Below are 72,089 nucleotides of genomic sequence, written 5' to 3'. Positions count from 1 at the left end.
GGACTTCAAAACCATCCATAGTCTCTGACTTGTAGGTTCCCCTTCCTTGAACTCTTTTAACCTTATAGGGCCCTTCCCAGTTTGGGGAAAGCTTTCCTTTTTGCCCTACTCCAGAGGCTTCCACTTTCCTAAGGACTAAATCTCCTTGCTTTAAGAACCTTTCCTTAACCCTTAGGTTGTAATAGAACGAAGCTTTCTTCTGATAGTTCACTATCTTCGCATGTGCTTCATCCCGTACCTCATCGATTAAGTCCAAGGCTAATCTTTGCCCCTCCTCATTTTCCTCAACATTAAAAGCCTGGATTCGGGGAGATGAGTGCGATATTTCTACAGGGAAAACTGCTTCTGCCCTATACGCCAACATGAAGGGAGTGGCTCCGGTAGTGACTCTACAAGTAGTTCTATAAGCCCAAAGTATTGGGAGTATTTCATCTACCCAATTATTCCTGGATTTCTCAATCCTCTTCTTTAGTCCATCCAGGATTATTCGATTTGCCACTTCCGCTTGCCCATTAGCTTGTGGATGAGCCACAGAGGTAAATCGTAACTCAATCTCATTCTCTCCACAATACCTCTTGAATTCTTCATTATTGAACTGTGTTCCATTATCGGTAACAGGATATGGGGAATTCCATACCGGCACATGATGTTTTCCCACAGGAATTGTGCAACCTGCTTAGTTATGATTTTGGCCAATGGCTTGGCTCCAATCCATTTAGTAAAATAATCAATGGCTACAATCAGGAACTTTCTTTGTGTCGTGGCCATGGGTAAAGGTCCAAGTATATCTATTCCCCATATAACAAAGGGGATAGGTGAGTTGATGGAGGTCAACATCTCGGGGGGTTGTCTAACGACAGGCGCATGCTTCTGAAAAGGGTCACACTTCTTCACATACTCTTTGGCATCAACCATCATTTCTGGCCAATAGAAGCCTAAACGGGTTATCTTATGAGCTAGCGCTTTGCCCCCCAAGTGTTGCCCACAGATACCTTCATGTACCTCTTCCAGAGCCAAGCGTGCCTCATCGGGCCTGAGACATCTTAAGTTGGGAACCACATAAGATTTTTTATATAAAATCACATCTATCAAGGAGTATCTTAGTGCTCGAACAGCCAACTTCCATGCTTCATTAGCATCATTTGGCAACCAACCGATTTGAATATGGGTCTTAATGGGATCTATCCATGACGTCCCCAGACCAATAGGAGCTACAAGTTTAGCATTAATGCTCCGTGTCTTCAAAATGTGGAAGTATACACTTCCTGAACTTTTCTCTATCTCAGATGAAGCAAACTTTGATAAGGCATCTGCCTTAGCAATTTCCTCCCTTGGAATGTGCTCAACATGGCATTCATCGAATTGGGTCATCACAGCCCTTACTAGGCGGACATACTTAGCCATCGTATCATCCCTTGCCTTAAACTCTCCCTTTACCTGGGATACAACCAACTTCGAGTCTCCACAGACCTTCAAGTTCTTGACTCTCAGTATCCCTGCTAGGTCGAGGCCAGCTATCAGAGCTTCATATTTTTCCTCATTGTTTGTGGTCGGGAAGTCTAACTTCATAGCATATTCAATCAAGAACCCATCAGGGCTTTGTAAAACTAGACCTGCTCCATTTGAATTTGTTTTTTATGCTCCATCAAAATAGAGAACCCGGTATTCTTTCTCCTTATCATCCTTATCTTTGTCCGTCTTGAGGTATAGTATCTTCCTACCCCCCGACTTCTTGGTTAGGTATGGTACATTTCACCACGAAGTCAGCCAATGCCTGGGCTTTTATTGTTGTTCGTGGCTTATACTTAATGTCAAATTATCCCAACTTTATTGCCCACTTGATCAGCCTCCCACTAGCCTTGGGACTATGAATAATATTTCACAAGGGCTGATTTGTTAGTACTTCAATCCTATGAGCCTGAAAGTAGGGACGCAACTTTCTTGAAGCCATTACCAAGGCTAGTTCAAATTTCTCAATAGATGAATAATTCAACTCAACACCATGCAAAATTTTGCTGACATAGTATACGGGTTTCTGGATTTTCAGTTCCTCCTTAACTAACACAGCGCTCAAGGCACTTTCTGAAACGACCAAGTACAAGTATAAGACTTCATTCAAAGCTGGCTTGGCCAACAATGGGGCCTGAGCCATATATTTCTTTAATTCCTCGAATGCCTTCTGGCTTTCCGCACTCCATACAAAATCTTTAACCTTTTTTAAGGACTTGAAGAACGGCAAGCACTTGTCCCCAGACTTGGAGATGAATCATCCCAAGGCAGCAACCCTTCATGTGAGCTTTTGAACATCTTTGATAGTTTTTGGTGGTTCCATGTCCAGGATTGCCTTTAATTTATCGGGATTGGCCTCGATTCCTCTCTTGGAGACCATCAATCCCAAAAACTTTCTAGACCCTACTCCAAAAGCACACTTCATAGGATTTAACATCATCTTATGGTATCTCAGGACCTCAAAAGCTTCCCTCAAATGGGTTATATGGTCAGTCTTTACTAGACTCTTGACTAACATGTCATCAACATAAACTTCCATGCTCTTGCAAATAAGATCCTTAAAAATTTTATTTACCAACCTTAGATAGGTGGCTCCTGCATTCTTGAGACCAAATGCCATAACAAGATAACAATAAACACCAAAGTCAGTAATGAATGATACCTTTGGGATGTCGTCCTTGTACATCTTGATCTGATTGTATCCACTAAATCCATCCATGAAACTCAGCATCTCATGTCCAAGTGTTGCATCTACCAAAGTGTCTATCCTTGGCAATGGGAAACAGTCCTTAGGGCATGCTTCATTCAAATCAGTAAAGTCCACACACATCCTCCATTTTCCATTGGCCTTCTTTACCATTACAGGGTTTGCTAACCATTCCGGAAATTGAATCACTTCAATGAAACCAGCCTCTAAGAGCTTCTCTACTTCTTGTTTAATAGCTCTTGCCTCTCCGGAGCAAAGCTTCTTTTATTTTGCTTCACTGTTTTCCGACTTGGATCCACATTCAGCTTGTGAGTGATTAGTTCCGGGTCTATTCCTGGCATATCAGCTGCAGACCATGCGAACACATCACTATTTTCTTGCAAAAATTTCACCAACTTCCCTCTAAGGGGCTCTTCTAGTGTTGCTCCAATGCAAGTCACTTTCTCAGGATCCTCTGGAGCCAAAGGAATCGTAACCAAGTCTTCTACTGGCTTCCCTCATTTCTCATCATTCTCTCGGATATCCAGATCTTCAATAGGCAGAACTTGCCCCCCAACTCCATCTGCCCTTAAAGAGGCTACGTAACAACTCCTTGCCATTTTTTGATCTCCTCTTTCTTCTCCAATCCCATTCCGGGTGGGAAACTTCATGACTGAATGGTAGGAAGAAGGGACGGTCTTGAAGACATGTATCCCTGTTTTTCCCATGATAGCGTTATAAGTTGAACTAGCCTTCACCACCACGAAGTCCAAAATCTGTGTTGCTTGCCTTGGTTCCTGACCTATTGTTGTTGGCAACTTGATTATTCCTTCCATGAGGCACTCTACTCCCGCAAATCTATATATCGGCATATCGGTTGGGGTCAATTGGGAATCATTGTAACCCATCCTTAAAAAGGTATCATGGAGTAAGATGTCGACTGAGGCACCGTTATCTACGAGGACCCTCTTCACCGGGCTGTTCCCTATTATTGGGGTTATGACCAACGTGTCGTCATGGGGAAATTTCACACCCTCCAGATCAGAATCATCGAAAGCCATTGTTATTCCTGTCCTGGCCCTATTCGGGGCTTCTCCAACAATATGCATAACTTCTCGGGTATACGCTTTCCTGGAGTTCTTGGATAATCCCGCGATGGTTGGTCCTCCAAAAATTGTGTTTATCACAGGCACTCGGGGTCGCGGTCCTCCGAAGATTGTATTTGTCACCGGTCCCATAGGTTGGGAATTTCACCCTTGATCATCTTGATCTCTTCTTCGATCATCAAAGTTCTTTCTCACATTATTGCTCCTATCTCCTCCATCTCCAGTGTACTTGTTCAATCTTCCTTTTCTGATGAGGAATTTAATTTCATCTTTCAGTTGTCTACACTCATCGGTGTCATGACCAACATCCTTGTGAAATCTACAATACTTGCTCTTATCTAGCTTGGTAGGATCAGCCTTCAAGGGCTTAGGCCAACGAATATCTCGATCTTTCTCGATTTCCATCAAAATCTAGCTTCGTGGAGCATTCAGCTTAGCATACTCAATAAACTTTTGTCCAGGTCCTCCCTTCTTCAGGGTTGAGTCATTGTTTTACTCAGTTCTAGGATATTTGTCCTTTGCAATATATTCCAGATCGGTTTTCCGCTTCTTGCCTCCAGCGGGCTCGTTACTTACTACGGTCTTCCTCATGCTCTCTTCCACCTTGATGTACTTCCCGGCTCTATCTTGGAGCTGTAACATGCTTTCAGGGGGCGCTTGGCCAAGGACATCTTGATGAACTCATCCCTAGTTCCATGTTGCAGTGCTATCATGTCTACCTTGTCATCAAGGTCCGGGACTTTTAAAGCTTCCTTTGTAAAACGACTCAGGTAGTCTCTCAAGGAATTCTTCGCTCCCTGCACAATGCTCATGAGGGATGCTGAACTTTTCTCATGCACTCTCCCGCTGATGAACTGCTTAATAAAAGCCTGACTTAATTCTCTGAAGGACCTAATAGAGTTTGGGGGCAAACGACTATACCATCTTTGAGCCATACCCGACAGGGTTTGAGGAAAGGCCCGACACTTAATACCGTCATTCACGAGCTGCAACAACAGTGTATTGGAGAAGGTTCCGACGTGATTAGCGGGATCTCCCGCTCCATCATAAGCTTTGATAGTGGGCATCTTGAACTTCCTTGATATGTGGGAATTCATTATTTCTTCAGTAAATGGTGGAGTGGGATCATCAGGATCTCCAAGGGGAAGAAGATTGCTCGGATCGGCTTTTGGGACTACAGCCCTTCTTTGTGACGGACCATCCAGGTCTATGATTGGAGGAGGATTTCTACCCTAGGTGGTAATGGGAGTATGGGAGCCTGGTGCGCCTCCAAGTCGTGCTTCAGCCTTTGAATCTCTGTCTTGTGCACCTTACTTCTCTCCTACACCTCTTGGGGATTCACCCCTCAGGTACTCCTACGACGTTGGTTGCCATCAGCCATTGGTTCTTTGCCAGCACGTCTCCTTCTTGGGGCCACTTCATCGTCCGAAGATTAGGAATCTCTCTCAGTATAAGGACCATAAAATTCATGATCCTCCGGGATAGGAGTCAAAACTTAAATGTAAGGGGGTGTTTGCCTCCGTGCTTCACTTCGTCCAACATGCCCACTTCCTCCAACCTCGAGGTAAAGGGGCATCCCATAAGGGGGGTTAATAGTCACAATAGTTGAATACTCATGCCTGATGGGTCGGGAATTTACAGGTGCGTGTAACTGCTGAAGTTGGGAATTCGTCCCTTGAGTAGCCGAGGGAATCGTCCCTTATGGCTGAGGTTCAGTTGCCCCTACCTGGGCTCCTCCTTGGGTAGCGGCATAGGTTGAATGCGGAGGTGCCTCCACGGTTGACGAAATCGTTTGGGTTGTCCCCGCGGGTGTTCCTCCTTCAAGGGCGCTGCTTGTTCTCCGTGTTCTCGCCATGGTTGTTGTTGCGCGTTTCCCACAGACGGCTCCAAATATTATGGATAAAAAACTAGAGTATACTAATTGTTGTGTTTATTGCTAAGGTTCGGGAGCTCAAGGCCTTTAATGGCTGCTATCGTGTTTCGTAACTTAACTCTGCCTTTACGTGATACCGACATATCTCTGTGAATTAGAGAATCAAGCCAAAAAATGTAGTTCTGATTGGTGGAGGTGAGACCCTTTATATAGATGTTGCGAGTCCTTGAATTGGACTTGGGTTAGGAGACTTGGTGGGCAAGTCTCTGAATTAGAATGGACTTTGGAGTCCTAGGAAGTAGGAAACTGTTTCCTTATCTCATGAGGTTCCTTGGAGGCCAATCTACAAGGATTTATGTCCCCACTAGGACTCATCTTAATAGATGTTTTTCTCCCTTATTAATTAATTACGAATTTAATTAATATTCAGGATTTTGGGCCTTCTTTGTTCCATCAGGCCTGATCTGGTCCATCAGGCTTGATCAATGTATTAACCTTTTTTGTCTGAATGTCATACATCTTCTTATTGGGCCTTGTAGCCCAAATTATGTGTAATTAATATAATATTAATTACGTAATTAGGATTTATTTATTCCCTATCAGATATTTTACAAATACTTTCAAAGAATTGGAATAATTATAATTTTTCTTTAAAAAAATCTCACTTTTTTATGCACACAAATAGTGTGTAAAGTCATTAATATATTACTAACCTTACGACCCGTACGATGCACGGGTCTTCATTAATATTTTTATATTATTTAAAATTATAATATTCGGGTCTTCATTAATATTTTTATATTATTTAAAATTATAATATATTTTTGGATAATTATCTTATTAGTATATGTATAAATAATATATAAATATTTGTTGTTGGCGGGATTCGAACCTAATATTGGTTAGTATATATGTAATAATATAGATATTTGCTGTTGGTGGAGTTCCAACCTGAAAGTTTTAGTAGTGTATAAATAATAATATAAATATTTGTTGTTAGAGGGGTTCGAATCTGAAGATTGAGTAGTCTACATTCTTTTGGTATTTGAATCTGACGAACCTGATCACTTGATTAAAAAATATATGACGGTCATAAATGGGGATAACCAAACCAACTAAAAAAAGGAATACCAAATTATACCTCATTCCAATTATTATAGTATAATATAGATAAGATATATATATATATAGAAAATTTAGTGAATGCTTTTAGATTTATGTTAAAATTTTAATTAAACTGTAAAATATTTTTAAAAAATTAGAAAATTTTCAAAAAGAAAAAAATGAAAAAACTTTAATATTTATAATAAAGGAATTATAAATAGAGAACCATAGGGAAACGGGATGGAGAGGGAACCAGGAGGGAGGGGATAGAGGGGGGAGGAAATGGGAGGGGGAGAGAGAGAGAGAGGAGGTTCCTTGATATGTTAAGGTCAGAGAGAGAGTGACGCCGAGCAGTGGGAGTAATTAGAAGAGCGATGAATTTAAAAAAGTAAGCTGCAAACACCAACACCCCAGTCTGGGGTGTTGGAAAAGTTTAGTTTTTGTATTTCATATAAAAAACATATTACTAGTCACTAAAGGTAACTCCCCCGGCTTACATACTGTTACGCCCAGATCTTCTTCAGAAACGAATGAACAGGCTTCGGCCACTTTGGAACTGTCTTCGGTTGTGACCTGAAATGGAATAGAATGCGAGTGATTGTCCCCCCGATTCACCTCCGGCGTGGGAATGAGAATCTGGATGTAAAGTGGGTTTAATGAATATAAGAAAGTAGAGAGTAGTGTTTAAGAGAATGAGTATGTGATTATCTATTTTTTACTTTTTAAGGGTTTTATACCCGATATTTCCATTAATGCCTCGTCCATTACACCTTCATCATCAAGAAGAGCGAAAAAGGGGGCGTTTTTATTGAGTGATCCCAACGGTTGAAACAGAAGTGGGCCTCAGTCTGCTGGGCTAACTGGGCCTTCGATTCATGGGCATGTTGGACCTTCGGCCCAACAATATAGTTTCTAAATGGGCCTTCGCTCGGTGGGTCGTGTTGGGCCCATAGCCAACATGTCCCTGTTCTTCGGGCGGGCCGATGGACATCAGTCTAGGCCCATATTGGGGTGAAGAAACCCTAAGACGACTACTTCGATCTTACCTCGATTTTCATTTATACATGTGGCAATGTCGTGGGTGCATTAATGTGACACCTGTTTGTCACATCGTTTCATTGTTTAATCTCAGCCGTTGAATCTCAACCGTTTCAATCTGGGATGTCCATTTCAAAAGTGCCCCAAACGCCGCCCTTTTTGGCACCTAAACCATTTTAGGGCGCCTATATAAAGAGTCACAGTGTACTCTTATTTTCTTTTTATCATTTCACAGCAACCAAATACAGATATCAACAACATTTTTCTGAGCTCTTCCAATCACGAGCAGCAACAACTCCACCTTCCCCAATCACCCCATCTCAGTCAAACAACATCTACAAATCAGTAAGTTCCCATTTTCCTTTTTACACATTTTATGTTTTTATGCAAGTGATTAGTTTTCGTTGTTTGCATGTGGGTCCAGAGGTTATTTTCTAGGCTCTATTTTGTGTTTTCGTGTTGTTTTTTGGTGTGGGACATCTTTTATTGGTAGTTTGTAGGATTTTTCTGGGTTTTTTGCCTTTTTTAGGAGCACCCACCGGGTTTAAAGAGGGCAAGCGAGTTGTTCATGGTCAAGAACTCACTTCGGGGGGTTTTGATTGTAAAACAACCTTCGGCAGCCGACCAAGGGTGTAGTCTTTTCTTGTTTGGAGTTTAAAGATGGTAGACGAAGGGTTTCTAGGGCAAGAACTTTATTCGGGAAAACTTGTCTGTTAGAAGACCCTTCGGGAGTCGACTCTGGGCTTTTCTTTATTCGCTCGGTTCTAGGACATGTACTCGGTCCCCTGTCCTTTTATTTTCCTTTTTTTGTTTAATCTAAGTACATGGACTAATTCGCCTCTCTATTTCTTCTGGTTGTATGCTGCCAAGGAGGATGAGCGAATCTGTGACACCCCTGGCGTGCTGAAGGGGTATGGAGATTGCACGGTCGGGATTTCTGACGCGACATTCAAGTGCGGCTTTCGAGTGCCGCTGCTGAAGATTCTGAGGAACCTCTTCAATCAGATAGGAATCGCGTTGGGGCAGATGGATCCGAATGGATCGATCCATATCAACTGCTTCCACAACATGTGTCTCTAAGCTGGGATTCGCCCATGTACTCGGCTATTCTGGTATCACTATGATTTCTGGAAGAACCCGAAGAGCCCGGGCTTCTAAAACATCGCCCATCGGGCGGGCCGAGCGGACTGAATGACCACCAACTCTAGTAATAAGACTACCCACACTCACTGGAGCTTTGTCAGTGGGCCTAAGCTGGCCGAGATGTCGGTGTGGCATGATGTGAATGTTTCGGCGCTTATAATGCCGAACTTGACAGAGGAGGAGTAGGACAACTACGCGGCCCTGGTGGACGTGAAGGTGACCAAGCTCGGTCCTGAGGAGTTTCGAGACAAGGACCGGATTTCGAGCTTGTAGGGTGGGGGTAACAAACTCTTCCTTCGTCTATTTATTTTTATACTTGTAGCTTTATTATAGCTTTATTATTATATAACTATTTTCCCTTTTGTTCGTTCATCCTTTTATCCCTTCTGTCTTTATGCATTATTTACTTGGTATTTTGTAGTATTTGCTTAGACTGACCTTTCTTTTGTCTTTTTTATTTTTCAGTGTCTTCCAGGGTAGCTCTTATAGAGAGGAAGAAGGCCAAGGCGGCTGAGAAGAGGGCTGCAGAGGAGGAAGCTAAGGTCAAGGCACTCGGGAAGAAGGTCGTCCCTGATCCTTCCGAGGAGGCGGAGGAGAGGGCTGAAGCTGAGAGAGCGGTCCCGCTTCATCAAGTCCCTCTAGCTTCGGAAGATGGTGAGGGGATGAGTCAGAGTTTATGGGAGAGGGGGCTCCATCCAAGTGGACCCGAAGCCGAGACGGGGTCATTCAGATGTACCTCCCTAGGTAGGGTGTTCTGACGTCGGATCATATTTTCTACACGACTAGGCAGTTGACGAAGGATTTGGCCTCTGACCTATACCACGGTCTTTAGCTCCCCGCCGATCTTTCCTTATTCATGGCAGCTTCTCCGACAGAAGCTTGTACTGAGCTGATGTACTTCCTGTCCCTAGTAAGTAGTTAATTTTATTTTAATTTTAAGCCCCTTTCCGTATTTTCTTCTTCGTTCGTTTGATATATTTTTGCCTTGTGTATTTTTGCAGGTGGCTCCTTGGGCTGCTGCCATGAAGGACAAGGTCCAAGACATGGAGGCCAGGATGGCCGAGGTCAAGGAGCTGGAGAGGAGGGTCACGACGGCCGAGGAAGAGCTGGAGAGGGTGCATAATCAGAATAGTATGATGGTAGGCCATGCCACCGTATTGCAGAATGACAGACAACGGATGGAGAGAGACCTAGACAAGGCGAATAGGAGGATCAACCACCGGAATGTTCAGCTAAAGAAGTCCCGAAAGGAGTTTCGGAAGACAAAGAAGCAGCTGGACAGGACAGAGGAGCGTTGTTTTCAGTTCGGTGTTGATTATTTCCTGGAGAAGGCTCATGGCCTTGGCTGGGATTATAAGCAGCTGCTGGACGACAGTCTGGAAGATCCTATTGATCGACCAACAGTTGAAGCCCCTCCCGTCTCTTCTGGAGAAGACGAAGAGCTCTCGGATGAGGACCTTCAGTCTTAAATTTCTTGACTTGTAAATTTTTGAATTTTTAAGTTGTAATTGATACTTCTGCCTTCGGCCTTTGTAACTTTAACTTGCCTTCGAGCCAAATTTCCTTTTAAGTTTTAATGCATCATTCTTTCATTTTATTGCATCTTTGACCTTTTATTTTGTCTTAGCAATTTTAGCAATTTTTTGTGTTTGTACAGTATCCCTGCATCTCTGGCTCAATTTTTGCCTCAACAGTTTTTGTTTCTCATGTCCTTCTTCGACCCCAAGTGTTATAGGGACAAGGTTTAAATCTGAAGAGAACATCGGGACGTTAACACTAAGGTTAAATCCTTTTGGGTGAAGAAACAAGGGGATGGCCTTCTTCGGGTTGCTCCTAGGCCAGTGCGCCTTCGTTCCATCAGTCAAAAGTCGTACTTGTAAAAATAAACTGTAATATTTGCAGTAATGTTAAACGCAGAAGGGGGATGACTCGTTTTCTTCGGGATCGCCCCTAGATGAGACCTCCTTCGTTCTTCAAGTTTGACTTGGAAATTGTTTTATGCATAATTGGATGGCGAAGGGCGTGTTTTCTTCGGGATTGCCCCTAGACGAAGCCCTCTTCGCCATTCGACAATATCCCTTTTCTTTCAATAAGTTAGAATTATAAGGGAAGGACGATGGGGAAAGTCTTTTTTTCTAGGATCACCCCTAGAAATTCCTCATTTATCGTTGCCGCTTGTATTCATTTTTTTAAATTTAATAACAGTAATAGGACAAAGGATGTTAAGCTATGTGGGATTGCCCCTAAAACATATCCATCTGCCCTTTATCTAAAGCAAAGCAAACATGAAGACCGAAGGGTTTATTTTCTTCGGGGTTTGCCCCTAGATAATACTTATTCGGCCGCTTAGTTTGTAATAAGAAATTTTTTCTTTTTAATTAATAAATTGGCGAGAGAGAAGTGCATTTTGATTAATCATCAAATCATTACATTTTTCGCAAGGAACTCAAAATGAAGTACAAGTGAGAAATAAAAAAAAAATCTTACTGATAAAATTTTCGGAGTCGACTGGCATGCCAAGTGTTTTTGATTGTTTCGCCAACCAGTGTTTCTAGCTTGTAAGTTCCCGGGTGAACGACCTCAATTACTTTATAAGGCCCTTCCCAGTTCGGCTGAAGTTTTCCTTGTCTCGTCGGCATGAATGCAACTAATTCTCTTATGACCAGATCTCCAATGCCGAATGACTTCTTTTAAATTCAAGAATCATAGTGTTGGGCTGCCCGCAGTAAGTATTTCATGTTCCTTCGGTGGGCAGTCTCTCTTTCCTCTTCTTACAGGTCCACATTCGCCCTTAATCCAAAGTTATTGGTTTCCATATTGTAGACCTCAGTTCTATAAGACTCTAGACCCACTTCGACCGGAACCGAGGCTTCTGTTCCATAGGCTAACCTGAAAGGAGTTTCCCCAGTGAAAGACATAAGCGTCGTTCGGTAAGCCCATAAGACCCAAGGTAGTTCTTCGACCCATCTTCCATTAGCTTTACCCATCCTCTTCGTTATTCTTTGAATGATTATTTTGTTCGCTGCTTCGATTGCCCCGTTCTCTTGCGGATTAGCGACTGAGCTGAACTTCTGTTGAACCCCAAAGTGATGCAGAAACCTTCGTAACTTATTTCCAATAAATTGGGTTTCATTGTCATAAACGTAAATTTTTGGAATTCCAAATCTGAGAATGATCTGCTCCAGAAAGAACTTCTTAGCTGCTTCCTCATTTATGGCGGATAACGGTCAGGCTTCGACCCACTTGGTCATGTACTCGATGGCAGTTATGCAGTATATTGTCTGTTTGATGCTGGTAGGGAGAATTACAACTATGTCCACGGCCCACATGGCGAATGGAATGGGGCTAAGGATATAAGTTATTTCTTCGGGAGGTTACTTCATAACTGTGGCGAACAGCTGACATTGTTCGCATTTCTTTGCATACTCACTTGCATCGGCTCGCAAAGTCGGCCAAAAGAATCCTTGACGAAGGATTTTAAAGGTGAGAGACCAACCGGCTAGATATTCTCCGCAAATTCCTTCGTGCACCGCTTCGAGAGCTTGATGTTGCTCTTCGGTATTCAAACACCTTAAGAGGGGTTGGCTGACAGATCGGCGGTACATCCTTCCATTGACAATTGTGTAGCTTGATGCCCTGTACTTTATTTTTAGGGCTTCTCTTTAGTCTAAAGACAGGATTCCATTTTCCAGAAAATTTTGAATTGGAGTCATCCAATCAGTGCCTTAGTGAATATTCAAACATTTTTTTTTCTCGATCGAAGGCATCTTGGCTTCGGTGAGGTAATTAGAACCGGTTAGGCTCTGTGTTTCAGCCGAAGCTAGACTGGAGAGGGCATCCACACGACTATTATTTTCCCTGCCTATTTGACTTAGTTCAAAAGTTTCAAATTATAAAGAAGCATTTTTTACCTTAGCAGCATAATCCTTTGTCCGAAGGTCCCTTCGTTCATACTCTTCTGAGAAGTGCTTGACTACCAACATAGAATCATTGAACGCCCTTAAGTGTTTCGCCTCGAGACTTCAGGCCAACTCCATTCTTGCTAGGACCACTTTGTACTTTGCTTCGTTATTGGTGAGGGGAAAATCAAAACGTATAGCTTAACATATCTCGAACCCTTCGGGGTTAGAAAGTATTAAACCAGCCCCATACTTCTTCCCGGCGACCGAACCATCCCTAAAAAGCTTCCATTTTCCCGGGGTTCGAACGAGCTTTTCTTCCAGCGTAAGATCCCGCGGCCCGGAAAAAGTGCACTCGATCATGAAATCATCCGAGGTTGGGCTTTAATTTCCGTTTGGGGGATATATTTGAGGTCGAATTCCCCTAATTCGATGGACCAAGCCACGACCCTTCCCGAAGCTTCGGGCCTTGTCAAAATTTTCTTTAGAGGATGGTCAGTGACAACTTGAACCGTTCGGCTCTGGAAGTAATGTCGCAATTTTTGGGAAGCTATAACCAGCCCATATGCGAATTTTTCGGCGTTGGGGTATTTTGTTTCTGCATTCTTAAGAACATGAGATACGAAGAAAACAAGATACTGGTTAACTTCATGATTTTTCACCAGTATCGCCCCTAGTGTTATGTTAGACACATCTAGGTAGAGCTCAAGTGTTTCATTTGGATCAGGCCTCATTAAGAGTGGTGCCTTGGTGATATATTTCTTCGAATGTCTTTTAACACTGGGGGCCCCACTCAAAATCCTTTGACCCTATAAGCATGGCGAAGAAAGGAGGCACCTTCTCGGATGATCTGAAAATGAATCACCGAAGGGCAGCCAGTCGACCAATCAGTTTTCGGATATCTCCGATGCATTTAGGGCCTTCCATATTGATGACTGTTTCAATTTTCTCCGGGTTCGCCTCAATCCCACGGGCACTGACCATGTAGCCCAGAAACTTCCCAGTGGACACCCCGAAGGTGCACTTGTTCAGATTTGACCTCACATTATTTCTTCAGAGAGTTTCGAAGCATTTTTTCAAGTCTTCAGCATGATCTTGGAACAAGGGCTTTATAATCATGTCGTACACATAAGCCTCCATATTCCGACCGATCTATTCCTTAAACACCTTGTTCACCATTCGCTGGAATATGACTCCAGCGTTCTTAAGTCCGAAGGGCATTTTAATATAAGCATAAGTTCCCTTCCGAGTTATGAACGCTATTTTAGGCACATCTTTGTCGTTCATGACAATTTGATGATAACCAGAAAAAGCATCAAGAAACTAAGTACCTGGTATCCAGCCGTGATATCTATCAGTTGGTCAATGTTAGACAGTGGGTAATGATCCTTCGGACAAGCCTTATTGAGATCCGTGTAGTCCATGCACATCCTTCACTTTCCGTTGGAGTTTTTAACGACCACCACGTTAGCCAACCAGACAGGCTATTCAATCTCCTCTATAAACTTAGCTTCCAACAGCTTTTCCACCTCGGCCTCAATTACCTTCTGTCGTTTGGCTGCAAAAGTCCTCTTTTTCTACTTTACCGGTTTGGCCTCGGGCTGTACATTCAAATAATGTTTAGCCTTCTTGGGATCCAAACCAGGCATTTCTTCCGCCCCACAGGCGAATACATCATGGTACTGTTGAATCACCGCAATAACTTTTTCCTTCAGATCTTTCTCCATATTTCTCCCGATCTGAACCATTTTTCCCGAATGGACAGCTTATAGATCAACTTCTTCGGTCTCGGCAGTTGGTTCGGCGATCGGACTCGATAGATCTGCTCTGAACTTCTCCAACTCAATGTTCAGAGTCTCTCTGTTCCCACTGGGCTCTGCTTCAGCTCTTTTTCTTTTTCCAGTTTCATCTGGCTTCTCCATAGGCCTGATCTTTCTCCAAGTCTTCCAACATTATAATTCTGGCGGCTCTTTGATCGCCCCTCATCTCTCCTACCCCATTTTTAGTTGGAAATTTAAGCTTGAGATTGGGTATGGACTCTACTGCTTCGAAGATTGACATGAACGGTCTTCCCAGAATAACATGTGACAATTTCACTAGTTTTTCAACAGTATATGACAATTTACGCAAAAGAACGGGAATTGTTATCGTACCTTCAAACTATATCAGGTATCCCCCAAAGGCATAAAGAGGTGCTTCGTTGCAAGGCTCCAACAGTTCTCCCGCCAGATTCATCTTGCAGTAAGTCTTGTGGAATAGTATGTTGGCCGAACTGCCAGTGTCCACAAGCATCTTCCAAATCTTGTTCTTCCCAATGAGAGGGTTGATAATAAAGGGGTCTTTATGTGGGCGAATGACGTCCCATAATCTTCTGTACTGAAAGTCATAGGCATGTGGGGCTTCGCCTGGCCAAACTGATAGAGGCCGTACACTTGTCGTGCATATTTTTTCTTCGTTGTCTTACTGTCTCTGTCTGGCACACTGCCCCCAGATATTGTCTTCACCTTGCCCCTTATCCTGTCTCTTCGTTCAGGCTCTTTAGCTTCTGGTACTTCATGGTTATCCTTCGTCCCCAGTATGTCTCTTAGATCTTGGACGAACTGATTAAGTTCGCCTTCTTTGATCATTCGCTGGATTAGTTTTTTGAGATGGTAGCATTTGTCAATATTATGCCCCTTGTATTTTTGATAATCGCAGTATTTGTCGAGGTTCTTCTTATGGTTTGGGACTTTCATTTTAGCTGGCCAAACGAACCTAGTCTTACCCTTGATCTCATGGTAAATCTTGGAGATTGGTGCATTCATGGGGGTGAATATAGCCGAATCTCTATCTCGGCGTCGCTCGACCCCACGGTCAGTTTCCTTCCTTTCTTCGGTCAATCCCGGATCTTGAGCTTTCATATCTATCTGCTCGCTTCGATCGATCATCCCTTCGGGAGTCCTTGTATCCCCCAATACTTTCCATCTTCCGGCGAATGTTCTTGCCCCTCACATATATATCATTCAGGGATTCGGGGAGAAAATCGTAAAGGGAGGAACGAAGTTTTTTACCTTTTTAGGGGTCTAGCCCCGCCATGAGGAAGCCCATAGCCTTGACTTTATCCAGATTTGTGACCATTCCGGCTTCTTCCTTGAAGCGGGCTAAAAAATCCCCTAGTTTTTCTTTTGCCCTCTATCTACAGTGGACCAGGGCTTTGGTGTCCTTCGCCTTTCGACATAAATGAGAGTAGTACTTTAAGAACTTTTTCTTTGCTTGTTCATACGACCCGATGGACCTGGGATTGAGTGATTTGTACCACATCGAGGCCGATCCCTTTAAATAGGTCTTGAACATTTTGCAGAGTGTGATGTCATTATGCCTCATTCCAATCATCAGTAACTCGTATTTGTCACAATGGTCCTCTGGATCATTGTGGCGCCCCAAAATTCGGGGTTAGGGATCTCGGAGGCCACGCCATCTCAATCACTATAAACCACATATCTCGCATCACAAAATATAAATACTCACACTTTAAGACCCCACACTTATCACACACACACACACACTTACAGGTTATTGTCTTGGAAACGAACCATTCATTACTAGAGTAGATCAACCATAAAGTGATAATTATTACAACCCAAAAGTAATTAAGTCTTACCGGGAAATAACCTTTAAGTAAGTCGAGTCCGTCGGCCAAATATACGTTTCTTATTTATTACCTTACATAAGTCATACTTATAAATAAGCTGAACTAAAAACAACTGAAAACCAATCCAGCTTATTCGGACTACTTGTGGTACAACACCAAACAACCTACGGAACAGTTGGCCATTTCCTACACGTTTCCTGGCTGTGGTTCTCATGATAGGCATCTTGATTCACTGTTGTGTTGTGTAAATTTAAGAAAACAAGTGTGAGCTATAATGCTCAACATAAAAATGTACAGTATGAAAATGATTGTATGATAACTCACGTAAAACATCATATATGATAATTATGTTTTATTCGAAAATAGTTTTCCTTGGTGATACACACCTTCTTATGAAAACAATTCTTTAGTGGATTTTATTATCCTGCGAATACCTTAATAGTAAACCCAGCACCTAGGCTTGAGTTACGGTATTGCATCACAATTCCAATTGGAAGAATAGGACATTCACCGGAGCCACCGTATACGATGATCAGTCGTACTACGGAAATAGTAACCTTTTCTACATATAGATAGACGATTCCCTTTTATTATTGGTTATCACCCTGGACGCATTTGGGCCTTTTCTGTGTTCGTCCCTCTCAGGTACACACTTCGTGTCTATGCCTCTCAAGATACGGTTTTGCGTCCATCCCTCTCAGATACGCATGCTCCACATGTTCATCAATATATAAGATACCTTCTTATGTGGTAGTAAATTGATAGTCTCCCCAATCCACGAAGTACTGCAGTCTACCCCTCCTTGTCCTTGTAAGAATCTCATCATCAATCTGGAACTTATATTGTTCCCCAAACACATTGTTTGTTGATAGGTACACTTTGATTTGTACGTATATATATGTACTTTCGAGAATTTTCGGAGGAAGTACTAGGGATGTGAGTTGACCTTTGTCAACATATTTGCTATATAAGGGGGAGTTTCCTTTGAAACTTTAATCTAAATATTTAAAATAAGTCGAGATAATATTTTCCGACGATATGAAATTATTCGAATGATTTTTCGAAAATCAGAAAGTATTTTGAAGCAGGTTCTATGATTTTTAAATCATAATTAAACCATTAAATAACTAATGCTTAATAATCAAATATTAATCGTTGAATAATTAAACCTCAAATAATTATACTTTTAAAACAATATTTGAAATAATATTCCTCAACTAATTTATGTTTAAGTAATTTAATAATCTTTAATATTTAATCGAGTCTGAAATAAATATTCACTGGAGAATACTTCTCCCATAATAAATGAATAGTAAATAGATATTTATTATTCGAATGATAAAGTATAGTTGAGGGAATATGATCTTTAGAAATCGTTTTAATAAAAGTTCGAGGTGTTTAGTATTTTGTAAGTGGACGTTGAGTCCTTTTAAACCGTACTACTATGGACTTTTAATCGTCCTATAATATCACCGGAATGATCACCGAGTTTTTATCTTAAAATCCCGACCGACTCACGGCCTTATAATTATACGTCATGCTTAAAGCGTAATTAAACATTCTACGATACTTACTTATCGTACAACATCGTTATATTATGCGAAAAGTTCAATTACTACGTATCATGGCAAATATGGTATTTATGTAATGATAATAAAATAATAATTTTACAACACAACAGTAAATGGAGTTGGGTTCGTAAACTTGCCTGGGTATCTCGAGGTGGAGGATGCTCTAGGTTCCGCTCGGAAATTTATAATCATAAACACAATTCGTTTCGTTAGGTCCCGTTTTAATTTACGGCTACCCGCACTCATGCACTAATTATTATGCATCCTCTCAACTTATATTACCCTTATTATTCCAGTAAGTCCTTATTCACAGCATGGTCGCTTCCTTTTTCAAAGTAACTTAAGTTCATTTTCATTTTCGTCGTCGGCTCCGCTTATGGATTCCACGGTTTCTAATCGCGCGGTCTCGTCTCCGATATTTTTTTAAAATTGAAAAATCATTAATTTCACTTGAAATTTTTATGGAAGTTAGGAAACTCAATATACTACTCTCTGTAAAAATTTCATGATTTATGAACATTCTTAAGTCGATCCTTTATATTTTCGAAGTTCATAATTCGTAGCAGTTTTTGTCGCGTAAATCACTTTTAGTAAAACGGCCATAACTTTTGATCCGTAAATCGGAATCAAGCGATTCAAGCGCCTAAACGATTCTTATAAAATTTTCTATAATAATTAAGGGTTATTTTTCAAGAAAATACAGTTTACATCTTCGGGACTTTCTGCAGAAACTTAAAGTTATGTTTTGTTTGTTTTAACGAGATTACGGTTACGATCGGATTTTCGTTTATGCCTTAAATCTTTATACTACCACCAATAATAAATATATCATCATCACCACACTAACTCCTCTCAAGAACATATTGTTCTTGAGGCAACAACAATCAACCTTAAATCTACTTAGCTAAACATCAAGATTACAACAATACTCCCACCAAAACTAGGTTTACAACTATATACTAAAAGGATCTTGAACTTAAATCTTAAATAAGGTAGGGTCAAAGATTTATACCTTTATTGAGAGCTTGAGATGTATTCTTGATGATGGTGAAGTCTTGGGAGTGCTTAGTATAGTTTTTGGAACCTAAAACAACCATTAAAATCAAGAAATCAAAGAAGAGTTACTATTCACACTATTCATTATCAACTTTTTTGATTTTATTTCACCCATCAAACCTTGATAAAAAGAGCTCAAAAATTTATCTTACCTTAGTTTGGTTGGTAGGAAGCTTGAGAATTAATGGGAGGATTTATCCATGGCTAGATCTTGAAGTTTTGATTTTGATTTCTTTGTTTTAAGGTGAAGGGCCGAATGGAGAAGGTTGGGAGAGAAAGAGAGAGTTTTTGGTGATGCTTCCTTGGTTGCTTCTTGTAAATGAGGCTTGTGATATCTTTTTATTTGATTGTTATTCCTTAGTATCTATCCTAAGATTTGATCTTTGTTGCCAATCTTGGCGACAAATCTAGCTAGTATTGGTAGATTACAAGCTAAGCCACTTGTTTAGCTCTTTAGCTTACTATTTGATAACCTTGGTTGATCATCCTACACGTTAGCTCACTATTTGATAAAGTAACCATGATTAATTTTCTACCATGGTTAGTTAGTGCGTTACGTTTATTTAATCGTTTACGCGTTTGCTCGGTCGCTTAAACATTTTCGTAATACTTCCTCGTAAATGGTTCGCGACGTAATTCCTCTCGTATTTATTCCTTATGTTTTGAATTATGATACTTGGATATAAATCCGTAGGGTTTTAAATTCGTAATTATATTGTGATTCCCTTAATCCTCGATGATTCGTAAATATGGTCGTTTTTCAAAGTTCGTTTTCTTCGAAAACTAATAGCGTTTACATACACTCATTTGGTACGTATAATCAGAATATCAACTCCGAAACTCATTTTCTCATGCACTACATAGTGTGGGCTAAAAAGTTTTCCCCGTTCGTCAGGGTTACTATTCATTAAACGTTTTACAAGTTCTTAAAAATTCGAGTTATTACAATCGCCCTTCCCATTAAACTTACTCATATTTGGAAACTGTCATTCCTCGCCTGTGGAGGGGGTCGATACTGCTCAATCTCTTCTGTCACAATCGGCTCCCAATCGACCCGTCTGTCGCCGAACATAGCCTTTTCCAGATGAGTGAGTCTGATCGGGACCCGTCAAGCTCTTCGTCTGAATTGGATGAAAAGTGCTGCTTCGTTCGCTTCCTTCTAGGGTGCGAATCAGAGTCAGACTCATCTTCTTCGTCATGCCCCCTACGGTCCTTCCTATGTTTTACGGTTCTCTCTCGTTCATCAGCCTGCAGTGCTTCGCGCAGTGCTTTCTCTTGTAGCTCAATTTCTTCCCTCTGAAGTTGCAGGCCTTTCAGTCGTAGCGCATCGGCCTCTCTTCGCTTCGCTCGGGCCGCTGCTTCTTTCTCTGCTTGATCATCTTTTGCCTTGCCCTTCTCTGCAGTTAACGTTTCTGCACGGATCTTGAGGAGTAAGGCTTCTACTCCGGGAGTCAACTTGATGACTCCATCGACATCCATCAAGGTGGACGTCTGTCCTCCGTTTGCACGGATCTTTAGGAGTAAGGCTTCTACTTCGGGAGTCAACTTCGGGAGTCAACTTGATGACGCTGATATGTGTAGGTGTATGTTTATATTTATATATATATATTATCATTTTAAAGTTTGACTATTAATGAGTGTTATATACGAAAATAAATCAGATAGAAGTTTCATAAATAGGATAAGAGTTAAGTGTAATTATAATGCTTGAAGAATATAATTGTCATTTTATCATGATTAAATTGTCTCACTCAACCCCCACTTATTCAATTATATATATAATAGATTTTATACCACTTAATATGACTGTTTCGTAATATTCTTAAATTAGTAGCTTAATATCATTTACATGTCTACGTCGTAGGATTAGATTTGTACTTTTATTTATTTTTAATTTTATTTTAATATATTTAATTTATTTGACATTTATCTTCCTCGTCATTTTAATTTCGTAAATATTATTTTATATTTCTCATAATCGATATATTATAAATATTTTTTGATTTTTTAGCAAGTAGCTTGGAGTAGATTTTTCTTTACATACATTAAAATTTTATTGTCTAAATTTCCGAGGATATCTTTATATGTCCTTATGTTAGACAATAAACTTTCCTGAACGGAAGAAATCCTATTTATATGTGCCGCGTGAAAAACCAAAATACCCACTATTTGGGGAAATTTGCCCAAAATGCTAATTGACGGGGTGTTCCGCCCTAAATACCTACAGAATACACATTCCTCACATGCGGATTTCTTTTTTTCAAAATTTGTAAAGGACGCGCATCTAAACATGCGTATAGGTTTTTTAACTTTTAGTGAATACGCATCATGAAGATGCGTATTCTTTGTATTTTCAAAACAAAACACGCATTCTTAACATGCGTGTTATTTACAGGTTTTAAAAAATCTGAATACGCATGTTAAGAATGCTTAATCCGTGGGTATTTAGGGCGGAACTCGCGCACTCAGGCATTTTGGACATCAGAAGCTAAAAAGTGGTGTATTTTGGGCATTATTTCCAATTAATACTATTTTATAACCCGTGCTATGCACGGTTGTTTTTATCATATATATTGTAAATTCTAATTTTGATTATACCTCTCAAAAAAAACTATTTTTTTATAATTTTAATATGTTGCCGGCATGATTCGAACCTTATACCTCTTAAATAATACTAATTTTTAAGAATAAATCTAACGGTTAACAACGATTGACAACCAAATTTTCAATATTTCGTCTTTAATATAATGGTATAGATAAAAATATAATATAAGTGTCCAATTTTAAATATAATAGAATTGATAGACGATTAATTTTAAGTGTTCTGTTTTAAATATAATATGAAGTGTCATAATATAAGTATCCTATTTTAAATATAATAGAATTGATAGACGGGTAATTTTAGGTGTCTTGTTTTAAATATAATATTTTAAATATAATAGAACGACTAACAACCACCAACCAAATTTTTAATGTTTCATCTATTATAGTATAGATAGATACGAGTACATAGATCATGACAAAAAAATACTACAAAAATATTACTTAATTATTTAAATTATCAATAAAAAATATATTTACATCATAAAAACACGAATCATTTATTTTTAAATTATATATAAACTATATAAAAAAAGGCAAGAAAACCCTAGAAGCTGCTAGGCCTAGGCATAAAATTTCAGATTAATCTCTTCTGCAATCAATATACATACATATTACATATCACACACCCAGATAGATAGATACATTCAAAAACACGCAGGGGCAGTAATGGCGGCACAAACAAAAGAAGAAGTAATAGGCTCAATAGTAGAAGCAATTGCAACGGATTCAATTGGTGATGCTCCTCTTTATCAAGTTGAGAGCCTTTGTATGCGTTGCCAAAATAATGTATGTCTTGTTTCTTTTTCAATTATTTGTTTCACGATAGTAATTGCCTTTATGTGATTATAAGTTTATAAGTCTTAGGAAAGGTGTAACAGATTATACCAAACTAATTTTTTATTATCGAATTGTTGTTTTAAAGCTAGCTGTGCTTATTTATAACCGACTTTGATAGTTTGTTAGGTGTTTATTGTATTCTTGTTACTAATACGGTTTGTGTCGTTTTATAGTTAGTTAATTGCATTCATTGTTATCATTGGAATTGATTCAGCATGTTTTGCTGCCTGATTGATTTTTACAGGGGATGACAAGGTTTTTGTTGACTTCTATTCCAAATTTCCGAAAGGTAGTTTCTATTTGCATTTTTTGTCGTTAATGGTATAATTCAATTCCGTATATCTGGTTGCTTAATATTAGTTTGGTTCTAATTTCATGGCAAGGTTAAAATTTTAATCTTTCGAATGTTTACCTCTTTTTCTCTGCGTTCTACTCCTACTTATAATTTTGTCTGCAAAAAGATTGGATTTTGTTTTCTTGTTAACATAATATTTTGAAATTTTCTTGGATCGCAGATCTTGTTGTCAGCTTTCGAGTGCACACATTGTGGTGAGAGGTAATTCGAGTCCACCCTTAATGATATGAACAGTAAAGTCATGTTGAATTTGCCATTTTATCCGTATCTTATCGATGCTGATTTTTTAAAAATTCGTCAGGAACAATGAAGTACAATTTGCCGGTGAGATACAATCGCGAGGTTGTAACTATAGCCTGAAAATACAACCAGGTGACCGAAAGGTTGTAGGAGTGATTTTTTTTTTTAATTTTTAACATAAATGTAGACCATGCTTATAGTATATATAGATCTCTTCTGTTTCGATATGTAAATGAACATTGTCATCTGTATCTCAAGAGTAGTGAAAGGCTAATATGATTTTCTTTTCAGGTGCTCAATCGACAAGTGGTGAAGTCTGAAAGTGCCACAATAAAGGTAATGATCACTGTTCTATTGTGAAGATATACCTGTATGAAGTAACCAGGTTTCATTCCAGGATATTCACAAATTCTTGTATCTATCAGTTAAGCTAGATTGGTGATATTTGTCCTGTGAATATGTTGTGTATTTGGAAGTTCAAAAGAATGATAATTAAATAAAACTAAATCTACTCTCAACATCAGTCAACTGGAAATTGTGTTATAGAAGAAAACATTTTTAGTATATAACAAATTAATGATCCGTTTCTGCCAGGAATCCTAAGGTTCCTGAGTTGATTCCATCACTGTTTTTGGTGTTTTATTTAGTTTGAAGTAAGATAACAGGTAGATATAGCAGAGAAAAATAGCAGAATAGAGATAGAATCAGAGATATAGAAGGCAGAAATATAAAGTTTAGACAGAGAACAGAGAGAAACTTGTAGAAGAAGAATATAGTGAGCAAACCCTAGAGATAGAGATAATCAGTTATAGAGAGTTGTGGAAACTATTCCTTTTTTTTAAAATTTAACATAAACTGAAATGTAGGGTTAGAAGTTGTATTTATACTACAGCATTAGTAACTAACTCACAGAAAGTACCATATTACCCTTAAATCTACTATTAATTCTTCAACTCATACAAACACAAATTTACTATGTGCAGATTCCTGAACTAGAATTTGAGATTCCACCGGAGGCTCAGCGAGGATCTTTGTCCACGGTAATAACTTTACATCTCACTTATTTTGTGATGATTCTACATTACATATTTACATTTAATCAACAAATTAATATTCTATGTTTTGTGATAATCTATGTACTGCATTATATGACCTAAGGCCGTGAGTTTAGGGAAATCACTGAACATTATAACTTATAAATCATTATAATACTAATATCAAAGGACTCGGAGAATGTTTACCGTATACAAGGTGAATCATCATGACCGCTATTGATGCCGGAATCACTAAAGATAGTAAGTGGTCACTCAGATTCATACCAGTCAGTTATCATATAATATATGAGAGTTTTTTTATATTAAAAGATGAATCATCATGTGCAAATGTTATCACATTTTCTATTGCTTGTATGCTGTAACGACTACTTTAAGTTATAGAACAGACCCCTTTTCACACAGACAGAACAGCTTATGGACCATTGCAGAATCAGTATGGGCCATTGATATCTGTATCCTTTTATTAGCGGCTGACATTTTTTTCTGGTTTAGGTGGAAGGGATATTAGTACGCGCTGCGGATGAATTGCAGGCCCTTCAGGAAGAGCGAAAGGTGCTGGTTGTCTTTTTTTAAAATTATGTCTTTTGCATGATAGCTATATTTCCCACGTGTTATAACAATTTTTTAATATTCCAGAAAGTTGACCCACACACTGCCGAAGCAATAGATAGTTTCTTGTCGAAGTTGAAATCTTGTGCTTCAGGAGACTCCCCCTTTACTTTTGTTCTGGATGATCCTGCTGGCAATAGCTACATTGAAAATCCGTAAGATAAATATGTTTTTTAGAAATTTTATTATAACCATTTGCTGGAAAGTGGCAATAGCCAATAGATACTTGTATATTACATTTTTACTTGAGTCTGAAGAGTATGTTACCCTGAACAGGTTTGCCCCTTCTGTAGACCCATCTTTGGCCATTAAATTCTATGAGCGAACTCCTGAACAGCAGGCATTACTGGGCTACCTTGCGAATCCATCACAAGCGGAAGAAGACAGTGGAGAAGCACCTGTTGAAGGAACAAACAATGGCGTTGCTCATGTAATCAGAGAACCACATGGATCAGTTGGGGCAAGAGCTGGTCGTCGAGCCATTGCTCAGGGTGCTGGTACAGAGATCTCTGATGCTTTGTTTCGGTATTCTGCACCAGAAGAGGTAAAATTCTGTCCAGTAGGTATCTGTAACGTAATACTTTCCAGAACATAATTTTTTATTTATTTTGTTTTGCATTTATGTTTACAGGTGATGACGTTTCCATCAACATGTGGAACCTGTGCTGTCAGCTGTGAAACCCGGATGTTTGTAACCAGTATCCTCATTCTACATGTTCTTAAATCGTAATAAGCATCAAGGCTATAATTAGTAAATTATTAAGCGAGATTAAGAATTTCTCTTAACTTGCACGATGCATCTGCATGAAGGCTAGCCCTTTATGCCATATATATTAAATCTCTATTGCTGCAGAAAATGTATGCACATATTACTTCAATTAAACATATTAGTACAGTGTCAAATTTGTCGAAGCTTAATAAATGCACAGAGATTCCTTACTTTCAAGAAGTAATTGTCATGGCATCTACTTGTGACGCTTGTGGTTACCGCAATTCTGAGGTTTGCACGTTTAATTTTTTTCCTTTTCTGCCAGTGGTTGGGCATTGGTTTTGTGTCACTTACTTTTTGAAAGTATACCTTGTCTTGGTATCTTAAATGTAATTTGAAAATTTTACAGTTGAAGGCTGGTGGTTGTATTCCTGCAAAAGGAAAGAAAGTTATAGTTTCTGTGAAAAACATTAAAGATCTAAGCCGCGATGTCATTAAGGTATATATTAATTCACTTTTTTAATGTGCTTGTATAATAAAATGGAACAAGGCTAAGAAGTAAGAACCCATCTTTGTTTTAGTTGTTGAATCTCTCTTAAGTCGTAATTAATTAGTTTTTGATATCCCCAAGGATACTCATTACTAATAGAAACTACATCTTATCTGGTTGACAAAAGGTTCCTTTCGTATTTAGCAAAAAATAAGTTCCCTTTAAGTGGCCTAAAATTCTTCAATTTTTAATCTATTTCATCACTGCGAAGATTAGTAGATATAGCCTATAGGCATGCTACACTTTTAAGTTACTGGGGGAGCTCGAGTACTCTACGAATTGAGAAATCGACTAGGTTATCTTAGTTCGTTTTCCTGTTTGGAACATAATTAGTTTAACCATGTATCAGTATGGGCTCCAATTGAATTTAATTGTTAGAACTATACAATGTATAAGGACTGTTACTGCACAGAGGATTTCACCCTAGATAACAGTCGCTTGTTAAACCATGTGAATTCCGTGAAAGTAGGATTCTCCAAATTCATGGATTAATAGTTTTATAAACTATTATTGGTTGGAAAATATGGTAAAATATCCCAGTGAAATGAAATTAAACTGTGAGTGTAATGAATTTCGAGAATTTATAATTTCTCCCAATCATGTAAGAATTGATACTCTTTTATCTGTTCCTTCTAAATTAAATTTATTTATTCTAATAATACGTTGCATTGGAATTTTGGATATTCATAATTGGGGAGGGGGGTTGCTGATAAGCATCTATGGCTACATGGTTGAGGCAGCCCTTCTTGATTGGCTAATTTGTAGGTTCAAATCCTACTGGATGCACACCAATGTGACCCTCCCTCTAATAAGTCTATTGGAGTCATTTCTGAATAAATGGAATCTTTTGATCCAAAAATAAAGAGTTTGTGTGTTACATTAATCATATTATATGGATAGTAAGAACCAGCATTCTTATTGAGGTACTACTTGACAAGGCAGGCTTTATTTAACATTGTTAATTTAGCCTTTATGAGCGGTTCAATCTAGCACCTAATGGTGGCCAGACAGATATTTATCAGTGTCTGACGCTTTTAAAACAGTTCTTTCAAGGATCATAAGGCTTGAATATTATATAGGACACAAATAAAGATTTAAACTTAAAAACATGGCTATTCTTTTATCTAGATCTGCTTGACCAAGGTGAAGATCCCAGTCCACATACCAAATTCCAGTATCTTTCATTTTAGTTTCATTAGGTTTTGTTTTATTTAAGGTTTTAGTACTCTAGGCATGTCAATCAAATCTTTTGTGGAACAGGATGTAGAATTTTCATCCAATCTCGTTTCTCAACTTGGTTCGCACTGAAACATATCCTAGAAAGAGATGAATTACTCCATATGGTTGATTGTTGAAATGTACTGCATTTGTTTTGTCTGATTATCAAGTATAAATCAGATACGGGCATACAGTGAGATTATATGTTTTGATATTGGTTGAGTTTTAATGTGACTGAAACACACGTTAAGCTTGTAAATTATTTTCTTGTGTTCTCTCAGAATGTTGAGCCTAATTTCTTGCTACTGAATTATCATAATAATGCTCAGACTCTTTTAGAAGGATCAGACACGGACACGTATCAGAGTGTCCAATTCTTCGAACTTAAAAATCAAAGACCTGGGGACACGTTTTATAAGGATCCTACACTTGGATTTGGACACGGCAATTAGTATATTTGATATATTATGATAATTTTTATACACAAATACCTATCATTTTATATTAAATTATATATGAACGTTTAAAAAACAAGGGTAAAATAATATTTATAATAGATATAAATTTAAAAGAAGTACAATGTCAAAAGTTAAAGGGTTAATATAACAAAATATTAGAGAGAGGCTATCAAATGTCTGAGATGAAATGCCCATTTTCCAAATGTCATTGGGATCCGGATCCAAGTGTTGGTGTCAGTGTCGTGTCCCGTTGACACGGGTACGGCAGGGTTTTCTGAAGAGTCCGAGCATCACAGGTCAATTATGTATTAATTCTGCATTCGAGCCTCTGATCTTAACATGTAATTTTATTTTGAAATATATAACCTTCTATATTCCCATGTGTTAATACGGTTTATTGCTATCATTTTTGGACTTACAGTCAGACACTGCAAGCGTGATCATTCCAGAAGTCGAGTTGGAGCTGGCTAGCGGGACATTAGGAGGTTTAGTGACTACCGTGGAAGGTTTGATAACAAAAATTAGTGAAAGTGAGTACACCTGCTTGATCTTCTGGTTTATTAATTAAATGTCCATACACTTAATATTATAATTTATACGTGTTCCTGATTTCTATTTAGCTTGTATGCTTTTATTTTAGTAGGTCCTCTCATTTTATTTCCCCATGTCAGCAGGTGACTAGTCGATCTAGCTAGACTGTAAGATAGGTCATGTATCGGTAAAGTGCGAGTTAGTTGCCTATTACTTGCAAGTTATCAATCTTGTGAGATATGCTGATGATCTGCTACTTTCTACAATGGATCTTGTATATAGTTCTTCGATATCTCAAAATATATGTATCATCTTACTGAAACTATAAGTGACACTGCAGGTCTAGAAAGAGTGCATGGATTTAGTTTTGGAGATAGTCTTGACGATAACAGAAAAACCAAATGGCAGGACTTCGGCACGAAGCTTATGAAGGTGGGTTTTGCAATTGCTATACAAATAATATAAAGTGGGTTCTGAGAATGAGAGCTAGGTCACTGACCTTATCTGTGATTTCACTTCTTGCTGGTATATCTTGTGAAGTGAACAGTCTCATTCATTTGGCATTGATGAAAGTTTTGTGTCTCCTGCAGCTATTAAGTGTTGAAGAACCGTGGACGCTAATTTTAGATGACGCACTAGCAAATTCTTTTGTTGCTCCAGTGACTGATAATATTAGCGAGGACCATCAGTTATCTTGTAAGTCTTTCTCCCTGGAAATATGCATAATTGAAAAAAACACTCCAAATTATTTGTAAGCTACAGATGACATTTCGTCACCCCAAATATTCCAAGTATCAAACATTTCATTTTAGAGAGCGATAGTGTGATACTCATACTCAAGTTCATCGAACAATCTAGCAACTGCTCATACACAAAAAGGTTTGTAGTCTTCAGGAATAAAAATAATGGGGGTTGGGTTTTTTGTGTGTGTGGGGGGGGGGGCAAGATTGCAAGTCAATGCCCTAATATTCAGTCGCTATGGTTCTGTATATTTCAAGCTTCAATGTTTTTCTGGAAATTAATATATTTTTTCCTTGGCTAGTTGAGGAGTATGAGAGATCATGGGAACAGAATGAGGAATTGGGTCTGAACGATATGGACACCTCTTCGGCAGATGCTGCCTACAATGATGGTCCAATGGAAAGAATAGAATGACTGCACATCATTTTTACTTTGCCAAGTGACTGCATTTGGTTCTCTAGCTCGTTGAAGCGGAGAGTATCCCTTTGTTCTTTGATCATTAGCTAGAGATACTTCCCCACTAGTCATTTGTACCGTGTTGAGTTTTTTTTTTTGAAGGATCTAACCGAGTTATTTAGCTATGTAACATGTATCGTAATTATTGTGTAATATATTATTAACTAATTAGTTTGAAACAGTGTTCTAAAATACTTGAATCGTCATTATTCGATAAAGATACGCTAGAGCAATTAGTCAGATAATCAATGATTGATTGGAAAGATTAATCGGAATAATAATAGGACATTAAAAATAATGCTAAAATTTTATTTATGATGTTTTATATGTTGACTTGCAGATTTATGATGATGTAGAGAGTTATTTTTTATTTTGATTATGTACTTATTTCATTTGGTTTTATACTTATTGATATATCTGTTGCATAAAGATATAATCTGCATATGCCATATATGTCATTTTCTTGTTACTAACATCTTGAACAGAGTTTTAAGTGTTTTTATAGGGGGTAATTGTTTTCTGTCATCATTATAAAAGGGAGAGAATATTATAAAAGGGAGAGAATGTTGACTTGCAGAGATTTATGATGGTGAACTAATTCAAGATTTACTTATAGGACTTAGTTGTTATAAGTGATAGGATTTTTGTAATTTTTTTTGACTAGGTAAATAAGTTTATCTCCAAATTAAATCTTATCTTGATAAATTTATTTGAACAACTCAAATCTTATCTTTTTTCCTCAAGAAATCTTGTCTTTTCTAAGGTTTATATATATATATATATTTTGTAGATAACCCGCAGCCGCTACACTTCAGTTGTGTACTGGGACTCTACGGATTCAAGCAATAGCCTGCAAATCACGTGAATCAGGGTTTATTTTTTACAAGCAACTAACGGGTTGTTTTACAAAGATTAATTCAAATATTTTCAAATAAATAATTTATCCAATCTTATATCTTCTTTGTTTTGAAAATCAAACCCGTTAGATTTTTGTGTATAAATACACATCTTGTTTTTCAGATTCAATTAAAAGTGTTTATTCCACGTTTTATCTTTATTGTCTGAAAAACTCTTTTTATTCCATTCTCTTGAAAATCTTATTAAATAAGAAGACATATCTCATGTTTTCAGATTACACCTAAGGCTTTTCACGATCTATTTTATATACATTCTGAAAATCTTTCTTGTTTATATCTCTTGAATAGCCGGTCAATCAAGAAGTTAGTTTGAATTGTAATTTTCATTGTTCTTCACTACATGTATTCATATCAACTTGTGTTAGGTTGTGGCATGGTTTTGATTTCAAAAGAGTAGCCAAGCTAGCCAGTGAGCTAGGTGATAGCAGTAGTGCTAGGTAGCAAGTGTGCTAGAGAAAGGGTTCTTTTAAAATTACCTTTTGTAATCAAAGAGAAGATTGTAATTTCTTTTTATTGAAGTTGATATAATACATTCTCTATACTAGTTGGCATGTGGACTTGGATGTAGGCCATAGATTAGGACTAGGGGCTGAACGAAGTGAAAACTTTGGGTGTTCTACATTGTTCATTTTTTATATTACTGCATTTATATTTCAGTAATTTTATATTTCCAGCAGATTAATTGAGACTATCTCATTGTCTGTCTCATTCGTAAAGGGTTTGTCTCATTTACAATAGATACTGTCTTATTTGTCTTGTCAGTTATCAGTTAGACATTATTTATAGATTGTGTCTTTGAATTTCATTATATTTTAATTCTAGAAAAATTGGCACCGATTAGTTGGATTTTAAAATAAAAGGAAAGATGATTCTATACAAACTAAGACAAAGAGGATTAATACGGTGATTAATCGGTAATACTGTTGATTTTTAGATTTATGGTTTGAGGTCTAAAATGTAAGTTTAACCATCACCCTTGGAAGTTTTTTCCCCATTATCGATTAAGCCAGGTTTTTATAAAATATTGAGTTTCTTTAAAAAATACATATTTTTATTTTTATTTTTTATAAATCACAATTTTTTTTAAGTTTTAATTTGCAAAAATATGATTTTACAACCCACTTTAACCAGATGCAATTTCAAATGCATTAGACACGTACAGATAATCCGCTCAATCGCGCTCGCATTGCTCGCAATCGCGCCACTCTTTGCGGATAACCGCAAAATACGAATAGAATGCGAATTAAAATGACAAGAATTGCATATCCGTGGATTGACTGCGAATTTGATTTTTAAATAATCACAATAGTCGAACCGAAACAGTTATATATATAATATAATATATAATATATATCATAAAATGCAGAAACAACCATATATAAGAATTAAAAGATAAATAGTTTGGGGTTTTGAAATGCTGGACTTTATGTTTCATAATTTAAATAAACTATTGAAAGAACAAAAACTTGAACCCAAACCCAATAACCACTTGTACAAGATTGTAGGACATTTTATTTTTATAAATTTCTAAAATTTGATAAGTATAATTACAATGAACTATTTTTATTTATCATTTATCGTACAAGTCGATGGTTGAACCGCAAATCGATCCACACTAATCGCAGCCGTGCGGTTGAAAAAGTCGCGATTAACCATAACCGCAAATGCGACTAAGATTGAACATTTAAGAAAACTGCTATACATTGTTTGGTGCGATTTTGATCTCACAACTGTATCAAACTTAACCGCGTACACCTCTATATAAAACTTCAAATGTAATAAAGAAAAAATTTAGTACTTTCATATAAATTGTATATGTGATTGTTTTGGTTTCTGAACTATATTTTTTTAATTATTTTCAAAAGATGGTAAAATTATAAATAAATCTCAAAAATTAGTATTTTTGATAATTTTTCAATTATTTTCCCAATAATTTCTTTAATTTTACTAGAAAATAAAAATGACAAATGAGGTTTTTGTAAGGTTTTTTTAGTTAATTGTCATTGGAGTTGGTTTACCTTATTAGCTTAGCTTAAATGAAAGATATGGAATGTAACTTATCCATTTATATTTTTAAGTGCTTTTCACGTATTTTTAGGTGTATAAGTATAATTTTATAGTTTATTTTTAATTAATTTATTTTTTAAATAAATATTTAATTTTAACTTCTATTATAAATTTTTTGTTTTATAATAATTAAATAAAATTGTATTATATACGGAATCTTAAATTGTTTGTTTGTAAGGAATATGATAGGAGGGAGTACTCGTAAATCTCACCTAACGGGGATAGTGATGACAAAATAATCCGATCCTACGGATATCCGATTCGAAATCCGAAATTTTGGATATACCGAACCCGATTTTTTGGATTTGGATATGGATTTAAGTTTTAAACCCGAAAATTTTTGGATTTAGATTTGGATTTGGATAGTAGTATATCGATCTAAAACCCGATCCGAAATCCGAAACGCTATCCGGACCCGATCCGAACCCGAAATCCGAAAAAACCTGAATTATTAAATATATACATATATATATTAATTATATATATAATATTAGAATTTTATATATTACACATTATAATATTATGTAATATATATATATATATTCTATAATTTACTTTATACATATTATTTTATAATTTTTAGAACATATATTTTATATTTATGTTAAAAATTAACTAATTATAAAATTTAATGAAATATAATTATTCAATTATTTAAATGGGTGATAAGGTTTATAAGGTTAACAAAACATGTTTTAGTAATAAATCTAAAAAAACAGGTATCAATTGAGTTGATTTTTTAAATATTAGCTATATATATAATAACACAATTAATGATGTGGTGGAGTGGTTGAAGATGACATTAAAACTTTTCTTCTACAAGTCACGTCTTCGATCCCAAGCACTGGGGATATCAATAACTATACAAATTTTCAGATTTCGAGTTCGTGTTCGGGTATGAATATATAATTCAAAAAATTTCGGGTTTCGGGTATATCCGAATCCGATCTGAAATCCGATGGATCGGGTTTGGATATTCATTTTCGGATATTTTCCAGGTCCGGGTCGGGTTCGGGTATGAATAAAATTTCGGGTTTGGATATGGATTTTGCAATACCCGACCCGATTGTCATCCCTAAATGGGGAGGGGCTACACTATAAATCCCCAAAAGGACATACCTTAGTTTAAATAATTTTGTTGGTATTTTTAGAACTAAAAAAAAGAAGTGGTTGGTACCTGAAAAAATATTCCAAATTTGAAAGTCAAAACTAATATGTTATGTGCTTCGCACAGTTTAATTATCAAAATTTATTTTAAATCTGAAAGTCAAAACTGATGCGTTACGTGCTTTGCCCAATTCAATTATCAAATTTTGTTTCAGTTTGTTTCCTTCCAACTAAAGAACCGCAACCGGCACTCTTCCCGGTCTACTTTTCTCTACATAAATTTTATTTACAATTTAATTCTCTTCTTTGGGTTGCAAAATGGAAATTCGTTTTCAAAGATGAAACTTTGATTATATTCTAAATTAGTTTTATCTGATTACACAGAGTAGGAAGACTCTAATCATTTTATTATAATCACTCCCCACATCCTGCCGCGTGAATGACTGTATACATAGCATACATGTTGAGCCACACAACATTAAGGTTGTGAGGGCCGAGGGGTGTTAAATACATGTTCTTGAATCTTGAACATTTGATTGTCTAATGAGGAACAATAAGATGGAATTCATCCGATAACATGAACCAGAGATGCACCAAACGTCCACCGGGTCGGGTTTTGACCGGGCCTTAAAATACCCGAATTTTGACCGGGCCGGACTTTTCGGGCTTTGACTTTGACCGGGCCGAACTTTCCGAAAATGTCAGAGCCCGGTTGGGCCCTCGAGGAGGGTCTAACCGGGCTTTTTTTTTTTTTTCTGGCCAGATCGGATCGGACCGCGCTTTTTTCTAATTTAAATCAGATCGAGTTTTATTAGAGATTTTGAAGACTACATATGTTAGCAACTAGATCATTGTAAAAATGTATTAGTTTAAATGAAATAATTTATGAAAACATTGTTTCGTTGAAAACATTTAAATTCGGCAAAAAATAAAAATGTTTATAAAATAATATATTTTATCATTGTTATCCAAATATATATAGTGTACTTACTATATTTCTTCTTTCATCATTTATGTAATGAAATATATAAATTATATTATTAATCACAAATATGTAAATATATGTGTTTAAAGTATTATTTATATTTATAGTAAATGTAAATTCATAAATATATTAGAATAATCAGATTTTAACCGGGTTTTGAATCGGGTCGGGCCGGGTTTTGCCTAAAAATATAGGGCCCGTCAAGACCCTAAGCCCGGGCCGAATTTTGACCGGATCGGGTCGGGTCAGATTTTCGGGTCCGAATTTTTTGTGTATCTTTACTGTAAACTAAACCCAAGTCAAATTTAAGTAGATAAGTAATGTAGTTCTTCACTCAGAAATTTAACGGAACTGGAATGAGGCATTGCATAGTTTTACTTTTTGAAAATATGCAGCATTTTGTTGGCACAATCACGTCATAGAAGTTGGCCGATTTTAAAAAATTATAAATTATCCGATTTTCAAAAAAATTACTCGAAAAATTATAAATCAATATCTCAACCGATTAGTTCTGATTTTCCGCATCATGTAAACAAATGCTAGAGAATCCAGATCCTGTTCCCTCTTCCACATATCTTTTTCAAGCAAGCCACACAGATTGTAAAATCTACAAACTTGAATATCAAATACCACATCCAATAAGAACCATCCATCTCAGCCATGTTCTAATTCATTTCCCCATCTTATCCTCTCTACATCCACCAATTGCATTTCTCCTTGCAAAAAATCTATTAACATTAAACCATCCACATTATTTCCACACTCCTGTAAACAAGAAAAACACACAACCAGCAGCTGCAAAACAAACAGTCTAGCCATGGCTCTCTCAATATCCACAAACTTGTACAAGCCAGTTTCGACACCAAAATTGAACTCTCAGTTCACTTCAAAGCCAAAGCTAGCAACCATTTCATGTTCTGCTTCATCACAGAACAACAATATGTCAACTTCTACAGAGCAGGAGAGTTCAGGATCATCACTCAAAGCATTTTCAGCTGCATTGGCATTGTCTTCAATTCTGCTATCGGCTCCGGTTCTCCCAGCATCCGCAGACATCGCAGGGTTAACCCCATGCAAAGATTCTAAGCAGTTTGCTAAAAGAGAGAAGCAACAACTCAAGAAGCTTGAGTCTTCACTCAAGCTTTATGCACCGGATAGTGCTCCTGCCCTTGCCATCAAGGCCACCATGGAGAAGACTAAGAGAAGGTAATCAACAATAACACTACACTATCATATCGGTTCTTTGCCTTTTGATTTGCTTATCATTCTTTGTCTTTGTTAAATTCTTTTAATGAGTTTTGAAAGAGCCATGAGTTATATGAATATCCAAATACTACTGCCTTAGTTAGCTAAAAAGTGATGCTATGATTAACTATATGAAATAGGGAAATATTAGTAGATATGCCAATTTCCACTAAACTGTAATCTTTTACAAAATTTGATTTTTTTTTTTTTTTGGGAAAATGAAGTATGTACCATCTTATATATGGAAGATGTATTTATGTAGGTTTGATAACTATGGAAAGCAAGGTTTGTTGTGTGGATCAGATGGGTTGCCACATTTGATAGTGAGTGGGGATCAAAGGCACTGGGGTGAGTTCATCACTCCAGGGATTCTGTTCTTGTACATTGCTGGATGGATCGGGTGGGTCGGAAGGAGCTACCTGATTGCAATCAGAGATGATAAGAAGCCAACACAAAAGGAGATCATTATCGATGTTCCCTTGGCTTCAAGCCTCCTCTTCAGAGGATTCAGCTGGCCTGTTGCTGCTTACAGAGCTTATCTTAACGGAGACCTCATTGACCCCTCTGTCTGATATGTGTGTGTGTTTATTCATCCTCTGATTATATCTATGTAATGCTACAAGAAGAATGTTTATATCAACTTGATAGATTTTTTTTGTACTTCGTAATCTATATGTTGAAAGTTGTGATTTATCATGATATCGTATGTAGCGTGCTGAATCTAGCAGAGGCTTAACTCACTTCTGTTGGGTACTCAGTCATAGCTTTAACAATCGTAAAAGTAAGTCGAAAACACCATTAATAGAAGGTTGATGAGTAAAGATTTTTGGATAGTTTCATGAACCAACACAACTCAGTGAAGAAACAAGGGAGTAAACACACATGCATTAGAATTTTGTAATTGGGCTCTCTTTGTCTAAAGATCTCAACTTTTTCATCAAGTGTACTCCATACCCATCAAATTCTTACAACACCAAACTCGAAAATTGTTTGATCATATGACTCAGACATTAGGCTTTACATATGTTTTGAACTTCATTTTTTTTTTAATTAATGGGTATACTGTAATTAGTTTGAGTTTTGCGCCTTGCACAAACCATCTACATATCACACATCATTATAAAAGATCTGCATTGTAGTATTTCCATTGTAATGAAATACTTCTCTTTTTAACTCAAGATCAAATACACCACAAACTTACATATGCTAAACTATCTTACTGACGAAGAAAAGGAAGCAGCTTTTATCTTTTCGTACGTGGAAGGAGGAAAATGCTAATTAATCACCAAATTTTCTAATTTGGGAATAAATTAACAAACTCCAGACGAACTGAGAGCTTGGAGCAGCTAGTAGAGCGACTAGGAAAGTTGCGGAATGCTGAGGATGTACAGCTTGCACGAGCTGAAGCTGACCTAGTAGCTTGCCTTCAAGTGCTGAATTCAAGCTTAGATGAGCTTAGGGCTGAGCATTCGGTCGGTTCGGTCCAAAACCGGACCGAACCGAACAGACCGAAAAACCGAATAGTCAATTTTTCTTGGACCGAACCGGACCAAAGTTATATTATGGACCGGACCGAACCGAACCGAAATAATTCGGTTCGGTCCGGTTTTGGACCGAATAGACCGAAAATTTTTTCAAAAAGAAAATTGCATTAAAAATTAAATCGTAAATTATAAAATTTAAAATATAATTAAAGTATTGTGCTATGTAGAGTTCTAATAGTCCATGAATATAATTAAAAATTAAAAATTATGATTATAATTTTTAAGATATATGTAAAATGTATATAATATGAAAATATAGCCTTTATTATTTGGTCTATTCGGTCTATTCGGTCCGGACCAAAATATTTGTTAAAAGAACCGAACCGAACCGAATTTTATTTCGGTCTATTCGGTCCGGACCGAATAGACCGAATTTCAGAAAAAATTAGGACTGAACCGAACCAAATTAGCACGGTTCGGTTCGGTTTTTCCGTTTCGGTTCGGTTTTGCTCAGCCCTAGATGAGCTCTCAAAACCTCTAGCCCAGTTTCCTCGGATCGAGCCACCTGCTAAATTTGAGAGCTGATCTCTTATCTGGTGTACATGAACTTCAGATGAGTCTGAACCCCAGAATGAACCGTCCCAATTCATACCTGAGAAAACAACAGTTGAAAGCGTGGTGAAGGAAACACTTTAGCAACGCATCTGTTAGTTGGTACTTGCTGCTGTGCTGGAACGTTGAATAGTCGCAAGTGACCTTGAAGAAATTTAATCCTAGTAAAATGACAACCAATCTCAATCTGTTTTCTTTCCTTTACTGGAAAACAAGAATATATTCTCTTTCTAAAGCAAACTGATTAGTGATTATTACAGTAGAAGTTGATTGGTCTTATAAGCACGTCAATGCCTAAATCATCCAAGAGTCTAACAAGGAACAACCGGACAAGGCAATTCGCTTCTGATCTGCAGAAGACATCGCTCTGTATACAACATCAGATGAAGATCAGTAGACAGACTCTTAATTCTTAGACTTCAATGCAATTGGAGACTGAGTGGATCAGAAAGACATATCCAGTAACAGACGCAGCTTAGTCTGGATGTGAGCGGATAAGTGGCCTTCAATAAAATATCTTGACCACAACAGTATGATTAGAAACACATCTTAAAGCATGAATGAAAAGCTTGCGGGAGATATGAACTATGATTGAACATGACTTTGTATCAGACTTGCACAGCATATGTCAAACAAGATATGGTCTTCGTTAATAAGTTGTGGTAAACATAGATAGATTGCAACATTATGACAATGTAAAAGGATTCAATACATTTCATAAGTAACCAACTGCTTAAAAAATGGTTTGGCTAAAATCACCAATTCCAAACTTGTAGACAATTAAACAGATACAAGTAGCAATACACTCTCAATCAATCCTCTATACATATAATTCTATACCTAGAGATATAAATATTGAACCTCAACCAATGAACCCAACCATAATCCGATTACAGTTTCCCTTACATGGTGCAGTCAGTAGCTTGCGATTTTGATCACGAGTATACTGAATGGAATCAACTAAATCATACTACACTAAATATCATAATAAGCTAAACTTAATTAGAAGAAACTGTAGATAAAGTTGTGGCAGATGAAGTTCTAGGCGATCCAGCTTGTTTTAGCACCACAGTTGGTAATATACTAGTTTTCCTCCTCTCTTCCTCCTTGATCAACTTGGCTGAAAACAATTCTAATTTATCCAAATTCGAATTATCCACTAATTTCTTTCCTTTGAATAGTACTGATTCCACGCTTTTCATCCTCAACATCTCATCCACTCTCGGCAACAAGTCTTTCTTCCCAAGTTTCGAGCTTCTATGATTTTCTCCGGTTACGCCGTTTGCTTGAATACGCACATAATCACTTGCACACTCCCCAAAAGCCATGGACACAGCTTGATCAACCTATACAATGTCAATAAGCATCACAATTAGCCTGAATTCCAATATCAAATGCATTGTTAGCAGTGAGACAAGTACTAATGTCGTTCCTTAACTAAATTATTCGAATTCAGCTTAATAATCGACCTTGTTTTCTAAATAAAAATCGAAACAAAACGACATTGAGGACAACTATACAAACCCTACATGAATCTGCTATACTTCATTTGTCGTCATGCAATGATTAGCAAACGAAATAAGTTGTCATTTTATGCATAACCGACACTATTTTACTCTACCGACAATATTTTTAACGTAGATAAAAGTATGTTTGTTTTCTAAAAGCTTTTAACGTAGAGATAAAAGATTTTTATATATTCATTTATCTCTATCATAATTATGGAATTAAATTTATAATGATCGTTTAATTCAAAAAACCTAGAGACCACTTACCATGTCAGCCACTCCATCTCCGGCTATCTTAACAAGTGCCGCCGGCAAGGGGGTTGCATTTCCGGTAACACCGGCAGTAAAAGCTTCACCATTGCCCAAAGAAACAACAAACAAATCTTCAACCCCGTTACAAAATGGAAACTCCTGCTTATTATTAAGCACGTGAGTTATCGCCGCTACGGTGGGGTTGTTCATTGCAACCTCACCGCCGAACGCCGTGATCTTGGTTTTCCGATCAACCGACTTCACATCAAATGACCTACCCGCTGACGTGGCAGCACAAACATCCTTGATCATAAAATCATAGCCGTCAATTTCCAACGCATCAGCGCGGGAAAACACAAAGGGCCCACCAGAATTAACATCGTAACAAGGAACTAAAACAGCTTTCAATGTGTCTTTTAAACTCAACTCACCAAATATCTTCCCAAACACTTTCTCCGACGACGACAACGACCCATAAAACCGCCGGAACAACCCTTCCGGCATCGACTTCGAAATTTTCCGGCGATTATCAATCATAAATTTTAAAGCCTCCTTTGCTGAAAACATGGGCCCACCATCTTTTCCGGCGGTGAAAAGCAATGCAGCAAGGACCCCACCGGCGCCGGAGCCGGCAACAACATCGAAATAATGCGAAATCCTGGCATTAGGGTTGTTAGATTTTTGCTGAAGATGGGATTCTAGATGAACAAGAGACTTGGCTGCAAGTAAACCATCAGTAGCTCCACCGCCGTCAATGGAAAGAACTCTTACTTTACCGGTGACATGCTTGCCGGATTTTAAGTGTTCGAGTTGCAATGTTTGTTGTGAGGCATCGTGTCCGAAGAGGAACTTGTTTTCAAGAATGGAGAAGATCTCGTAAGTGAGCTTGTCTGCTTCGTAGTTGGATTCGAGCATTGAAAGCGGTGCTGCCATTTCGTACTAAAAAGTAAAAAATGTGAAGTGTATGTATAGAAAGAGAGAATGTAGAGTGAGGTGTGAGAATGAAGGAGGTGAAAACTGATGTGAAATGAATAAGTAGCTAGCAGGAATAGGTGTTTATATAGTGAAATGTAGGGCAAGCGTGCGGGTAGTTTATTTAATGTGAAACGGCCGATGACCATTTTCGATTTTTCTCATTTGATGGAAAGATGAATATAAGCACATAGTTATTTTATAAATACAAAGTATTTATTAAAAATTGTAAATATATTTAAAAAACAAACTACAAGAATTTTACCTTTATTACTGGTTTTATTCGCTCAATCTTAGAATAGGGGATTTTGTACTACCACGAAAAATATTATTCAACACTTTTCTTCGATTATACAATAGATTTCGTTATGATAGACTATAACAATAATAACAAATATATATATTAATATCAATAACAAATATTTAAATTTTAATAAATTAAATCAAAAAACTCGACCGAAATTGATCCTTAAATTAATTCTGATATAATGTAAATATTTCATTTAAAGTTTTAAGACGAGGTACTACATAATGTCACACCGTTATGTTTGTTGTTGTTTTCGAGGTACATTAGCACATGTACGAATTAATCTCGTTTCACTTGTTTGAGTAAAATTACATTATTGTAGACTTGGTATATGTTTGAGTTTTTGTAAGTGGAAAGCGGGACGAGGGATGTGTCTTGGCGGATGAACGGTTTAATTTTGTGGAGTTCTTTTCTTATATCTCAAGTTAGAAAAAAAAATTCCAAGTACAGAACGTTTTAAAAAGTAAAATAAAGCGGGTAACTAGAATCTAGATCACTTCATTTCAAAAAAAAGGAAGAAGTGGGTAACAAGATGCATAATAAATAAATATTTGTACTGTTATTTTAAACTATTATCCCGCTTAAATTTGATGCAAGAGCATAAATAATTATGATGATTTCATAAATTTTTTAATATTTATTCTAATTTTTCCATTTTTATTTTTGAGATTTAACTCAAAATCATTTTAACATGTGTACTTTATTAATTTGAATTAGATAAAAATTATCATGTTTTCACGTGGATACAAATTATCGTTTAATAAAACCTATAAAAAATGCATATTAATTATTGGATATATAATTAAGAAAAAAGTTCATAAAATTAATTTTAAAAAAATTATTTAAATTTATTATAATTATGCATATAAAAGTTGAATGACATTTTTGTAATAATGAAATTAATTTCCCGCATTTACAAAAAATATAACATTAACTTGTATATAAAACTTGCTTAATTTTTGATAATTGTAACTTTAGAATTCTTAAGACCTAATTAATTTTTGTTGATAATAATATTTTTTTGTTCAAACAAGTTATGAATTTATATGAAGTATATGTATTCAAATTTGAAATGAAATTCAAAATTAATTTTTTATGCGCTTATATCTTCTTGTCAGCTGAATACAATAAAATTTCTATACAATAATATCCTTGGTACCGATAACAAATATTATTATAGAGAGGTTATTCTAAAATAGAGGTTAATATATAAATTTTAAATTTCAAAATTTATCAAAAATATATATTAATCTTAAATGCATTAATTTAAAATACATCATAGGTATTTATAATAGATTAACATAACAGATTAATATAACTTGGAACCATAAAAAATATCTCTCCGGTATGGAATTACAAATGCAATTTCTTCGTGGTCCACAATGTATTAACCACGTACAGTTGCAAATTATTTTAAGCATAGATGAATTATTATGGACACTCAAGTTAAAAGATGCACCGAATGATCAAATCATTGTCACAAACAATTTTAGAAAAATATTTTAAGTTGGCTAACATAGATATATTTAGTATTTTTTAAGCATTTTTATTCTTATATAGAGGAAAATTATTAAGGGATGGACTTTAAAAAAAGCATAGAATATTACAATATAGAGTTTATTCTTAATTATTACTGGCCCAAGTTGGGACTATAATTTTTTATTACAACACGGAGGTTATTACTATACAGAGTATTAATGTATGGAGGTTATAATGTAATAATATGAAGTATGAAAAAATATGAGTAAGATAAGATGAACTTTCTGAGAGAAAAGCGTCTCTCTTTCTTGATCTATTTCAGATAAAAAAAACTGAGAAATCTTTGTTACATATATATAAAATTCTTGTCAACTAAAGATACAAAACCTAAAACTACTTCGTAGAAGACAAGGATAGAAACTAAAGTTGCCGGCTAATGAAAAATAAGACTAACAGTCATAACCTATACTACAATACAAATGTATAGACCCAGAGGAGAGAAATAAGGAAGAACACATGATACTCATTTTCTATACCCCTCGAGTTGGACTTGGGGTACCAGGAACAAGGCCCAACTTGAAGGATAGAAATCGATAAGGTCCTTCTCCAAGGGGTTTTGTCATTATATCAACAAGTTGTAAGGATGATTTGATGTAAACCGTAGAAATGAATCCTTCTTCAACTTGTTCCCTCACATAGTGACAATCCAACTTTAGATGCTTAGTTCGTTCATGAAAAACTAGATTGTATGCTATGTGTTGAGCTGCTTTGTTATCACAAAAAAGATTTATTGGTTTGGGAATAACAACTAGCATATCTTCAAGAATATCATCTAACCAAACCAATTCACTAGTAATGTGTGACATGCTTCTATATTCTGATTATACTGAAGACTTTGAAACAGTCTTTTATTTCTTAGTCTTCCATAAAATAAGACTATCATCAAGGAAAATGCAATAACCTGTAAGAGACCTTCCAGTATATGCATGTGTTCCCCAATCTGCATCATAAAAACCTTTTTATATTCAAGTCTGAAGTTGCTAAATAAAACAGCCCCCAGTCACTAGTCCCTTTTAAATAGCTGTTCACATGTAGCATAGCTTGTAGTTAAGTCTTCCTTGGTATTTGCATGAACTAACTGAGTTGTTGTATTGAATATGAAATATCTGATCTTGTTAAATTCAGATATAATAACTTTCTTATTAATTTTCTGTATTGTTCAGGATCTGATAACAAATCTCCTGTATCAGTAAACAGTCTTAGACCTTGCTATAGAGGAAACTTACTTGCCTTGCAAGCACTTAACCCTGAATCCTCAACTAGAGCATGGTTCCTTGTTCATTTCTAGAGAGTTCAATTCCCAAGAAATATCTCAGCAATCCCAAATCTTTAATGGTAAAAGCTTTGTCAAGTTGTTGCTTCAAATCAACTATACATTCATTATCATCACCATTGATGATCAAATCATCAACATAAACCACCACCATAGTCATTTTACCATTCTTAATTTTAGTAAAACGACAATAATCTCTTCTTGATTGTTTCATGCCAAAGTTCTTCAAAAATTTTGAAAATTCCCCATTCCATTCTCTTGATGCTTGCTTGAGCCCATATATGCTTTAATTCAATCTACATACCTGACCCTTTGTGGCTTTTTAGTATCCTTCAGGTGGTGTCATTTATACTTCTTCCTCTAAGTATCCATACAGAAAAATATTATTGATGTCAAGCTGGTGCAGGTTCCAAGTTTGTGTAGTTGCAAGAGCTATGAGGCTTCTTACTATAGTGAATTTTGCTACAGGTGAGAAAGTTTCTGTGTAATCTTTTCCTTTATTCTATTTGTCTCCCCTTGTTACCAGCCTTGCTTTCAATCTTTCAACTTCACCATTTCTCTTATACTTGGTTTTGAATACCCGCTTGCTATTAATATCTTTCTTTCCCTTTAGCAATTTAGTTAACTCTAAGTTCCATTTTCTTCAAGAGCTTGTAATTCTTTCTCCATTGCCTCTACCCATCTAGGGTCTCTGCTTGCTGCTTTGAAACTACATGGTTCTTTAACTTTAAACATATTTTTCAAATAGCAGAGATAATCCTCTGAATAGCTGCTTGCATTGCTTTCACTCAATCATATTCCTTCTACCATGTTTGTCGAACCTGATTTTCCTGGAATTCTGTAAAAAAAATTCTTAAACTTGTCAGGTACAGAAGTCATCCTAGTACTCTTTCTTCCCTCAAGATGTTGCTTAGTTTGAGTAACAATTGGTTCTTGCATATCCCTTTCTTCATTCAGCATATCCTTTTGTTCAACTTATTCATTCAAGCTACTCAAATTCTTTTCCACTGCTTCTTGTAGCAATATTTCTTCTTCCCTTTGTTCCTTGTCACCTTCATCTACTAAAAGATCATCATCTTCTTCATTGTAGTTCATTTCTTCTATTTCCGAATTGAAATTTCCTAAATCTCTTTTATTTCCTTCCTTATTCTCATCCGAAATAAGAAAAGAAAATATTTTTTCTTTGAAGATCACATCTCTTGTGACAAACATTCTTTTCCTTTCAAGATCAGACACTCTATATCCCTTCTGCTCATTTGCATACCCAACCAGCACACATCTTATCTCTTTTTCTCCAAATTTATCCAGCTTTATGTCAGTATTAAAAGCATAACACATACATCCTACTATTCTGAGATGTTCATAATATGGACGTTTCTTTTGCAGTCGCTCATAAGGTGTTTCCCAATCTATTACTCCACTAGGAATCAGATTGATTAAATGTGTTGCTACTTTAACACATTCACCCCACAAATATCTGAAGGGTTTTTAGCACATAAACGCAGCGAAAACGTAAATTTAATCTTAAAAAAACCGAAACCCACCGCAGGATCCATGCGAAAAAAATAATATTTAATTCGTAGTTCAGTATGTTTACCTTAAGAAGCTTTACGTTAATGGAAAGATAAAGGTCTTTAATAGAGATCCAAGAACGATGAACGGAGATCCTTAGCAGCTGCTCCTCAAGTGTGAAGCACTCCACCAGTATCCACCAAGAAAACGATGTAATGAAGGAGGAGGAGATGGAGAGAATTAGGGTTTTGTAAATCTTTTTGGTTGAGGCAAAAATAGGGTTTATAATAGTATATTTATAAGCAAAATTTTCAGCTGAAAATTTTCCCACAAAATATTATTATTATTAATCCTTTAATATTCTCACTAATAATTAAAACACCTTTTAATTATTAATCCTTTTTCTAAACTCTTTAGAAATAATTCTCTCACTTGATTTAATTTTCAAAAATTAAATTCTTAATTAATAATATTAAGAACCTTTTCTTAATTAATTTATAATCAATTAAATCTCATTTAATCAATTATTAAATTTGCCAATTAATTATTTATTTCATAAATAAATAATAATAAAACTATTTTATCATTATTTATATAAATTCTCTAATTCACTAAATATGATTAATTAATTAATCATATTTATTCTACATCGTGAGGGATACTTCTCAGCATATCGCGACTATCCGGATAATACGAATTCACTGCTTAAAATACCAAGAACCTATTCAGTGAGTAGTTATCGTACAATTAATTCCTTCTACCATGCAATGTCACGATTATATACAAGGCATGGAACTTGTGTCAAGCCTATCCTATTTAATCACTTGCTTTCCCATTCACTATGCTTAGTTCTATTTAATGTAAATTAGAAACTCCTTTCTAATTTCATTCACTCTGGCCAGAGATTCCTTAACTAACATAAATGGATCAGCATTGAACATTCTCTTCCTACACTGAAAGGGGTAAATCCTTTATTGATCATACACTATCTTCGTGTACAAATTCCTATACCCAGTAGAACCCTTATAATTATCCCTTAAGACTAAGAACTAAACCAAAGCATAGTTCAGTGTACACAAGATGACTATGATGACCTCAAGTCTAAGGATACTTGTACAACTATCACTATGTGAATAACTTCTGACACGTGAGTGAACTCCATCAGTTGTTCAGCTGTGCGAGTCATGTTCAGTGAACTTATTCTATAATAAGCACCTACATACTAGCTATAGTGTCACCACACAAATGTCTATGAGAACATACATCCTTCATAATGAAGCGAGCATAATATGTACCGATCTTTACGGATTATTAATTACCAGTTAATAATCCTACGACCAGGAACTATTTAAGTTTAGAGTTATCATCTTTTAGGTCTCATTATTATGATCTCATCACAATCCATAAAAAGCTTTACTCTAAACTGTGGTATATCTTATTTAAACATTTAAATAGATAGAGCCCGCAATAAAAACAAAACAAGTCTTTTATTAATATCAATGAAATCAAAACATATTACATAAAAGTTATTCCTAAATCCTCATACATGATTGTACTTAGGATATATCTCTTTCAATATCTTGGTAGACCTGCATATATTCTCAAAGTTCTTGCAGTTTCTATCAAATGTCTATGCTTTCTTTCCACCGTTCCATTCTGGTGTGGCACACCTCCGATACTGCTCTGATGCACCATACCTCTCTCATTAAACATCCTTTTACACTCTGATTGTATCACTTATGTTCGATTGTCACATCTAAAAATTTTAACCTTAACTTTAAATTGGTTCTCAATATAATTTAAAAAAATTAAACATAATATCATTTACTTCTTGTTTATTAGACAACATGTGTGTCCAAGTTGCTCAACTGTAATAATCTAATATAGTGATAAGATTGCTTTCTCCTGTAGTAGCTGAAACCTTGTATGGTCCCCATAAATTAACATGAATAAGGTCAAATATATTTCTAGCAATTGCATTACTTGGCTTAAAAGGAAGCCTATGATGTTTTCAAACACAACAAGCATCATAAAAGAAATTTCTTAAACCATCAGAATTACAAGAATCAATATGTTTCATTTTGGAAACTGAGCTATGTCCTAATCTAGCATGTAAAATATTAAGTTTTACAACTTCATTGCACACGACTAACATTATTACTTTGTCTCCAAAATCTCCTTGCTTCAACTTGATTCCTTTCCTTTCTTGTCACTTCTAGTTTATAAAGACTATTCTCTTCTTTCCCACTTTTCACTACCTCCTTAGTGAAAGGGTCCTATAAGATACAGTTCTTTGTATCAAAACTTATATGAATCTTTCTAGTCTCAATTAACTTACTTACTATAAGTAAATTATGGTTGAATTATCAATATACAACACATCATAAAGAATCAGTCTTTCAGATAATTTCACATCACCTATTTTATCAACCACTTCAATATTTCCTTCTGATAATCCTACCTTAACTGGTTATTTTAAATCCCTTAAGGTAGAAAAAATATTTATATTCCTACACATGTGATCTGATGCTCCTGTATCTATTATCCAAGTATTCTTATCATAAGATCTAGCAACATTTACAACATTAGAGGCCAAAATTATACCTGCAAAGCTAGCCATTTTGTTCCCTCCTCCATTTGTTTGCTGAGAATTGAACATCTTCACCATCTCCTGTACTACTGGTGTACCCAACTTTCCATCTGGCTTGGTCTCTTTTTCACTTTCACTTCCACATCCCATCTCCAAAGGTTCATCTTGTTCATATTCAATCTCTTCTTTTCCCACATTGGTTGAATATCTCATATTTCCTCCATTCATCTTACCTTTTCCATGGTTTTCAAACCATTCTGGATATCCAATAGGTTGTCCTTTCTTCTTGCAGTGGTCACACCACTTCTTCATTTTCATCTCTTCGCTTTCCCTTTTTTGTGCACCCAAAAAATTCTTACATTGATTTATTCTTCTAACAGCAAAAGCACTTGCTTCTTCCACATATTGATTTTCAGTTACTTGTTTCTGTTTCTCAGCTTGTTGAACAAGATGAAATGCCCTGTTTAGAGTTGGGAAAGGCTCGATGGCCATGATATTTCTAGCTATGTTTTCATTTCTCTTATTCAAGCCCATCACAAAATCTATAACCTTGTTTCTTTCTTGAATTTCCACAAACTTCTTTAAAAGGTTACAAGTGCATTTCTTCATTGTTGCACATCTGCATTCCAGAAGTCCTTCTACATCTTGTATTTCATCCCAGATCTGTTTGAGCCCAAAATAATACTCAGAAATACACATGTTTTCGTGTTCCAAATTTTTGACTTATTTCTTTAAAGAATACAATAGAGGGGCATTAGTCTCTGCATGCCTTTCCTTAAGCTCATTCCACAGTCTTTCTACTGAATCTATATAAGTGAAACTGATGGTAATTTTTTCATTCATAAATCTACATAGCCAACCTCTTAACATGTAATAATTTCTTATCCAGAGTTAAGATTTTGCGTGATGGTAATTTTTTCATTCATAAATCTACATAGCCAACCTCTTAACATGTAATCATTTCTTATCCAGAGTTAAGATTTTACGTCATTAGCACCTGGTTTCATTACTTTTCCTTCCAGAAATCCCAGTTTGTTCTTAGACCCTTAAGTCATCTTTATGCTTCGGCTCCAGTTGAGAAAGTTTATACCATTGAAGATAACATTTCCCAGTGGTATGTTAGCGTTGTCTGAGTTTGCCAGAAAGAGTGGATCTGACCATCCGTTCTCATCCTTTACTTCTTTGTCTTTTGTTGTCATTTCTTCTTTGTCTTTTGACGTCATCTTCAAATTCTTTCTTTGATCTTGAGATGATAAAATAATATTTTGATTTTTCAACCTACTTGCTCTGGTACCATGAAAAAATATAAGTAAGATAAGATACAATTTTTAAGAGAAAGATCTATCTTTCTTGATCTATTTTAGATAAAAGAAACTAAGAAACCTCTGTTACATATATACAAAGTCAGCTCTTCCTGGCAGAGAGCTTGTCAACTAAAGAGACAAAACTTAATACTACTTTGTAGCTGACAAGAACAGAAACTAAAGTTGACAGCTAATGAAATAAGACTAACAGCCATAACCTATACTATAATACAAATGTACAGACCGGGAGGAGAGAAATAAGGAAGTACACATGATACTTATTTTTTTACAAAGTAAAATTTATTTACTACTGGGCTTTGCTTTTCTAAACCTCGTGTATGTTGTTGGATTTATGTAGTCTATTAATTAAGCCCATGAAAATAGACCATTCAGATTCAGATTAGTTTATGAATTAGTCTACTTTTCAGATTTGGACTATAATTTTGATTTATGCCTAATTTCTTCTCTTATAAATACTCATGTAATTGTAAAATCATAACACAACAAATTGTGAGAGATCAATACAAAATTAATGCGGCTTAAGGAGTAGGAATTTCTGAACCATATAATTTTTTATCTTGTGTGATTGTCGTTTATTTTCTTGTTCTTGTTTATTCACTTTAGGTTTTGCTTTCGTTGTTGTATACTCAACAACTGGTATCAAGAGCCTAAGTTTTCAGGCGAGTGGGAGCGATGGCAGAAGATGGGAAGGTAAAGATCGAAAAATTTGATGGCAAAGATTATGGGTTTTGGAAGATGCAAATTGAGGATTATTTGTACAAGAAAAAACTACACGAACCGTTGGAAGAGAAGAAACCAACTTCAATGAAGGAGGAAGACTGTAAGCTATTGGACAGGCAGGCTATGGGGGTTGTTAGGTTGACTTTGGCAAAAAAACGTTGTTTACAATATCGTCAAGGAAATAACAACTTATGGTTTGATCAAGGCTTTGTGAAATATGTATGAGAAGTCGTCTGCTACAAATAAGGTGTATTTGATTCGCTTGTTAGTTGCCACTAGGTTGAATGAAGGTGATTATGTTGTTGATCATGTGAACGAATTTAATTCTATCCTAGCAAGATTGGCATCGGTGTATATTAAATTTGATGATGAAGTACATGTGTAATATCCTATATTTTTAGTTATTATTATTATTATTTGAAATTATTTATGTGAATTTATGTGAATTTTGGTGAATTATCTGGTAATTGGAGTGATGTTTTGGATGTTTATATGTGATTCTTTGAGTATACTAATTTTTATATGTACAGAATAAATATAGATAATTGTGGTAATTTTCTGGTAATTTTTGGACTGTTATATGATTTATAATGATTTATGGATTTATTAATTATTTTCTGAGTAATTATAAAATTATTTTATAAAGCCGGGAATTGTCCAACTTCAACTGTTTTTGTGTTTTACAACCCGAAACTCTTCCGAAAACCCCTTCTCAACCTAATATGGTAATTCCAGACATTTTCTGTGTTTTAACTTTTTCGATCCGGATTACGGTTTGACCTATACGAGTCCCGACGTAAAATTTTTGATACACTTATAATTTCATAGATCGATAAAAATCCGTTTTCTCAAAAGGCGAGATATTATTATCTTAGTTGCGTATAAAATGTTTTATAGGAAGCTCAGTTTTGATAATTATCCAAATCTGGTATTAAAACCGTATCGTCTTTTTAGTTACTTAGCGGCTAAGTAACCCATTTTCGGACCCGATATGTAAATGTAATTATCAAATTATTAAATAGATAAAATATGTGATGAGTCTGTTAGCTGCGTGTCACTTTATTGTTAATTTTGTATAATTATTGGATACGAACCTTATTGATGTAATTAATTATTGAACTGTATGGTATTATTTTATTTTTAAAATGATTTTATCGAATATTTATTCTTATAAATGCTAAAATCATCTCTAAAAATTATTTTGGTTGTTTTATAATTTTTATATATTATTTTAGGAGTTTCTAAAATTTAGAAATCAATATTTTATTGATTATTTATTTTTATATAATTTTCTGAATTGCATTTAATTGTAAAATAGGTATTTAATTCCAGAATTCTTCAAAAATTATGAAATCCACATTTTATTAATTTTGGAATATTTCAAGAATTTTAAAATTATTTCAGAAATTTTATGGCTTTTATTCTCCCACATATTTATTCGTTAAATTGTTAAATGTGGGTCTGATGTGCGATTTGAGAATGTCTTAAAAATGGTATTCTATTAATTTTTAATATTTGGAGATTTTAAGAAATATTTAGAATTATTTTGAATTATTTTATATATTTTCGATGAATTTTTGCACGCGATACGTAATGATACATTCACGATTCAAGAACGAGACCGGATATCAACGAAAGTGAAATAAAGAAAGAAAAGAAAAAAAAAACTAATTCTACCCCCAATTTCCCCCACCCCCTGTTGTCTCTCTCGCCTCTCTCGGCTCTCTCTCCTCTCTCGATCAATTCTTCTGCTCTCCCTCGTCTCTAATCTCTCTCATTTTTCTCACTCTTTTTCCTCCCTTATTTCCCCTGTATCGCCGCCTTGTGCCGCCGCCGCCTTGTTCCCTTTTCTGCTACTTTTCTTTTTTCGGAAAATCACCGCCTTCCTTATTTTTCTCGGTAAATACACATATATATATATATATAAACGTATGTATGTTAACTTTGATGTGTTGCCTGTGTTTGAGTTCTGGTCGCCTGATTTCGGTTATCACTTTTCGTTTATTTTCCGGCTACTGGCGCGTGTTATGCTCGTGTAACCCGACTGATTTAAAAATTTTATTATTTTATTTTGTTTCTGCAGGAAATTTTGATTAATATTCATGAAATAAAATTCATGTTCATGCGGGAAAATTATTTTTAATCGGTGGGATTCGCGTCGGAAACCCGAATAAATCGGGTACCCGCGAATTTTACCGCCGTCGACGATGAGCCGTGGCGAGTCGACGGTGGGCAATGATGATTTTATCTGAGTCCTATAAATTATAAATAAATAAAATTAGTTGGTAAAATTAATTGCGAAAAGAAAGATACGAATAAAAACATAAAAGTACGAATAATAATAATAAATAATTAAGATCATATTGGTGATTGGGCTTGCAAGTTGTGGTGAATTGTTGTTGGTTTGATTGGAGTATTGTTGTGATTTGACGTCGAATTGCTTGGCAGGTAGGCCGATAAACAAAGGAGACGATGCCCGGTTTTCGGAAAATTAATTCCAATAATACGGGAACGTAACCTACGATTATCGGAGACGTCGAACGAGGATATATAATTAAATTTTTACGAAACCTAATTACATATTGGGACAAGATATTTTATAAATAATTGATTACCCTATTTTTCAAAACAACGAATATACGTACTTTCCAAAAACAAACATCGAACCGAGTCATATGTGATTTGAATTATGTGATACGTGAGTTATGTGTTTACGTGCTATGTGAATTACGTGCGTATGTGAGTCAGAATTCTTGTGTTTGACTGTTATATTTATGTGCGGGCTATCGCATGGGTAGACGATAGGGTTTTGACGCGCAGTTCGTCGAGTAATTATCGTTTATGCGATTAAAATTGTATCTTTTAATTATAGATGCGGATCACTCGAGTTGATCAGAACAAGACGTTGGATAAAGAGTGAAATGGAATGGTATTGGTTATCAAACTTCTAGCCATTGCGGGAGCAGTATATCAGTGAAGTGCTGAAAAGAAGGACAGTGATGTTTTGAGACAGAATGTCAGAATAGATGCGTCATTGCGAGTGTGACTAACTACTAAATCCTAAAGGCAAGTATCCCTATCATCACATATTGTTCAAGTGATATTTATTTTAAATCTTCTTATGCAAGTATTGCTTTCCCTATTCTCAGTTCAGAATAGATAAATGTTTTATATATCGCTGAATTAAATGCTTATTATGCAAGTACTCTCTGTTATTCTATGTTCAGAATAGCTAAGTGATTTTACTTATCAAATTACTGGATTTATAACTGTTTTGGATTTTGAGAAAGATGATTTTGTTGCGAGTATTTCTGCCAAAGTGAATGGGGGAATAAAATTATTTAGGATGTTGATTGATTCAGCTCCTTTTTCAATAAAAAGGTTTTAAGATTGGAATGGTTACTGGTTACAGCGTAGGTGATCGAGATATCGGTCTAGCTGTAATACCTTTCAAGGCGATTATATGCCTTTTCTGGCGCCCTATAGGTACCGTATGACTGCGGGATACGGGTAGTACCTATATTTACGGTATGTCTGCGGGATACCGGTGTTGTTTCGTGACTGATCATCAGGAACAACATGAAATATAATTGGTTCTAATCTAAACTGTTGTTTTCTAAATTGTTTTGATAATCATAGAATAAATGATTCATCAACTGTTTTTGTTTTGGATTAAAGGTGAAATGCGGTTTTGATTCAGTTTCTAATTTATGTTGATACTTACTTTGTTGTTAAATATCAAAGGTGGTATTAGTATCAAAAAGAGTATTGAATACAGTGAGAAACAATTATCCAATTCTTTAATAAATTTCTGTTTCAGCAATTATGATTTTAAAATGTTCTGCGCTATTGCAGATGTTGGTTTAATATCAAAACGACATATATATATTATAATGAACTTGCTGAGCATTTATTTCGCTCATACTTTCCTGTTTTCAAATTTAACCTCCAGTGAGGATTAACTTGCGCTGTTTAGCCGCGTAATTCGAGGAAGCAAAGAAGAAGCTTTTGAAAGGTGGTTGGTCCAGGGTTTACGGACCGGTGTAAGTTTTATTGTATAAAGTTGTTTATATTATATTATATTATATTATACTTGTGTATTTTATAGTTGGGCCTAGTATACTTCTTTTCGAAGTTATACTAGGGGGTTTAGATTTGAGTTTGGAATTTGTTGAAAAGAGTTTTGAAAGAAAGTGAAAGTTTATTGGTGGAATTTGGAATTCTTGTTTCTAGAACTATAACCTTAAAAGATCTTGGATTAGTTTGGGGTCATAGATGTTAAATATCTTCCGCTGGCAGTTATTTATTGATTTAACAGGTTAATTTGGACTGAGGTTTTATAGTGACGACCAAATCCTCTGACCCCAGATTTGGGGGCGTTACAACATGCCTTGTTGTTGGCATCCTCATTACCAGAAAGTTGGTCGAGATTTGTCAGTGTTATAAGTAATTCATCTGGAAGCGGTAAGATGACTTTTGATGGAGTTCGAGATTCGATTCTAGGAGAAGATATTCTTAGGAGAAACTTAGGAGAGTCGTCAGGTTCCTTGTTGATTGCTGAGAGTGGAGGAAGAAAGTTCAAAAAGGGGAAGAATAAGGGGCGTAGCAGATCGAAGTCACAGAAGAGAGGGAAATCCAAAGATTGCAAGGATATTGTTTATTGGAATTGTCAGAAGAAAGGTCACTTCAAGAATCAGTGCATGGCTCCCGCGGCTCCTAAAGGAAAGAGTAAAGAGGATAATTCATCTAATGTAGTTGAAGAAGTAGTGGAGGATGATGCTTTGATTTGTTGTGTTGAATGTTCGGTTGAATCATGGGTTATGGATTCTGGTGCATCGTTCCATGCTACTTCTTGCAAGGATTTAATGTTAAATTTCAGAGTTAGAAATTTTGGTAAAGTGCGTCTTGCTGATGATGAGACTTTGGATATTGCGGGCATGAGAGATATTAATCTCAGAACCTCTTTGGGAACTAGCTGGACGTTGAAAGATGTAAGGTACATTCGTGGACTAAAGAAGATGTTGTTATCTGTGGGCCAATTAGATAAGGAAGGGTATCGAGTCACTTTTGGAGACGAACAATGGAAGGTTATAAAGGGGAATCTAGTTATTTCTCGTGGAGAGAAAAATGGGACTTTGTACATTATTGAACAATCTAGCTATGAAGCAAATGCAGTTGTTGATGAAATTGAGTCTTCAACTTTATGGCACCAAAGGCTTGGTCATATGAGTGAAAACTGTGATATCCCGTATTTTTAGAATTATTATTATTAATATTTGAATATGTTTATGTGATTTAAAGAATAAAATGGTGGATATTTTATTCCTATTTGACGAGTTGTGTTATTAAATGGTAATGTGCTAATTGTTGAGTGTTATATCGATCCTTGTTAATTTCTAAAAATATTTGCTTAAATGTATTATTTTCAAAAGGTATTTGAAAACCGATCAATTATTGATATCATTAAATTGAGTTCGTTTAGTAATATTAGGGATTGAATGGATATTTTGTCTGCTATGTGTTATATGTAATATTAATTGTGTGAGACTCAGTTGTGATTGAGGATTATTTGTATTATTAATTACTGGGTCGTATCATTTTGTTTTCGTCTTTAAAAGTGATTTTATTGAAAATCTAATTTCATAAATATTTAAATTATGTTAAAAATTATTTTTATGACTTTATAATTACAATAATTATTTTTGGGATTTTATAAAATTTAGAAATCAATATTTCATCAATTATTTAGCCCTATATGATTTTCTGATTGCATTTATTTGTAAAATCCGTATTTAATTCCAAAATTCTTCAAAAATTATGAAACTCATATTTATTTAAGTTTGGAATATTCTGAGAATTTTAAAATTATTTTGGGAATTTTTAGGATTAATTTTACCCACACGTTGAATCGTTTAATTGCTAAAAGCGGGTATAAATTGCGTTTCAAAAATTATTTTAAAATTTCGAAATTTATGTTTTTATAAACTTCGGGATATTTGTAACATTTTAAGACTATTTTCGTAATTTTATGAATTTGTTTCAAGTGCAGCTTGGTTCGTTAAATTGTAAAATGCGGGTATAGTGCGCGAGTCAAAAATGCTTTAAAAATTATGAAAATTTTATTTTACTAGTTTTCTAATTATTCTGAGAATTTTAGAATTTGTTTGGTAATTTTTCTGATTTTATTTACTGGCGCGTTTATTCGATAAGTTGAGAAATGCGGGGCAAAACAAATTTTCAGGTATAAATAAGAATATGTTGGTGTGCTCTGTTAAAAGAAAAAGAAAAGAAAAAACAAAAAAAAACAAAACGTGTCAAACAGCGCCCCCACCCCCCTGCCACCTACCCCCACCCGCGTTAACACCCCCTCCTTTTTACCAAAAACAGTTTCTCACCTTCTGTCTCTCGGTCTCTCTCCCTATTTATATACTTTTAATTTTCAAAAATTCATATCTTCCAAACCGTATATCCAAATTTCAATTGGTATATATATAAACGATCAGCGCTTCGATACCTACGCATAGGTATATATATTGCGAGGTTTTGAGAAGAAAAATTGTGGGGCATATTTCCGTTATATTTCCGTTTTAATTTATTTTCGGGGCGTAGAAAAAGAGTTTGGAGGCGGTGATTACTCCACATGGCATCTCAGCGTGTATATATCTATCGCTATTAATTTCGGATTTTTCTGGAGATATTTTCCGGACATCAGATTTTCTCTTCGGGGTGATCAGAATTTATTTTGGGTAACGATTCCGAAATTCCGCCTTCGTACTTTTGTATATTATAGCATGTTAGTGTTTATATATTTATTTCATAATTTTTAGAAATTGTTGGAGAAGTCACTTTTGGTCCGAGTTTTGGTTTAGGTGGTCGTGTTATTCATTTCTGGAGTGTTTATATGCGTAAATATAAATTATTGTGTTGATTTTTGTTGGTTGTGTCGATATGATATCGACTGGCAGTCCGAGAAATAGAGGAGGTGCTGTCCGATTTCCAAGAAAATATTATTTTAAATTATTTTCCAGGCTCGATAATTCTTATAAAATTATTTTCGGGTGTTCGAGCGCTATTATTTAGTTATAAATGATTCGAAGATTGTTTTAATTCCGAAAAATGTTCAAAAATTCATATTAAATAAACCGTTCGTCCGTTTAATACGAAACGAACGCGTACAGACTCAGAAAAATATTCCGCTTTCATTAAAAATACTTTCGAGACCCAAATCCTTTTTGTTTCGGAAGGTCGCTTGTTTTACGAGTCATTCTGAGTCGATTATTGATCGATAAATCGTATTTTGACCCAATTTCAGTTTTAAACGTAACGACTCCTGTGTCATATGAATTATGTGATACGTGAGTTATGTGATTACGTGTTATATGAATTATGTGTGTATGTGGATCAAGAGTCCTGTGATTGTCTGTTATATTTATGGTGGGCTATCGTATGGGTAGACGATAGGATTTTGACGCGTAGTTCGTCGAGTGATTATCGTTTAGACAATTAAAGCTATATCTTTTAATTATAGATGCGGATCTCTCGAGTTGATCAGGACAAGACGTTGGATAAAGAATGAGATGGAATGGCATTTGGATATTTGGCTTCTAGCAATCGCATGACCAGCATATCGGTGAAGTGTTGAAAAGAAAGGCGGTGATGTTTTGAGACAGAATGTCAGAATAGATGTGGTTTTGCGAGTGTGACTAACTGCTAAAATCTCAAAGGCAAGTATCCCTATCATCACTTATCACTCAAGTGATATTTATTTTAAATCTTCTTATGCAAGTATTGTTTTCCCTATTCTCAGTTCAGAATAGATAAATGTTTTACATATCGCTGAATTAAATGATTTTGTTCATGCAAGTACTCTTCTGCTATTCAATGTTCAGAATAGCTAAGTGATTTTACTTATCAAATGAATGGATTTATAAATGTTTTGGGTTTTGAGAAAAATGAGTTGGTTTTGCGAGTATTCCTGCCCAAGTAAATGGGGGAATAAAAGTTTATAAGGGTGTCGAGTATTATGACCCCTTTCAATAAAATATTTTTAAGGTTGGATGGTTGCGTAAGAGGCCGTGGCGGCGGTCCAGTGTGAGCTATGTGTTATACAGGATATAACACCTTGCTAGGCCGATATGTGCCTTGGGTACCCCTTTGTTTAGTTGGATATGCTTCGGCATACCGGTGTTGCTCCGCGGCTGATCACTGGCGGCAACATACCGTCGTTCGAGGATTCCAATCTAAATTATTATATTGCTTTTGATAATCTTATAAGGAATGATTTATCAACTATTTTGGTTTTGAATAAAGGTGGAATGCAGTTTTGATTCAGATTCTGATTGATGTTGATATTTAAGTTATTAAATATCAAAGGTGGTATTAATGCAGATGATTGATGTTGACTTCCCTATTTTAGCGCAGGTAGGTTGTGAGCATCAAAGTTCGTATTAATATCTAATTTGATATGACAGCAAAATAAGTATTAATTTCAAGAGTTCGGTTTTGGAGTAAAGTTTATGATTAAATCCATAATCATTGGTTCTTGTTATTGTGGTTTACGATATTTCCGTAAACACTGTTTTACGAGTTTTATTTTCGTCAAGATTCAAAGTATGGCTGAAGCATTTTCACTCAAAAATATCAAAAGGATTTTGAATACAGAGAAGGAATCAATTCTGGGATTTCTTAACTAAATTTTCTGGATCAACAATTTTGATTTTTAAATGTTCTGCGCTATTGCAGATGTCGGTTTTATATCAAAAGACCATATATATATGTCATAATGATCTTGCTGAGCATTTCCTTCGCTCATACTTGCTTGTTTTTAAATTTAACCTCCAGTGAGGATTAGCTTGCGTTGTTTAGCTGCGTAATTCGAGGAAGCAAAGAAGAAGCTTTTGGAAGGTGGTTGGTCCAGGGTTTGCGGACTAGTGTAAGTTTTATTGTGTAAAGTTATTTATATTATATTATATATAGTTGTATATTTTATTTGGGCCTAGTATACTTCATTTCGAAATTATACTAGTGGGTTTAGTTTTGAGTTGGAATTTATTGAAAAAAGTTTTAAAAGAAAGTGAAAAATTTATTTGTGGAATTTGGATTTCTTATTTCTAGAACTGTAACCTTAAAAGATCTTGGATTAGTTTGGGGTCATAAATGATAAATATCTTCCACTGGCATTTATTTATTGATTAAACAGGTTGATTTGGATTGAAGTTTTATAGTGATGACCAAATCCTCTGACCCCGGATTTGGGGGCGTTACAAAAACGGTATGAAGCTGTTAACTTCGAAGGGGAAGATTCCAGAGTTGAAGAATGTGGAAGTTGGATTATGTGAGCCATGTGTTCTTGAAAAGCAGAAACGTGTTAATTTTGCAAAATCAGGGAGGACCCCCAAGGCTAAGAAGTTAGAACTAGTTCATACAGATGTATATGGTCCAACAACAATTGCGTCATTGGGAGGATCTCGCTATAATGTCACTTTCATTGATGATTCCACTAGAAAGGTATGGGTTTATTTTTTGAAGAATAAATCGGATGTGTTTTCTACTTTCAAGAAGTAGAAGACTGAAGTTAAAAATTAGACCGATTTAAAGGTAAAGTGTTTGATGTCAGATAATGGCGGTGAATACATTAGTGATGAGTTTAAAAGCTATTGCGCGGAATTTGGGATTAGAATGATTAAAACTATTCTAGAAATACCACAACAGAATGGTGTTACAGAGCGCATGAATAGAATCTTGAATGAGAGGGCCAAGAGTGTGAGATTACATGCAAGGTTGCCAAAGATGTTTTGGGCTGATGCAGTTAGCACATAAGCGTATCTCATAAATAGAGGACCTTCAAGTCCTTTGAGGTTCAAGATTTCTGAAGAAGAGTGGTAAGAAAAAGAGATAAATCTTTCACACTTGCGATTTTTTTGTTGTGTTTCTTATATGCGTGTTAAAGATTCTGACAGGGACAAGCTTGATCCGAAAGCAAAGAAGTGTATCTTCATTGGTTATGGCTCAGATGGTATAAGTTACCGTTTTTGGGATGAGCTGACTAAGAAGGTCGTTAGAAGTAGAGATGTTACTTTTAATGATAATGCAATGTATAAGGATAAGCTTGTAGTCGATTCTGAGTTTACAAAGGAACAACCTGAGAAAGAGGAAGCAGTGCTTGAAGATATTACAGAAACAAATCTTGCAGGAAATAGTGGGAGTTCAGAGAATGTTGATGACATGGTTTCAGTAACTTCACAGACTGAGGTAAGAAAATCTAGCAGAATTGTTGGGCCACCACAAAGATATTCTCCTTTAGTATATTATATGTTATTGAACGAGGATGGGGAGTCTCAGTGTTATTCAGAGGCAGTAAAAGTGGATGATTCAGTTCAGTGAAAATTAGTCATGGATGACGATATGAGTTCTCTTGATAAGAATGAGACTTGGTCTTTAACAGAGTTACCAGCATGAAAGAAGGCTTTACAGAATAAGTGGGTGTTCAGGATCAAAGAATAACATGATGGCAGCAAGAGATACAAGGCAAGGTTAGTATCAAGGGTTATCAACATAAAAAGGGTATTGACTATACCGATATATTTTCTCCCGTTGTTAATATGACTACAATTAGAATTGTGCTAAGTATTGTGGCTACAGAGGAGTTACATCTAGAGCAACTAGATATTAAGACCGTGTTCTTACATGGTGATCTTGAGAAAGACATCTACATGGTTCAGTCATAGAGGTTTCAGGTAACTGGGAAAGAAAACCTTGTTTGCAAGCTTATAAAAAGCTTGTATGGTTTAAAGTAAGCACCAAGATAATGGTACCTGAAGTTTGACAGCTTTATGATGAAGAATGAGTACACGAGGAGTGTTATGGATCATTGTTGTTACTTTAAACAGTTTGATTCATCTTATATCATATTGTTGTTGTATGTTGATGACATGTTGATAGCAGGATCAAACATGAGGGAAATCAACAGGTTAAAGAGACAGAGGTCTGAGGAGTTTGAGATGAATTATATGGGTGCAGTAAAACACATACTTGGTATGAACATTATAAGGGATAGAGCTGAAGGTACTTAAAAATTATCTCAAGAAAAGTATGTTGAGAAATTATTGCAGAAATTCAGTGTCCAGGATGCGAAGACCAGAAGTACACCGTTGGCGGGTCACTTTAATCTCACAAAGAAGCTATCACCTAAAATGGATGAAGGCAAGAAAGATATGGCTAAAGTTCTTTATGCATCTGTAGTTGGCAATTTAATGTATGTTGTGGTGTGTACAAGGCCAGACATTGCTCATTCAGTGGGAGTTGTTAGCAGATTTATGTCTAATTCAGGAAGAGAGCATTGTGAAGTAGTCAAGTGGTTGTTACGCTACTTGAAAGGCACATCCAAGGCTGCACTATATTTCAGTAAGAAAGATGTTATCTTGGAAGGGTTTTGATGTATATATGGGTGGATATTTGGATACAAGAAAAAGTACAACGGGTTATATTTTCACTCTGGGTGGCACCGCAGTTAGTTGGATATCTCGACTTCAAAAGAGTGTTGCTCTTTCAACCACAAAAGAAAAATATATGGCTATCTCTGAAGCTAGCAAAGAGATGATTTGGTTGAAGAATTTTCTTGAGGAGTTGGGCAAGAAACATGCGAACAATGCTTTGTATAGCGACAGTCAGAGTGCTATTCATCTTGCGAAGAATCCCGTGTTTCATGCTAGGATGAAGCATATTCAGCTGAGATATAACTTTACAAGAGAGTTGATAAGCAATGGTACTTTGTCCTTGAAGAAAATCCTTATTTCAAAGAATCCTGCACATATGTTTACTAAGGTGGTTATGAATGAAAAGTTGAAATTTTGCGTAGCTTCAACTGGCCTTCAGAATTGATTAATGAGAAGGCGCTGCACTAGTTAGAGTTATTGATTGAAGAATTGATTTTACTAGACTTACAAGGGTGAAGTGAAGATTGGCCAGACTCCAAGTGAGAGATTGTTGGGTTTGTGGGGTCTATTAATTAAGCCAATGAAAATAGACTATTCAGATTCAGATTAGTTTATGGATTAGTCTACTTTTCAGATTTGGACTATAATTTTGATTTAGGTCTAGTTTCTTCTCTTATAAATATTCATATAATTGTAAAATTATAATACAACAAATTGTGAGAGATCAATACCAAATTAGTGCAACTTGTGGAGTAGGAATTTTCGAAACACGTAAATTTTTGTCTTGTATGATTGTAGTTTACTTTCTTATTGTTGTTTATTCACTTTGCGTTAACTTTAAAATTCCACTTGAGCATAACGAAAAGCATGTAGCAATCAAAGTCTTGTTCGGTTCAAGTTTTTTCGAATGTATGTTCCTTTAAGATGCAATAGAGAATTATGCATACTCAAAGATATAGTTCAAAAACAAACACACACGTATCAATCTCAAGATTGTCATAGCATCATTTTAAATAATTTATAACTAATATAAAAATGTGTGAGTAAGATGCATAAGTATTAGAATTTTATTAGCGTACTAGTTTATTAATTAAGAATTAGTAACCGGCATAATCAAACAAAGAATCAACTTAGTCGTGCTATAATCTATTAGACTAACAATTTGTAAACTTCTTAGCAATTGCTTAATTACTTTCCGACAAGCCGACAGATGCCACCAAGGGCACGTAGTTGAATGCATGTATAGGCGAATATATATCAAACTAGTCAACTAGGAACTAATTAAAATTTTATAATTTCCATAATCCTCTGTTTCCTGGCGTTTTGCATGTACTATAATAAACCGATACCATGAATCGAGTTAACTAGATCTTTGTTTTTTTCCAAATAATACAACCTAGAATGTCGAGTTACTAACATCTGTCTTGATATTTCTAACATATTTTAAGCAAGCTTGACTTTTCTAAAACTGGTCCGTACCCTGAAATACATTGTATGATTGGTAGGAATTGATAAACTTAAGTATCATGTAATTTTTAACTTATAAGTAATTTAAAAAATTGAAATATAAACTATAATATACTATAAATATATAAGCTGCCACATTTTTTAGATTTTCTTTACCATTTCATTTACAAAAAATAGCGGTTCACGTTTTTAAGTTTTTTTTTATTCCATTTTCTAGTCACTTAAACTAGAATTTGATTCTTTCAATTTACGCTCAATTTTTTGTTCGTACCCACAATTATCCCAACAAATTTGCACTAAATTTTTTAAAATTATCTCTCCAAACTCCATTTCAATTAATTTACTTATTATTTGGATCCAAATGCATATAATTGAACGAACAATACTCAAGAAAGAAAAGGGTAAACAGAGGGTCAAGTTAATTTATGAAACAATCACAGGTGAATTAGGAAATCTGTACTACTTTTCTTTGGAGGCAGTAAGAGCAGCTCCAATGCTGCTGCCCATATCCTCTATTTACCGGTCCCACTTCAAGATTAAATTTGGCCAATCATGTTCAATGGGAAGCCCATTTCACCATGCCCATTTCACTTTGCATTAGACAACTTTTTACTTTTTATATTATAATAATTATTTAGATATAATTTTGTAGACTATTTATATTATATTATATTTTTAATTAATTTAATTTTAAATTAAGCAATTAATTATATTTGTTTCCAATGTAATTTAATTTTTAATTAAATACTTTAAATTGTATCATATTATTAGAAATATTAAATTAAAAACATCACATACAAAAATATTAAATCTAAAAATGACATGATAATACATAAAATATAAAAATCACACGTGAATAAAAGACATAATTAAGGTTACATCACAAAAAAACATTAAATTCAAACGTTCATATGGCAGTAGCAGATTGAATGAATTGATAAAATATTACTAACATAAATTTAAAAAACAAAAGCAAGTATTATAATATATAAAGTGGCAGAGTTGGCCATGGCCAGATGATTGGCTGTGCCCGTTTGTGTAAATGTGCTCCAACGCATGAAATGTAAACTGGCCAGCCCATTTTTTTTTTCTTGTGTCGTAATGCACCCAAATGGGCAGCATTGGAGCTGCTCTAATAATCAAAGATAAGGTTGGGATTTGGGATGAGAAAACTACGTACAAAGGGTACAATCCTGTACTTGAGAATTTAAGGTCTAGACAGGTCACACTTCTACGTTGTATTCTGACACTTCCCAAGCCCGCACGTAAACCGACCAACCAAAATTATTTACTACTAGAACTTACAGCTGGAACCTTTCATCCCCAACCCCAACCACCGATACATACATACATACATACATACATGCGATCTACTAGTAAATCTATTCACGACTAGAGGAGTATTTAAAACATTGTAAAATCAACTACTGATTTTTTTTTGTCACCTTCATAGTGGTGGGACCACGACACACCGTCGGTAGGTTGAAAGCTACAATTAATGGTCCATTTTTGTTATACTGCATCAACCAATTATTTAAGCTTATGTACACATGTATACTCTTGTCCGATTCACTATTTTACATCTCGCGTCTTCTTTTTTCTCTTTAGATTTTTTTCCCACGAGTGCTCTGTCTCGAATAAGGACCAATTCGTACTTAAAGATTATATTTTTAGGATAATCCTGGTTTCTTTGCTGTTAGATTAAGGGTTATGCACATAATTAACTACTATTTAGTATACTATGATAGTTACACCTAATTTATGATTACTTGATAACTTCCAACATCTAATTATCACTTTAACAGTAATCAAAAGGGTAATGTTCTGGACAATCATCACAACGAAACAACCAAAATATGTCGCATTATACATGATAATAACTAGTTAACTACAGCTTATCTGTACGTATATCTTGTCTTTCGACGTCATTTTTTTTAATAATATTCATCAAATTAATTTATCATGTTATTATTCTCGGCTTTTTCTTATAATTTTCATGTATATAGACCTCTGTACAAAATTACTACTAGGTAATAGTGTTGAGAACCTCACTAACAAGTATAGCAACATAGAGGCAAGTGTATAAAGAATTTAACAAGTTTAGGCCAAGACCACAGTTAACAAAACAAAACATGCAGGTAAACAAAATCAGTAACTGAAATAACGTAGAGAGAAAGAAAGATGTACCCGAAACCATAGCTTTCAACAGTGACTGAAATAAAGGTTTACAGATACAAAACGCCAAGAAAATGATTACAGCTGAGTCACCAGGCCTTGCTCGAAGTCCTGGCTGCTCTTGAAAAGATTATTGCCCCCTACCTGCTGCGTTTGGGATGTGCGCAATATCTCCACCAGGATAAAACAGCTCGGAGTTTATGTTAACAGCAGCAACAAAACCTCCACTTCGACCAGCACCTCAGTCGCCGGAAAATATCAGCACTTCAGGACTTGTGGGAGAGAAATGCAGAGAGGTTGAAGAGAAGAGATGAGAATGTAGTGTGTTGTATATATTTTTATTCATTCAGTTTAGCCTCTATTTATAGGAGAGGAAAAATGAAACTGTCAACACACTTAATGTCTGAATTAAACTGCTTCATTAATAAAAAAAAAATAAAAACTGATCAGATTTTGAATTCATTAATGAAAAAATCAAAACTGATCAGCTTTTGAATTTAAATTATTTGTAACAGCTTTTCACATTAACACCCACATTATTATCAGAACTTAAGTTAAGTTCTGATTTAACTCATCAGTACTTAAGTTCTGATTCTGATATCAGAACTTGTTAAGTTCTGATTCTGATATCAGAACTTGTTAAGTTCTGATTTTATTCATCAGTTCTTAAGTTCTGATTCTAATATCAGAACTTGTTACAGATCAGATTATTTGCAGGTTCAATATATTTAGACTACTTAGCCTATTTCAGAACCCAGCCCAATAATCCAATCACCGATAAATAAATTCGAATTAAAATAATTCTCAAATAAATAAAATCCTCGCCCAGGTCGCCTCGCGTACGCGAGACGCCGAGACATTCGCCCAAATCGCCCTTCGACCCGACCCGGTCCGGTGCGGTGCGGTGCGTGGCGGGGCGGGCGCGCTTGTGTGTGTGTGCGCGCGTGAAGCACACAACAACACAATGGACCATCACACACCTTAGTAGTTGTATACTACTCATGTGGGTAATACCATATAAAGCACACAACCCCCTTTATTTATTTCAATGTGGGACAAACATTCTCAAATTTTCCAAGCTTTTCCAAGCTATTTTCAACTCTCATTTCATATGGATTTCATTAAGAAAATTCTTAAAACCATACATGAAAATTTAAGTTCAAATATCATTGAACAATTTCCAATCATTAGATTTTAGGATTAACATCAAGAACATAATTAAATTAAGCTCTAAAATCCTAATTTTCTAACAATCCCCCACAAATCCATACAGAAATGTGATCAATTTCCCATCATGACTTGTTTTTCAGAGTCGGTACCCTTCCGGGTTTGAACACTCCTAATTCCTCTACTTCAATGGCTATCGGACTCAGATGGAATGTTTCACCTTGAATCTTAATCCGTTTAGTATAACCATATTCCATAGACGACGACAAGTCAAAGGTTATGGTGCCAATCTACGGCTTTGAGACATTAATGGTCATGTCTCGATCCTGTTCGTCGAATGCTTCAAGGATTAACCCTATCCTCTAATTGCGACCACACAATTACATTCGCTTAGCTGGGCATCTCCAGAGATATACTGCCTCTATCTCGTCAAATGACTTGATCCCATTCAGAGTTTTAACACTCTTGCTTTTCTGGCAGTGTCAGTACCTTCTGGGTTTACAGGGGATAGACTCAGATACTATAGTATCATCTATGTAGCAAAGGTACTACCAACTCATCCTTACAGCTTGTTATTACCCATTGAATACACTTCGAGGGATCTCCTCTCATGTGTATTGGGTTCCCACTGTTGATGAATTATGATGGGTTGACAATCCCATCCCCAACCTTGACTTAAGGACCACTGCAGGTTCCAGTCCTTTAGTAAGAGGATCAGCTATATTATTCTGAGTTCCTATGAACTCTATAGCTATGATCCTATCAGTCACTAAACCCCTTATAGACTTGAGTCTAACTTGGATGTGTCTCTTAGTTTTAGCATTATGCTTTTTACTGCTAATCTTGTCGATAGTTGTTCGACTATCACAGTGAATAGCAATAGCAGGGAGCGGTCTGCTTACTACAGGTATTGCAGACATAAGTCCGTGTAACCATTCAGCCTCCGTCCCTGTGGCATCAAGTGCACACAACTCAGCCTCAAAAGTAGACCGAGTAACAATAGTCTGTCTGCTTGACTTCCAGGATATTGCTCCACCAGCCAAGGTGAACACGTATCCAGTCACTCCATTGGAACCAGACTTCTTAGCTATCCAACTTGCATCACTGTACCCTTCAAGCACACCAGGAAATCTCCTGTAGTGTAAACTAAGGTACATTGTGCCTTTTAGATATCTAAGTACTCTATCAAGAGCATCCCAATGAGTTCTGTTTGGACAGCTTGTATATCTCGCCAATTTAGACACAGAATATGAAATATCTGGTCTAGTACAGTTAGCAAGATACTGCAAGCTCCCAATAATCTGAGAATACCTTAACTGAGACACAGGCACTCCTGAAGTATTCTTGACAAGGGCAACTTTCGAATCATAAGGTGTACTAGCGATTCTACACTGTGAATAACCATATTTCTCAAGTATAGATTTCTCTATATAATGAGATTGAGTCAAGGTTATTCCTTCAGTGGACTGAATCAATTTGATTCCAAGAATCACACTTGCCTCACCCATATCCTTCATTTCAAAATACCTTTTCAAGAATTCTTTAGTCTCGTTAATAATCTCTATATTGGTTCCAAACAATAAAATATCATCCACATATAGGCACAAGATAACACACTCATTACCTTTAACTTTAGTGTAGACACACTTATCACTTTCATTAATCTTATAACTGAAAGGCAATATAGTTTCATCAAACTTTTTATGCCAATCTCTGGGAGCTTGTTTCAAGCCATAGATGGACTTGATCAACTTACATACTTTCCTTTCATTGCCTGATGCAACAAATCCATCAGGCTGATCCATATAAATCTCTTCCTCAAGTTCACCATGAAGAAAAGCCGTCTTTACATCCATCTGATGAATGATAAGACCATGGACTGAAGCCAATGCTATAAGCATTCGGATTGTTACCATTCTTGCAACCGGAGAGTATGTATCAAAATAATCAATTCCTTCCTTTTGCTTAAAACCCTTAGCTACCAGTCTAGCTTTGTACTTATCTATTGAGCCGTCAGGGTTCAACTTCCTTTTAAAGACCCATTTGCACCCAATAGTAGAACACCCAGGAGGGAGATCAACCAACTCCCATGTTCCATTGGAAACAATAGAGTCAATTTCACTCTTGACAGCGCCCTTCCAGTGCCTTGACTCAGAATAATCCATAGCTTGCCGGAAAGTTAAAGGTTCGTCCTCGATATTGTAAGTGATGAAATCACCTCCAAAATTCTTGACTATTTTTGCACGCTTACTTCTCCTTGGTTCCTCTAATTCCTTAGGAATAGAGCTACTACTAGGTTCCGCCTCCACATTTGTCATCTTTTCCACATGATCAGGAATAGAACTTGATGTGTGAGTAGGATCTTCCTCAGAAGTTGTTTCAGGTATTCCAGTCTTCATAGGGTAGACATCCTCAAAGAATGTCGCATCTCGAAATTCAACTATCGTGTTTGCCACTATACCATCTATGTCAGATTTTAACACTAAAAATCTCATAGCTGTAGTGGTTTCAAGATAGCCCAGAAAGATACAGTCAACAGTCTTTGGACCTAGTTTCTTTCTCTTGTGTTCAGGAACAAGCACCTTAGCAAGGCACCCCCACACACGAAGATACTTAAGACTAGTCATCCTGCCTTTCCATAACTCCAAGGGTGTTTTATCCATGTGTTTCAGAGGGACTCTATTCAAAATATGGCAAGCCGTATTTAGAGCCTCTCCCCACATGTATTTAGGCAACCCAGAGTTAATAAGCATACTATTAATCATATCTTTAAATGTTCTGTTCTTTCGCTCAGCAACCCCATTAGACTCAGGTGTGTATGGTGGAGTAACTTCATGAACTATACCATTGTTTGCACAAAATTCATTAAAAGCATTACTCGTATACTCACCACCTCTATCAGATCTCAATCTTTTAAGTAACTTACTAGTTTGTTTTTCTACTTCAGTTTTATATATAATGAATTTACTAAGTGCTTCATCCTTATGTCTAAGTAAATAAACATAACAATATCTACTACTATCATCTATAAAAGTAATGAAGTATCTAAACTGGTCCTTGGTCAACACACCACCAAATTCACAAATATCAGTGTGTACTAAATCTAACAAGTCTGAATCCCTAACAACGTTATGAAAAGGTTTCCTTATCTGTTTAGCAGACACACATACTTGACATTTAGAATTCTTTTCTATGGTATATTTTGGAATCAACTCTAAGTTCATCATGTTCTTAAGAGCACCAAAGTTTAAATGACCTAGTCTTGCATGCCATATATTTGAGGATTCAATACAATTAACAGTAGGAATAACATTATTATTCAAACTTCCCAAAACGGGATCCGCATTAATAACAAATAAACCATTTGACAAGTAACCCTTGCCAAAGAATGTACCAGTGTGAATAAGAACTACTTTATTACACTTGAACGAAATTTCAAAACCACTAGAAACTAAACAGCTTCCACTTATTATATTTCTACGCATGTCGGGAACATGATGCACTCTCGTCAGAGATAGAATACGTCCTGAAGGGAACTTCAGATCCACATTTCCAACTCCATGTACTTGAGCAACACTAGCATTCCCCATCTTCACAGTCAGGCTATGACTCTGTTGATAAGATACAAATAAACTAATATCAGCACAAATATGTACATTAGCTCCAGTATCTATCAACCATTCATTTGACAGATAGGTAGAAAATATCACAGAGTTGTAGGATACATACCGGTCAACGTTGGTTTCAGAAGCCGTAGCCTCACCAACAACCATGTTCACTACAGGCCCACTTGCGGTTCCAAGCACAACATTTGTTTGTGCTACCTCGGTTTTCTTCGCTTTCTTCGTAGGGCAGTCCTTACTCCAGTGCCCAACCTGCCCACAAGACCAGCATGTTTTGTTTGCCTTGGGTTTCTTGGCCTTGTCCTTGTCACTCTTAGGTTTATTACTATTAGCTTTCTTAGCAAAAGCCTTCCTCTTTTGTCCTACAGTTGCTATGTTTACCTTCGAGGTACCGTGTTCAGTTGGCATCACATGTCCCTGTTTGGACTTGTGTTGTTCTTGTACCGAGATGTCCAACATAAGGTTGGTCCAGGTGATCTCTCCTTTTTGTCTTTTCAGGGAGAGAGAGAACTCTTCCCAAGACTTCGGGAGTTTTTCAATCACACTCATCACCTTGAACTTCTCCGGGAGATTCATTCCAGACTCCTTCAAAGCATGCACTATCATCTCGAACTCATGCACCTGCTCAGTCATGGACTTATTGTCCACCAGCTTGAACTCGAGGAACCTTGCCACATAATACTTTTCTAGACCTTGTGAGTCAGTATTATGTGTCTGGTCCAGCTTCTCCCATAAGAGTTTTGCGGAGTAGGCATCAGAAGAATAGACATCAAACAAAGTGTTTGTTAGTGCCGCCAGAATGGCCGCTCTAGCCACTCCATCCTTCTCAGCCCACTTCGCAAAAGCCTTAACTGTGTCAGCCTTCTCTTGATCCACTACTGGTTTCTCATATTCCACAACCGGCCACAGACCCTTTATAGTCAACCACAGCTTCATCCTTTTCTGCCAGCGAGAAAAGCCAATGCCACCGTTGAATTTCTCCGGTAAACCGGTTAGTTCAACAGCCTGTGGGAAACTATAGGTGGTCCAATCAATGGCCCCAGCAGTTACACCCGAACTGCTACCACCACCAACGATAACCTCACTTTCGTTAACCATTATGCTAAATTCTAAATAACTAATAATCTCTTCAAGAATGTTGAGAACCTCACTAACAAGTATAGCAACATAGAGGCAAGTGTATAAAGAATTTAACAAGTTTAGGCCAAGACCACAGTTAACAAAACAAAACATGCAGGTAAACAAAATCAGTAACTGAAATAACGTAGAGAGAAAGAAAGATGTACCCGAAACCATAGCTTTCAACAGTGACTGAAATAAAGGTTTACAGATACAAAACGCCAAGAAAATGATTACAGCTGAGTCACCAGGCCTTGCTCGAAGTCCTGGCTGCTCTTGAAGAGATTATTGCCCCCTACCTGCTGCGTTTGGGATGTGCGCAATATCTCCACCAGGATAAAACAGCTCGGAGTTTATGTTAATAGCAGCAACAAAACCTCCACTTCGACCAGCACCTCAGTCGCCGGAAAATATCAGCACTTCACGACTTGTGGGAGAGAAATGCAGAGAGGTTGAAGAGAAGAGATGAGAATGTAGTGTGTTGTATATATTTTTATTCATTCAGTTTAGCCTCTATTTATAGGAGAGGAAAAATGAAACTGTCAACACACTTAATGTCTGAATTAAACTGCTTCATTAATAAAAAAAAAATAAAAACTAATCAGATTTTGAATTCATTAATGAAAAAATCAAAACTGATCAGCTTTTGAATTTAAATTGTTTGTAACAGCTTTTCACATTAACACCCACATTATTATCAGAACTTAAGTTAAGTTCTGATTTAACTCATCAGTACTTAAGTTCTGATTCTGATATCAGAACTTGTTAAGTTCTGATTCTGATATCAAAACTTGTTAAGTTCTGATTTTATTCATCAGTTCTTAAGTTCTGATTCTAATATCAGAACTTGTTACAGATCAGATTATTTGCAGGTTCAATATATTTAGACTACTTAGCCTATTTCAGAACCCAGCCCAATAATCCAATCACCGATAAATAAATTCGAATTAAAATAATTCTCAAATAAATAAAATCCTCGCCCAGGTCGCCTCGCGTACGCGAGACGCCGAGACATTCGCCCAAATCGCCCTTCGACCCGACCCGGTCCGGTCCGGTGCGGTGCGGTGCGTGGCGGGGCGGGCGCGCGTGAAGCACACAACAACACAATGGACCATCACACACCTTAGTAGTTGTATACTACTCATGTGGGTAATACCATATAAAGCACACAACCCCCTTTATTTATTTCAATGTGGGACAAACATTCTC

At 36.0% G+C, this 72,089-nt stretch overlaps 4 protein-coding genes across 4 annotated transcripts; 2 read left to right on the top strand and 2 right to left on the bottom strand.

The window, feature by feature from the left end:
* Positions 1–11,730: 11,730 nt before the first annotated feature.
* On the bottom strand, positions 11,731–14,606 carry LOC141665082 (uncharacterized). Its single transcript, XM_074471065.1, has 2 exons — positions 14,445–14,606; positions 11,731–12,135 (listed from the first exon to the last, which is right to left on the bottom strand). The coding sequence occupies exons 1-2, from the start codon at positions 14,604–14,606 to the stop codon at positions 11,731–11,733; spliced, it is 567 nt and encodes a 188-aa protein (XP_074327166.1).
* A 7,670-nt stretch (positions 14,607–22,276) lies between these two features.
* On the top strand, positions 22,277–29,673 carry LOC141666560 (uncharacterized). Its single transcript, XM_074472625.1, has 16 exons — positions 22,277–22,506; positions 22,802–22,846; positions 23,073–23,113; positions 23,214–23,295; positions 23,444–23,488; positions 24,136–24,192; positions 24,700–24,759; positions 24,844–24,971; positions 25,093–25,360; positions 25,448–25,514; positions 25,746–25,816; positions 25,935–26,024; positions 28,173–28,281; positions 28,623–28,714; positions 28,873–28,978; positions 29,325–29,673. Exons 1-16 carry the CDS (start codon positions 22,387–22,389, stop codon positions 29,435–29,437), a joined length of 1,494 nt encoding a protein of 497 aa, XP_074328726.1. The 5' UTR covers positions 22,277–22,386; the 3' UTR covers positions 29,438–29,673.
* A 5,601-nt stretch (positions 29,674–35,274) lies between these two features.
* LOC141666865 (photosystem I reaction center subunit III, chloroplastic-like) lies at positions 35,275–36,460 on the top strand. The gene is made up of 2 exons (XM_074473086.1): positions 35,275–35,761; positions 36,063–36,460. The coding sequence occupies exons 1-2, from the start codon at positions 35,373–35,375 to the stop codon at positions 36,370–36,372; spliced, it is 699 nt and encodes a 232-aa protein (XP_074329187.1). The 5' UTR covers positions 35,275–35,372; the 3' UTR covers positions 36,373–36,460.
* A 2,198-nt stretch (positions 36,461–38,658) lies between these two features.
* On the bottom strand, positions 38,659–40,697 carry LOC141667906 (patatin-like protein 7). Its single transcript, XM_074474549.1, has 2 exons — positions 39,672–40,697; positions 38,659–39,242 (listed from the first exon to the last, which is right to left on the bottom strand). The coding sequence occupies exons 1-2, from the start codon at positions 40,587–40,589 to the stop codon at positions 38,895–38,897; spliced, it is 1,266 nt and encodes a 421-aa protein (XP_074330650.1). The 5' UTR covers positions 40,590–40,697; the 3' UTR covers positions 38,659–38,894.
* Between the last annotated feature and the right edge of the window lie 31,392 nt (positions 40,698–72,089).

This window comes from Apium graveolens, chromosome 6, assembly GCF_009905375.1.
Source record: "Apium graveolens cultivar Ventura chromosome 6, ASM990537v1, whole genome shotgun sequence".
Lineage (NCBI taxonomy): Eukaryota > Viridiplantae > Streptophyta > Magnoliopsida > Apiales > Apiaceae > Apium > Apium graveolens.
This window is presented reverse-complemented; position numbering and strand designations above follow the sequence as displayed.

Excerpts from the sequence above, each read along its gene's own strand:
- LOC141665082 (XM_074471065.1), bottom strand. The coding sequence starts at position 14,606 with ATGGTTCAGATCGGGAGAAATATGGAGAAAGATCTGAAGGAAAAAGTT. Across the intron at positions 12,136-14,444 it reads TACAGCCCGAGGCCAAACCG|ATCATTCTCAGATTTGGAAT; the intron begins GTAAAGTAGAAA and ends TTTCTGGAGCAG.
- LOC141667906 (XM_074474549.1), bottom strand. The coding sequence starts at position 40,589 with ATGGCAGCACCGCTTTCAATGCTCGAATCCAACTACGAAGCAGACAAG. Across the intron at positions 39,243-39,671 it reads GAGATGGAGTGGCTGACATG|GTTGATCAAGCTGTGTCCAT; the intron begins GTAAGTGGTCTC and ends GACATTGTATAG.
- LOC141666865 (XM_074473086.1), top strand. The coding sequence starts at position 35,373 with ATGGCTCTCTCAATATCCACAAACTTGTACAAGCCAGTTTCGACACCA. Across the intron at positions 35,762-36,062 it reads ATGGAGAAGACTAAGAGAAG|GTTTGATAACTATGGAAAGC; the intron begins GTAATCAACAAT and ends GTATTTATGTAG.
- LOC141666560 (XM_074472625.1), top strand. The coding sequence starts at position 22,387 with ATGGCGGCACAAACAAAAGAAGAAGTAATAGGCTCAATAGTAGAAGCA. Across the intron at positions 25,817-25,934 it reads GTGGTTACCGCAATTCTGAG|TTGAAGGCTGGTGGTTGTAT; the intron begins GTTTGCACGTTT and ends AAAATTTTACAG. Across the intron at positions 28,715-28,872 it reads TCGGCACGAAGCTTATGAAG|CTATTAAGTGTTGAAGAACC; the intron begins GTGGGTTTTGCA and ends TGTCTCCTGCAG.